This window comes from Schistocerca gregaria, chromosome 1, assembly GCF_023897955.1.
Source record: "Schistocerca gregaria isolate iqSchGreg1 chromosome 1, iqSchGreg1.2, whole genome shotgun sequence".
Lineage (NCBI taxonomy): Eukaryota > Metazoa > Arthropoda > Insecta > Orthoptera > Acrididae > Schistocerca > Schistocerca gregaria.
The window spans coordinates 967,124,007-967,196,095 of NC_064920.1; the positions used below are offsets into that span (position 1 = coordinate 967,124,007).

The following is a 72,089-nucleotide window of genomic DNA, read 5'->3' on the forward strand; positions in this document are numbered from 1 at the left end:
TTCCATGATACCTAAAGGAATTGTAGAGGGTTAAAGCTGTAAGGGAAGACAGAGATTGGAACACGTCCAACAAACAATTGAGGAAATGGGATGCAAGTGCTTCTCTGAGATGAAGAAGTTGGCACAAGAGAGGAATCTGTGCCAGGACGCATCAGACCAGTCAACAGACTGGTGGGAGAAGAAAGTACATATAATTTTAAATATGGCCACTGATAACCCTGATATTGATAGCTCTGTAACAAAACACATCTGCACCCAACAGAAACATTTCCCTTCCTGCTCATGTAGTGTCCTCAGAATTTGCTTTTCTGCCAGGTATGTGCACTGATTAGCTTGAAGAACACACTTTGAATTAGAGTATATCAGAAATTTTGTGACACAGACCACCTTGACCTCATTTATCTGCTGTTTTCTTTTATTCTGTTATTTACTGATACTAGAACACACCAATTGTTGCACATACTATTTTAACATAATTTCAGATATTTTAGTATAACCAAAGTATTGAAGTTGTTTTTTTTTTTTTGGGGGGGGGGGGGGGGGGGGGAGAGGCGGGAGGGATCTATACAAAATAGCTACACAAAAGCAAACTAACTATAGTTATGATAATAATAATAATAATTTTTAGAAAAGAAAGAAAAAAGTCTACAGACTCCATATAGCTAACTAGTGCACAGATATTTGTTCATTTGGAATCCTAAAGGCTCATGCTACTGATCTGCTACACTATGCTGCACTGCTGAGTCACAAGTGTTGTAATTTATAATTCTGAACTACACAGCTATGCAACACTACAATACTGCACTTGGTATCATGACCAAGCTAGATTTCTCACTTGTCTCATAGCCCTCAGCATGCAGTAGTGCAACTCAGAATTGACAAACGCTATGGTGCTGTGCCAATCGCTGTGGTGCTGTCCCAGGCAAGGTGTAGAGATTGAGAGATGGCTGCCATGGTCTCAGTAAATCCCTCCTGGTCCTCGCCACAGCTCTCCTTGTTTCTGGAAAGTTGTTGCATGTGCATGTTCTGCCATGGTGCATGTCATTGTCATTAGGTGGCCTCTTCTTGCCTGTCTCTCAGCCACGTCGGCTTGCAGTTCATAAACTGATATTTTGGCTGTCAGCAAGTTCAGGTAATACCACAGACAACTGTATTACAGATGTTCCTGTCCTGGTCTTTAACATCTTGCCTAATGGCACATTTCCAGACAATATGGTCCAGAGTGCAGACTGCTCCATATTCACAAATGCCTGTGGTGCACTGTCACATTTTCAGTAAGTAGTTGGGATATGGACCACGCCAAGAGGCAGTGTATAACTCCCTTGAGCAGAAGAAAGTACTAGGTTCTTGATCTTCCTTTATGTTAGGAAGAAAATGTTAAGTTCTCCTCCCTGCTTCAATCCTGTCCCTGATTTCTTGACATTCTCTGTCAACACAAGCCTTTGTTTCCTTATTTGGTGTGGCTCTTGTGTCCAGTATCTCCTCTATTTTATCATTTTCACCCTTTTTGAGCCAATATTTTGCACGTCTCTTCCTTGCTGCTAGCTCTAGAGGTAGGAAGCCTATTATCACCAACAGCATCTCAGTCGATGCTGCTCTAGAGGCACCTGTCAGGCACAGGAGCACACTTCTATGTGCTCACCATAGAACCTGTGCTCTCCTTACCTTTTTTAGCTCTATGAGCCCAAACACTCAACCTGTAGCTCACAACAGCAGGTAAGATTGTGTTGTGGTACATTCTTATTCACTTTGTGGCAGTTGAAAATTTCTTTGGCCAATTGTTGCTGTTTTGTTAAGGATTATACTGCCTCTCTGGCAGATGATGTTTACATGTGCATAAAAGTTTCGTTTCTTGTCCAAGTGTGTACCAAACTGTCTATATACTTGCTTTTTTTCACAGATTGGTCATTTATTCTGACTGTGGGGTTTCTCCCTTGGTGGCTTGGTGATACGGTGCCAGCACCTCAAATCCTTCAGTGCTGCAAAGAATTCATTCTGATGTCCTTTGACATAATTGTCCAAATGACCATAGACAAGAGAGGCTATGAAACAGCAGCCAATCCATAACAATGGTATGGAAGTTTATCCAGTAAGATTGTCAGTTTGGTTGTGTCCACCAGTGCAATTTTGTCTGACCGCACAGGTTGTGATATGCCACAGCATGTCAGATTTACCAAGAATAAGTACATGACTCAGTCGTAAAGTGGCAGAATACAAATCCAAAGATTTCAGGGTTTCATTCCTTATCAATCTTGGGGTTTTTATCTGTCACTTATCACCTTTGGCAATGTCTTTGATGTGAAAAATCCCTTGGTGAACTGTGGTTCAGAATTCACATTAAATTGTGGGACTCTCGATGACTTGCAGACTGTCAGTTCAGAGGTCAGACAGAGGCAATGGCATACCATCCCCAACAGGACCATGCTTAGTAGAGAAGTGTAGTGTTAAAAAAAAATATTCAGATTGATGACTGCTTTACTTTTTAGGAACTAACTGCCATTTGTGTGAAGCAGCAGGATGCCGGCCGTGTCAGAATGTGAAGACAAGATATTTTGGACATCTTCCAGACAAAAACTACTACCAGTTAACCTGCATTAAAGTGAAACCAGCATGTTCACACATTTAGTGACCAATAGAAAGGAAGAACAATGAGGACTTATAATACTTATACTTTATATCACTGGTATTACAACCCTGACACTTTATGCTATTGATGTAAATATTAATCTATTGTGATTATTGTATGTTGTTACATATATATTTTGTTTATGATGTAAATCTAAAAATGAAACAATTCTGTAACTTCACTTGTTTGTGCATTGGAAATCTTAAGGTGCGTGATGTAGACAAGCTGCAGTGCAGTCCCTTTATGTCTGTGAGGTCTAAATGCACCAAATGAAAAGATGCAAGGGCACTAAGTAATTGGATTAACAGTAGAACGGTCAGTCTGTGGCAAGCCATTGAAATGAAAGGAGTGGCTAAATTATCTGCTTCATGGGTTCAGATCTGCTTTTGGCTGACTGACTTTTGCTTGACATGTTTGTAGAGAGTAATGAAATACACTGGTACTGACTTTTTAAAACTTTATCAGGAAACTTTTTAAAACTTTATCAGGAATGCATGGCTGATGTCACTGTTATAAATGGACAAGACAGAAGTGGCATAATTGGAACTCTAATCCCTGTCATAAATGGAGTTGATCACAGGCTACAACTCAGTAACACCAAATAACAGAACACTGGTAAAGAGCACACATTACCAGCAAAATCACCAAAACAAAGGATAAATGGAACACACAGAAAACATATAAAAGTACAAATAAAACACAGCACCCCAGGTGGCTGGGCACAGAACTGCTCAGAAAATTGTAATTCATTTGCTAAGAACACTGCATTGCACTGCACACTACAAAACACTGAGCTTCACATTAGTGTGTGGAGGCTGATGTGTAGGCCACTACATCAGCCTTCCAAGTGGAAGTGGAATGTTGGCATCAAGTAATCACATTGAGAGGTGCACCAGGTGGCCAGAGTGGGTCATCCACATCAGAGGAACTGCAGATGCTGCAGCGGTGGTGCTTGCAATAGAGTATCTCAATCTGAGGTGGGTGAACGCCTCTATTGAGCCACTGTTGGTAGTGTGTCGTGGAAGTCATATGCTGGTTTAACATGGTCCAATGAGACAGTTGTAGCATAGCCATTCACCAGAATGTCCACTGTGTGTGTATGTTATGGGAAAACTTTATATAGGCTGGAATATTGGGACCTGCAGTGTGGTTTAACACCTTCTGTGCAGAGCATAACATGTGTACACCGCTTAATGTCTTGAGGTACACAGTAGGGCAGTATGCAATGCCATGCCATGGAGCTTTTGGAGGATGGATCATGGAAACATGCTCTCTCAAGCAATGCAAAAAAAGCTGGCTGATCTTGCATGGCTGTCTCTACTGTTTTTGTGTTGACAAAATCGCCAGGCAGTTGCAGTGTCTTACCATAAACCAATTCTGCTACTGATGATCTAATGTCAGACTTGGAAGTTGTTTGCAAGACAAGTAGTACAACTGGTACTGCCAATGACTAGGTCTCTTCATGATACACTAGCACTGCATTCAATCAACGGTGCTAGTTTTTGATCATCCCATTGCTTGTCAGATGTTAGCTAGCAGTCTTGTGATGGGTACAACCACAAAACTTGGCCAGTTGAGTGAACAGATCTGATTCAAACTGATATTGCCAGTCCATGGTGATATGCAGCAGACATCTGAATCTCACCAAACATGCCACAGCATAGGCAGAAACTAATGTTTTGAATTTGATATTATCAACCAATACTGCTTTAGGCCAATGGGAATAAAGATCAGTCATTGTTAATAAGTACCTCTACCCTTTTTATGGGGGAAGTGGTCCAACAGTGTCCAAATGTACATGGCAAAGCGAGTTGTGGTATCTGGGAAGTCACCATTGGGACCAGGACATGGTAGATAATCTTGCAGCATTGACACTTGAGACAAGATCTGACCCATTCCCTTTCTGCATGCCTGGTTACATCAAATACTGAGACACCAGACGATAGGCCGGATGCACACCTGGATGGCACAACTCATGGGCAATGTTATAAGCTTGCCTTCTGAATACTGGCAGCAAGAAAGGACAAGGTCGATTACACAACACATCACAGTACAGACATGTATCTTCTCCTGATATGTGCATCAGCTGCAACTTCAGCACTGGTGCAATGTCCTTGATGTATGTTCTGAGCCCTTTGTCTTCCTGTTGTGCTTGTGCAAGTATGAAAAAATCTATTGGACTCTAAGCTCTTCTGACCTGCGACAGACAGTCTACAATGACATTGTTAATTCTGGCTATGTGTCTAATGTCTGTCGTGAACTGGGCCAAAAATTCGAGATGATTAAACTGCTGGGTGAACAGTTGGCACTGTTCCACAAGAATGCATATGTTAAAGGCTTCTGGTCTGAACAGATTGTAAAGACATGCTTCTGCTTGCAGACTTGAATCTGGTGCAGGGGTAGTTGAATTTAGTGAAACTAAACTTCTAAAGTGTTGTTTTTTACAGGTCCCATAACTCTGACTTCAGAGTATTTATGCTGAAGGTAGAGAGGGTTCTTGATTCACTTTGTAGGAAGTACCAGTAATTAGTTATATGTGGGGACTCCAATATAAATTTTGTATATGATGGTGCAAGAAAACGGATGTTGGTAGATCTCCTAAATTCATATGCTATGATGCAGACTGTTTTTCTTTCCAACTAGGGTGCACGGGAACAGTAGCACAGCCATAGACAATATTTTTATTCATTCTTCATTACTAGATGGCCTTTCAGACCATGATGCACAAATTATAACATTAAAAGGTTTTTGTACTCAAACAAATGTCACATATAATTACAAACTATGTAGGAAAGCTAATCCAATGGCAATAGGGAGTTTTTTAAACCTCATTATGGAACAAGAGTGGCAGGATTGTTATCGTGCCAATAACGTAGATGACAAATACAATGCTTCTTTGAGAGTTGCTTTCCATTAGAATGTTCTAAACATGGTACTAGCAGTAATAGGCAGCCTGGGTGGCTGACCAGTGGATAAAGATACCACATAGAACAAAGTGGGAATTATATCAAAATGTTAGAATTAGTCACAATCAAGCTACAGTAGCCCATTACAAACAGTACTGTAAGGTGCTTAAAAATATTATTAGGAAGGCAAAAAGTATACAGTATGCAAATAGAATAGTTAATTCACAGGATAAAATTAAAACCATATGGTCATTTGTGAAGGAAGTGTGTGGTCAGCAGCACAAGGTCGACGATATGAAGTCAGTTTGTAGTAAAAATATTTCTGTTACTGATAAAATCAGATATATGTACAGTATTTAACAATCATTTTCTGAGCCTTGCTAGTGAATTTTAAAAAAATAGTTTCTGCAGGGAATCATATAACTTTTTTGACAAATGCCTTTTTGAGATTGATGTCTGAAATACTCCTCTGTGATACAGATAAGGGGGAGATTGAGTCAATAATTAAATCACTGAAGACTAAGGCTTTTGTGGTTATGATGGAGTGCCAGCAGAATATTAAAAGTACTGTGCTGCACATGATAGCCCCGTATTTAGTCATATTTGTAATTTTTCCTTTAGGAATGGTCAGTTTCCTGAACGATTAAAGTAGCCAGTAGTAAAGCCGCTTTATAAAAAGGGAGAAAGGGATACTGTAGACAATTTTAGACCTATTTCTAGGCCATCAGTGTTTGCTAAAGTTATTGAAAAGGCTTAGTATGCAACTATAATTGATCATTTTAATCACACGATTTGCTATCAAATGAACAGTTCGGCTTTAGAAGTCATTTAACAACTGAAAATGCTATCTTCTCTTTTCTCTGTGAGGTACTGGGTGAGTCAAACAAAAGGTTTTGAATGATACGCTTTTTTTATTATTATTATTTAACTATGGCGTTTGATTGTGTTGATCACAAAATATTGCTTCAGAAGTTGGACCATTACTGAATATGGGGAGTAGCTCACAATTGGTTCACCTCTTACTTTAGCAACAAACAGCAAAAGGTCACTATTCCCAATGTTTAGAATGGCTGTGATGTGGGGTCTGAGTGGGGGTTGCCCCAGGGACCAGTGTTGGGGCCACTCCTGTTCCTTATTTATATAAATGATATGCCCTATAGTATTGCGGATGATTCCAAAACATTTCTGTTTGCTGATGACACTAGCTTGGTAGTAAAGGATGTTGTGTGGAGCATTGGCTAGGTTTCAAATAGTGCAGTTCATGACACAACTTCATGGCTTGTAGAAAATAAACTTACACTAAATCACAGTAAGACTTTGTTTTTACAGTTTGTAACAAACAATTCAACAAAACCCAGTTTTAATTTCTCAGAATGGGGATGTGGTTAGTAAAACTGAACAGTTCAAATTTGTAGGTGTTCAGATAGATAGTAAACTGTCGAGGAAAGACCACATTCAGGGTATTGTTCAAAGACTTAATGCTGCCATTTTTTCTATTCGAACAGTACCAGAAGTGAGAGATCATTTGACATGAAAAATTAGTCTACTTTGCTTATTTTCATTCACTTATGAAGTATGGTATTATATTTTGGGGTAACTCTTCCCATACTAAAAGGATATTTTTGGCTCAGAAATGGGCAGTTCGGACAATAAGTGGTATAAGTTCAGAAACCTCTTGTCGACCCCTGTCCACAAGTCTGGGTATTACTCGGCAGGAATCAAACCTGCATTTGGAAAAAGACTTCCTTCACTCTTGTGTAGGAAGGTGTGCAGTATACTGCTGCATCCATTTTCAATAAGCTGCACTTGAATTAAAAAATCTTACCAGTAATATATGCGCTTTCAAATTGAAACTGAAGAGTTTCCTTATGGGTCACTACTATTCTGTCAAGGAGTTCTTTGAAAAATTAAGCTGATTCTTGTTGTATTGTTGATTGCGTTTACTTATACTTATGGATTAACTTTTTTCAAGTTTACAAACATTTTATTTTTATCTGTTATTACTTTTATGTTGTAATTTTATGTACAAACACATTCCATGACCTTGGAGATTTGCTCCTCAATTTGAGCTCATGATCATATATAAACTCCATTTTCTTTGTGAAGGTGACAGTTTGTGGGAGTGGCTGACGGGCATTATCCACCTCCTCTTGGAGTGCTGCACCAGTGGGGTCTGGCTCGCTACTGGTGCATCAAGCTTCGAGTGCACTAAAAGCACTGTGACAGTCATGCTCTCCTTTGCAGCCTCAAACATGGAGCACATATTATCTGTTCAGTCCACAAGGGGTTTGCCGTTAATATCAGGACCTGACAATGCTGCCATTAAAGGTTTCTGTAACTCTGCCACATGGAGGTGGTGTCACCTTTAGAAATTGAGCATATGCTAGGAACTTTGTAATTCCTTAACTGTAGTTGGCCTGGATAGCTGTAGTATTACTTCTACTTTCTGTCACAGGGAGGGAGTCCGCAGATGAGATCTTATAACCAAGTAACATCACTTCAGGTTGCCCAAAAACACACTTGGTTGCATTCAGTAGGACTATGTACTGTTCTAGTCGTCTGAATACATCACTTAGGTGCTGATGATGTTTTTCCAGTTATGAGGAGAACACCAGAATATTGTTGAGATAGCAGAACGGTAGTCCTTGAAGAATGGAATCTATAAATCTCTGCCATGTTTGAGCTGTATTGCGTAAGCTGAATGTCAAACATGCTCTCACATAAACTAAAAGGCATGATTATGGCAGTCTCTGGTATATCCTCCACGGCTGCCATTAACTGAGTATATGCCTTCGTACAGTTCAGGACAGTGAATACAGTGGCACCAGATAGTATGTAAATATAATCCCTCAAAAGCAGTACAGGGTATTGTCAGGCCCATTCATGAGTTAAGCATGCAATAGTAACCCCATAGGTGCCAGGGTCCACATTTCTTTGGCATCAAGTGGAATGCAAGGACCATGGGCTTTTAGGTAGCCTCATTATGCCTTCATGTATGGCAGAATCAAATTCAGCCTTTGTTGTTGGTAAGCAGACTGAAGCCATATGTATTGGGTGACACATTATGGAGGTCCATCTGGTGTCTTTATGTGGTGTACTGTGTCATCGATAGGCACTTTGGGAGCACCAGGCAGCCTGGTCAAATATGGGTAGTTTCTCAACAACTCTGCACTCACCCCCAGAAGCCTGCATCAACTTTGCACTGTAAAATGCTGTGCTGCAGAGGAAACCAGTGACCGCTCCTAAGCTGGTGACACCATCCACCAAGCGAGCATTTGCAACGACCATAAATAGTCAGTAGTGTACCAGGAGGTGGTCTGCTTTGATGATGGCCGCACTGATGTAGTGTCATTGAAAAGCCAAGTGTAAGGGTGGTGCAGTCGAAGGCCAAGCTCCATCTGCTGAGTACCATACATCGAGACTGTGGCGTTGTTAGTGGCTATAAAGCAGAAGGCAGTTTAAGTCCGGCAATGATACATGGACGTTCGAGGCAGGATGCTCAAATCCAACTCAGTATCTGTCAAGAATTTCATGCCAGAACCTCTGTCAGTGACAAACAGGCACTTGGGGGATGTCTGGAAATAAATTGTGCCTCCTACTGATCGTCGCTTGCATTTGGGTGAGAGCACATTGATGAATACTTCTTCGCCTGATCACCGAACCCGTAACGGTACAAGTATATCTGCACACCGCCTTGTGGATTCATGGTATCACCAGAAGATCTACTCCTTAAATGTCATCGGTATAGACCTCTGCCGTTGCTAGAGCTGTCTTGCTACAACAGCACACTGACCTGGGCACAAAACAGGTCGACCTCTGCTGCAAGTGAGTTGTGGTCATCCCTTGCTACTGTTGCTGCAGCTGTTGCACTGTTATCCCGCACTGACGACCTGACCTGTGTGGATGTGATTGTGTCTTGTATTTGATTGGCCATCTACATCACAGCATGTCAGTTTGTGAGGCAACTGTGGCTTTTATCTGCATTGGCAAACAACTGCTCCATAGCATGTGCAACAAGTTATGTGGTACAGTGACTGTGTCAACCTTACTGTACAGGTGTTCCAGGTTCTTGGATGGCTTTGTGTCACCCATCTCTTCTTGAGCAAGAACTTGTCATAGGTGATCCTCTTGGAATGCAGCCACTCATATCAATTCTGATTTGAGCTTGGTATACGAGTCTGTTCGTGGTGGTGCCAAAATTATGTCTTGCACTTCAGTGGCAAATCAGTGGTCAAACTGGCTTACTGTGAGTACAAACTTAGTCATGTCAGCTGTTATCCTTGCACAACAAAACTGGCTTCTGCTTGCGTGAATCAAAGGATTGGATATCTGACCATCAACAATGGCAGAGATACCGCTGTTCTCAATATTGTTGGTTCCACTGAGATTCCACCAATCATGGTGGGGTCATCATTTGTCAGGATCAGCGTCAATTCTTTACTTTTAGCTAGCCAACTTTCACTTGAAATATTTGTGGTGTCTAAGTGAACAACACTTGTACTGACTATTCAAAACTCTTTACTAGGAATACACGCCTGACATCACTATTACAAATGGACAGGATGCCGTAGTTGGAATTCAATTCCTTGTCATAAAAGGAGTTTATTAGAGGCTACAATTTAGTAACACCAAGTAACAGAATGTTGGTAAGGAGTACGTATAACCAGAAAAATCACAAAATAAAAGAATAAATGGCACACACAGAAAAAGCATAGAAAATACAGTGCCCCTGGTAGCTGTTGGTGGAACTGCTCAGACAGCCGTGATTCACTTGCTAAGAGCACTGCACTGCACCGCACACTATAACACTGAACTACGGACGGAGGCTGACATGTAATGTTGTAGTATGGCATATTGCAGACTGCTCCAAATTACTTGATGCCGCCAGAAAAAATTTCATACAGCAAACTATAAGAAGTCCCACAATTGCATAATACTGTTCAGTGAATCACCACAGCAGATTATCTCATCGACACCTCCAGGCAATGTAAAGATTTTTAGTGCTTATAAACATATTATTCATCTACGTCTGCATGGCTATTCTGCAATATCCACACCGCAGAGTGGGTTCCAAACAGTGTAAAGGAAAAACAAACACTTAAATATTTTTGAGTACACTCTAATTTCTATTAGTTTATTATTTTGATTATTCCTCCTTATGTTAGTGGGCACCAACAAAATATTATCGCATTCAAAAAGAATGTTGTTGACTGAAATTGTGTGAAAAGATCTCTCTGCAAAGAAAAATACTTTTGTTTTAATGATTGTCACCCCAATTCATGTATCACTTCTGTTACAGTGTTGCCCTAACTTCGCAAGAATACAAACTGAGCTGCACTTCCCTGAACTTTGTCGATGTGCTCCATCAATCCTACTTGGCAAAGTTCCCATTGAAACCATGCTGCAGTATCCCAGAGGAGCTGAACAAGAGCAGTGTAGGTTGCCTCTACAGTACGGGGTTTGTCCGGAAAATACGTATAAAAGTTGAATAATCTCTTTATGTTACAAGTTGCAGTCACCGCCAGATGAGACTACTGCTGTAATCAATCCCATAAATGCTTAGTTCGAGTCAGAGCACTCTACGTGAAGGTGGGAGTGTGCGGCAGCTTGTTTACAGTTATCCTTTTTCACCTGCCGTTGGCATGGAGCACTTTCTGACTGAGAAACAGCGCGTCAACATCAGGTTTCTTGCAAAGCTAGACAAGAATGGTCGTGAGATTTTTGAGTGTTTGAAACAGGTTTACGGAGACAATTCGCTGAAGGAACCAACCGTGAACAAGTGATTAAAAGGGTTCCGGGATGGCTGAAAAGAAGTGAATGATGACCCTCCCCCAGGACGCCCGTCGACATCAAGTTCCGATGCACATGTTGAACAAATTCGGGCTTGTGATCTTAAAGACAGTACACATTGACAGTCAGAATGATTGCTGACGAGCTGTCAATCCCCAAAACAATCGTTCACAAAATCCTGACACAAAAATTTGAAATGTCGAAATTGTGTGCAAAAATCGTACTGAAGCTCTTGACGCCACAACAGAAAGCAAAGAGGGTTGAGTGCTATGAGGATTGGTTGGAAGCAGAGGAACGAGGGGACTTTCTCAACCGAGTCATCACTGGAGACAAGTCCTGGTTTTACGAAATCGATGTGGAGCTCAAATCTCAAAGCAAGGAATGGAAACTAGCAGGAGAACTGAGAACAAAAAGAGTCGCGAAACTCAAGGTCCAATGTGAAGACATTGTTGATTGTTTTCTTTGATTCTAGGGGCATTGTTCACAAGGAATTTATCCCTCCCGGCCAGAGAGTGGACGGAAATTTTTAAGTTGAAGTTCTGAAACGTCTCGGAGCTCATGTGGCCCAAGTTCAACCGGAGTTGGCAACAGGGGGCAGGTAGATCCTTCATTATGACAATGCACCCGCTCACACGTCGCTCGTTGTGCAAGAGTTTTTGGCCCGAAGCTCTATCACCGTGACAGACCACCCGCCTTATTCACCCGATTTAGCCCTGTGTGACTTTATGTTCCCGAAATGTAAAATGGTGCTTCGGGGGCAGCACTTGGGAGACGTGGAAGCCATCAAGGCGGAAATGACACGGCAACTGAACATCATCACAACTGAAGACTTTCAGTAATGTTACCAACAGTGGAAATGGCATTGGCAGAAGTGTATCGCATCTCAGGGCGAGTACTTTGAAGGAGACCATATTGTAATACCTGAATAATTGTAAAATAAAGTTATTATTCAACTTTTATACGTATTTTCCGGACAAACCTCGTAGACCTGTTGCACCTTGTAAGTGTTCTGCCAATAAAATGCAGTCTTTGGTTCACCTTCCTAGCAACATTATGAGTCTTAATTCTAATCCATAGGTATTTAGTTAAATTGAAAGCATTTATATTTGTGTGATTTATCATGTAACCAAAATTTAATGGATTCCTTTCAATACTCATGTGGATGACTTTTCCTTATTTAGGGTCAATTGCAACATTTTGTACCATAGAGATATCTTGTCTAAACCATTTTACAATTGGTTGTTATTTTTTGATGACTTTAGTAGACAGTAAATGGCAGCATCATCTGCAAACAATCTAAGAGGGCTGTTTACTTTGTCTCCCAAATAATTTACATGTATTAGAAACACAAGAGAACCAGTAACAGTTTCTCCAGAAATGCCAAGAATCACTTCTATTTTACACAATGACTCCCATCAGTTGTTATGGATTGTGTCGTTTCTGACAGGAAGTTACGAATCCATTGCACAACTGAGATGATACTCCACAGACATGCAGTTTGATTAGATGTCACTTGTGCGCAGTGGTATCAAAAGCCTTCTGAAAATCTAGAAATGTCAACTTGAGATCCTCTGTCAATAGATCTCATTATGTAGTTCACGTGAAAAAAGAGCCAGTTTTGTTTCACAAGAATGATATTTTCCTAATTTGTGCAATGTGTCAATAGATCATTTCTTCGGAGTATTTCATAATGTTCAAATGCCGTACAACTTCCAAAATCTTACTGCAAACTGAAGTCAGTAATATAGGTTTATAATTCAGTGGATTACTGCAAATTGAGGTCAGTGGTTTGTTTCTAAATTAAGCGTACTACTTCTAGTTCGTTTCTTGTGTATTGATGTGACCTGTGCAACTTTCCAGTCCTTATGCATGGATATTTTGCCAAGCCAGTGGTTGTATACAGTTGTTAAATATGAAGCTATTACATTAGCATACTCTGAGATGAATCTAACTAGCACACAGTCTGGACCGGAAGACTTGTCTTTATTAAAAAAATTAAGTTCCTTTGCTACAACGAGGGTATTACTTCGAAGTTACTCATTTTGGCAGCTGGCCTTCCATACCTTACGACTGGAAAGTTGCACAAGTCACACCAAAACACAAGAAACGAAGTATGAGTATCCACAGCATTATTGATCCGTATCACTAGGCTTGATTTGTGATTTTGGAACACTTACTGTGTTCAAACATCATGAATTACCTTGAAGAAAATAATTTATTGACATATATCCAACAAAGATTCAGAAAACATAATTCTTGTGAAATACAGCTAGCTCTTTATTCTCGCTAAGTAATGAATGCTGTTGACAGGGGACATCAAATCTATTACATACTTTTAGATTTCTAGAAGGCTTTTGACACTGTTCCTCACAGTTGACTTATTATCAAATAGCATGCCTATAGAGTATCATCTCAGCTGTGCAACTTGATTTGTGATTTCCTGTCAGAAAGGTTAATACCTTGTGTTCCCCAAGGAAGTGTTATAAGCCTTCTGTTGTTCCTGATCAACAAAAACAATTTAAAATATAATCCGAGTGGCCCTCTTAACTTGTTTGCAGATGATGGTGTCTTTTACTGTCTTGTATAGTGATCAGATGGTAAAAACAATTGCAAAATGATTTAGACAAGATACCTGTATAATGCAAGAAGTGGCAATTGACTCTAAATATATAACAAGTGTAAAGTTAGCCAAGTAAGTACTAAAAGGAATCCAATAAATTTCGGTTACACAACAAATCACACAAATCTAAAGGCTGTATATTCAACTACATACTCGGTATTATAAAATGAGTAACTTAGACTGGAGTGATCACATACATAATGCTGCAGGAAAAGCAAACCAAAGACTGTGATTTAGGGCAGAACAGTATGAAAATGCAACAGGTCTACAAAAGAGACTGCTTACACTTGTCCACCTTTTATAGAGTATTTCTGTACTGTGTGGGACCTGCACGATTGCTGGGTGGGAATCATTAGAACAAAGGTGTTTGTCTTTGTGGCAGTATATTATCACAAAATTTCAATCACCAACTTTCTCCCCAGGATGTGAAAACATTTTTTGGCACCCACCTACACAAGGAGAAATGATGATCACAATAAAATAGGAGACATCATAGTGTGATTGAAAACATGTGCTCATTTTTCTTGCACTGTTCAAGAGTGCAATGGTAGAGAAAAAGTTTGAAGATGAAGCAATGAACCCCCTGCCAGGCACTTAACTGTAAATTGCAGGGTAATCATGTATATGCAGATGTTCTTGATTTTAATTCTCCAAAGTTTTTTGCATTTTGTTTGGTGAAGGAATTTTGGAAAACTGTGTTTAGTAACTCTGCCTTGGTGGCACTGTCATCGGAAATATTACCATTGACATTTCTCAGTGACAGAATTTACAAATGACCAGAATATCTTTGAAATTTCTGGTAGATTTCGACAAAATTTCATTCTGGAAACAATTAAAAGCATCTCTCCTTGAAGACAACATTAAATTGAGATACCATCAATTTTGCAGATTTACTGATGCTCCATTAGCACCAAATTACTTCCCCTGCATTTTCATGTTGATATACAGAGTTTTTACTGTTCCTTGTGGGGATGTGCTCACATTCAGCCAAATGTATACAAATCTTAATTATGTAACAATGTCCCTACTCAGTTTGTGCTTTTCCTCTGTGGCACTCATGTTCCTTTGAGTTTTACTTTTATAGTTCCCATTGCAGCCATAATTGTTGTGACCAAATCAAATCTCTCTTCCTGTTACACTGATCTGAACATGGTTAGCTATCAGGAAATTTAAGTCCAATACTTCAGAGTGTTTTTGTCTCTGCTCCTTATCACTTGCATTTCCACCACATACTCATACTCATCTTGGCCTATCACAAAGTCAGTCACAGCTGCTCAGTAATTTTGCATCTGGTTGGCATTTAATCTTCTTACAACTTGGCCAGTCGAAAAGCCTCCCCGGTTCTTATGACAAACGGGTTTCAGCTGCAATCTGTGACTGATGTCACTTGCCATGTTTCAGAAAAAGCTTCTCAGTCTGCAAGACCCGGGCATTCACAGATGGTGGAATTACTTATCATTGGGGAGCTCCAAATTTAGGCAACATTAGGCCCCTCAGGGGTATGGCTGCCGAGGAGGGAGGAAGTCCAGGATGCATATTGTGGGGAGTCATATTAGATGTGGAACAGGTACTTCTGGATGTCATAAAGAGCACAGGGTGTAACCAATTTCAGGTGGTGGCTCACATTGGTTCTAATGATGTGTATCTCCTTGGATCAGAAGAAATCCTATTTTGTTTCTGGCAGCTATCTGATGTGTTAAAGTCTGCTAGTCTTTCTTGTGAGACAAAGACAGAGCTCGCCATTTGTAATATCATTGATGGCCGATTGCAGAACTTGGCACAAAGTCAACGGGAGGTTCTGAATTAAAGGCTCAGCCAGTTCTACAACCATATAGGCTGCAGATACTTGCATCATGGGATGATCGAGAACCAGGTCCCACATAGTAGGGCAGGAGTCCATTACACACAAGGGGCAGCTGCACAGGTATCAGGGGCTGTGTGGAGTTTACTGGATAGTTTTTTTAGGTTATAGTAGAAAATACAAAAATAATTTCAATCTCAAACAGTACAGGTCAAACAAGGGACGAGGGTAAACCTATGAACAGTTGGTATTATAGTTGTAAATTGCTGTAGCTGTGTTGGCAAGAATCTCCGAGCACTAAACGTGTTGGTAAAGGAAAGATTAAATACAGCTGAAGGTGACGTGTCTGTTGTTGATAGTAGTAGTTTATCGTACTTATCATACTTTGGGGAATTGTCTCCACAAACCAGGCTTGTGCCCACTGACACAAGTTGGCAAACAGCTGACATGCAGGCTATCTTGCAGCCAAGCTGTAGCTCATGCTGCACCAACCAGTGACACATGGGCAAGAGTGGACTAGCAGCACATGCATTTGCAGAAAGAATGCAATAGGGCAGTCTTAACAGGTAGCCTATTCTAACTGCACCTGCCAGCATGATGAGATGTTATTACTCTATGGGGCAACAACATGCCATAAACCGTAGGTAGGATGCCACAAATTTCATCTCATATTTTTCCAAATTTCCCAGTGTCATTTCATAAATTTAATACAGAAATGAGGTTCTTAAAACAAACCACTCTTTTCTGAAATGGATATAGGAAATATATCTCCACTGAATGCTAATACAGAGAGTAAATTAAGCTGCAAGCTCATGGTACTTAATCCGTAACTACTATGGTCATTCATTCACAGGAACACAATTACTATGGAGGGGTCTCACAGGCCGCATTTTTCTGTTTTATATATCAAACCAGAATTTTGCTGAAAATATATAGTTTCTTGACTTCCAGTTATTTATTACACTTCTTAGAGGTGGCTTTTGTAGAAATTTGATTTTTTAAAATACTGCGGTATTTTAAACACTTTGACAATTGAAACAAAGCGAAATCTGGAGTATATTTTTATTTTACGAGTTACAAAAATAACAGCAAATAGTTAGCGCTCTACTCACACACAGATTTTCATCAGAGGGATTATATTACAAATTGGCAATATCACTAGGTAGAAAAATCTGACATGACTTATGATAATTTGCGTGCAAAGTCAGCTTTCAGTCTGTAAGTCTATGAATGGAGAAAATTTTCCACCATTTTACTTCTAAAATTACTTTTCTCATGTGAAACTGAATCATACTTTAGTCAATTTCCACCTGAAAACACTTCACGCAGACCTTCCTGGAACACTCCAAACAAATCGGAACACCATTCTGTTGACAGATACCTTGTTTTCCTCTTCAGACATGGAGGGCAAAAGGTGCATGTTTTTCGATTTATTCTTTCGGTGTCTGGTGCTCATCTTGCAAGTGAAGACTCTGTCTCACATAAAACACATTGCACAGAAGGCCCAGCTTTCCCCGCCATGGAGAAACAGTAGCATGCAACAAAAACACGGCACGCGCACACTATGGTACGTCTGTGAGACCTCTGAAGGCTAATAATTACGAAACAAAGAGCAGCAAGAATGTAAGAATGCTGGCATGTGTAGCTTGACAGCCAATAGGAAGGTACATGGAAGAGTCCATTTGGCTTTGCAGGGGTGTGAGAAATATCTCGAGACAAAAATTAGTAGCAGTCAGAGACGGTCGATAGTAGTTAAGAGTTAACTCTGTTTTCGAACGTAGCTTAAAATACCATGCTATTGACATTGCAAGTTATTTTTCAAAGGAATAAGGTATTGGAATAGGAGTCCCATGTATCAACATATTTAAATAACAGTGATTTGTATACATATTTTCAGACTTCTTGCTGCATCAGCTCAGGGTAAAACCTCAAGCTTACGACAACTACCTCCATCATCTTTGTCAGCAGCAAATGCCTAAACTGCTGCTGTAGTAGTCTTATATAGTCCACAAAGAGCTTGGGATTGGTCAGTAATTATGTAATGCAGGTGCAGATGGTGTCGTCACCACGACCACTCCCTTAGTGGTGTAAACATTGTGACAAGCACTCTGCCTCTTCTCTGCATTGATAGCTCGCTTCCACACTCTGCTAGGAAAAACAGTTGAAGTTCTTCACACACATTCTCATTTCTACAGCCTCTTTGCTTACAGAAGACCAGCATAGTTATCATGAAAGAAAGGATACAAGGTACAAACTGGATGCCAAAGCAAGCTGTTTATGTAATTGCCATCTCTTTTTATCTGCAGTTCTCTGATATCTCAACTGGGAGTGGGCTGATATCTCATTGCAGCCCATCAAAGAGCTGACTGTAGCACTACAACAGCTAAACAAACAATGAAATTGGAGCAACCCAAATCTGACATCAGAGAGAGAGAGAGAGAGAGAGAGAGAGAGAGAGAGAGAGAGAGAGAGAGAGAGAGAGAGGGGGGGGGGCTCCGTGCATTGCAAAATGGTGAAGATCTTGTGATACTTCCAGATGAGATGCCACAGTTGTTCTTAATACTACTGAATATCACAGAAAAGTGGCATAACTGTTGGCAAACAGTTCGTACAAATTCCTAAATTGGACACAACTCTGCCATATGACAGAAAAACGGTGGAACTCCTGAACAATTAAAGTCTGCCATAGGATGTCTTGAAAAATATTAAAAGCTTGAGCTCCTGTATCTCCCAGGCTGTACAAATTACATAAGGTCCACAACAAGAAAGGTATTCCATTGAGATCAATTACTTCAGCTATTGGCTCTCTGATCTACAGGATAGCCAAATAGCTGATGACTGATAGTTGGCCGCTGCAAACATCACATCAGAAACACTAGTGTTCATTGGGAAAATTAAACAGGTTAGAGTTGGCCCAACCAATATTTTAGTCTGCCTGGATATGGTCTCACTATTTACAAAAGTTCCTGTGGGTGATGCATTGAAGCTGTTGGCAGAACATTTTCCTCCTGAAATGATGAAAGTAATTCCAACATATTATGACGACCTCCTACTTCTTGTATGGCAGTAAATTTTATGAAATGATGAACAGAATAGCTGTGGGTTCTCTGTTGTTTCCACCAGTGGACAATTTTTTATGGAACATTTTGAGAAGCAACCATTAAATTTGGCTTCCGATTGTCAATCTTTATTATATTGCAATGTTGACGTCACATCTATTGTCCAGGCATACAGCATAAAAGCTCTTGAGCACTTTCTGGAACATATGAACAGCTTGTACCCAAACATCCCATTCCCCACTGAGACAGAAAGAACCAAGGCTGCAATTTTTAGATGTTCTGATACTGTTGTGACTGACAATTCGCAATTTTTCAAACACAACTTTTATTGATGTAAGTTCACAAGGTTGATGACTGAACACACAAATGAAAGGTAACAATAACGAAAAAAGTCTCCTAATTGAGGCAAACAAAGGTTCACTTCTAATTTTCCACAAAGGTTCGTGGCAACACACACACACACTATTAACAGTCCAATTCCGAGACGAAGATGTAATCTTCGACGGTCGCAGTACACGAGGTCGGCATCCGGGGTGAACTGAACTTAGGGCCTAGTTCTAGCCCCTAAATAGCTGTCTCCAGTCAATCATGTTTTGGCATAGTGATACTCCCTGCAGGCCATGGCTCGAGCTCCCCCTGCAGGAAGTAGTGATGCATGTCTGTTTCCATTATCTTGTATGTAATTAGCCGGTGATTACCATGGTGTTTTTGGGTACAGCTTGGGCATACACAACCTCGTCCTCTGTGGTCTTATATGGGTTGCCGGTCCTCAGGGGCTACCTTCGCTCCAGTATAACATGCCTCCCCCCTAGGAAAAGCTGGTGCGGCACGGGAGGAGTACCAATATAGCAGGGTACTGTAGGCTGATCTGCAGCAAGTCGTCCTGAAGGAGGTGGTGGAACCTGGCCGCCAGAGTAGGGTGCCACTTTTTGGGCGAGGAGGTTGGAACACCGCAGTGGTGGCAGGTGTGAGGCGACATCGGGCTGGGCAAGCGGCATAGGGACGTCCGCATCGTCCAACCGAGGCAGTGCCAAAGAGGGGCCGGGAAGCGGGTTCAGGGGAAGGTATTGGAGTTGTACCGGGTCTGGAGTATGTGGCGGCGTGGGACGAGCAGCCGGCATCCGGTGGCTATCTCCGAGAAGATCACCCACCAACTGAGGAGCATCGACATAGGCCGCAAGGTAAGGACCGGCAATTGGAGGGGCAGCATTTACAGCTGGGGCTGCTGGAAGAAACAAGGATGCAGTTGGTTGCGGTGACACAAAACCACCTTGTCATCCAGGCGAACATTGAACAGTTGTTGACCATGGGGCTGGATAAGGATAATGATCCCTAGAAGCCAACTGGGCTGGGGCCCCAAACTCCACACTGGAGCCGGATGAATATCGGGAAGGCCTGTGGCAGGAGGAGATGGAATACGGTCTGAGGCTGGCAACCATGGAGCAGTTTGGCTGGACTCTTGTCACCCACCGGCGTGACCCTGTAGGTACTGAGAAATAACGTAAGAGCTTCTTCCGGAGAACGGTCCTCTGTGTACTACTTCATCTGAGTTTTAAAAGTGTGAACAAGGCACTCTGTCTCTCCATTGGATTGGGGATGGAAAGGAGGAGTAAAGAAATGGTGGATACCATTATCATGACAAAATTGGCGAACTCTGGACTCCGAAATTGCGGACCGTTATTTGATACCGAGGTGTCAGGAAGGCCTTCAATGGAAAATATTTTTGACAGGGCCATGATGGTATTCTCTGTGGTGATAGAGGAGCACCAGATAATGAAAGGGAAATGGGAGTAGGCATCTGTGACGAGTAACCATTAAATGCTGAGGAAGGATCCTACAAAATCCACATGGATGCCTTCCCATGTGAGGAAAGCAGCTGGCCAGGACTGGAAGGACCGGCAGAGTGGGAAGGACCTGGGTACACGGCTGACAACACCGAACCATGCACTCCACGTCCACTGTCATGCCTGCCCGAAAGACATGGCAACATGCGAGGGTTTTCGTCCGGGCAATACCCCAGTGACCTTGACGTAAGATGTGGAGAATCCTTGGCCACAGGGAAGTTGGTATGATGACTCGTGGAGTGGCGTCATTTTCAGCACGGTGGAGCACCCTGTTGACAGCCACCGGTTGATGACAGATGGAGAAGAAGAATCAGTCAGCCTGGACGCAAGGCGGAGGAAGTGTCGGCCAGCTACAGAGAACATAGTGGTGCACCAGTTGGAGGAGCAGATCGGCAGTCGTCACTGTGGCTGGGAATGCAGCTAACGCATCCTGTATGCAGTCATCGACCTAAAAAATTAGGAGATCCGACAAATCAAATACCGAATCCTGGCCAGAGGGGAGCTGAGACAAGGCACTGCCATTGGCACGCTGTGAGGTGGGTCGGAAATGGTGTACCTAAAACGTGAAAGGAATAGAGCTCATTGCAGCAGGTGGTGGGAAGTCTTCGTGGGTAACTGGGCTGACGGAGAAAATAAGGCCACGAGGTGCTTATGGTCAGTAATTAAGGAAAAAGACCTACCGTAAAGGAACGAGAGGAATTTGGCACAGGCAAACACAATGGCAGAATATTTGCATTGGGCCTCTGTAAGGGATTTCAAATGTTCCTTTACAAAGGAAAACCATGGAGAATTGCCCCAATTTAATCCTTGAACCACTGAAAAAAATTAAACAAGTTATTAGTGTCAGTGGTGTTGAGAAACAACTGACATCTGTAAAACTGAAAAATGCTCCATGGCCTCATGGAATCCCAGTCAGATTCTATACTGAATTTGCAGCTGAGTAAGGCCCCTTATTTAATTATAATCTGCCGTAGGTCCCTAGAACAAAAAACAGTTTCAAGAGTTAAGATATACACAGTTTGTTTCATTGACATGGAGGAAAATGCTCATGGTAAACTAATTCTTTATGATCATCAACAAATGTGTTCAGACATTGTCTTTGTTCTTGAAGGTTGTCGTTTGACTTTTTTCGAAGTTGGTGCTCTAGGACTCCACCATTCAGCACGTCATGTGAGTCATAATGGTAGCACCAACTTTCATCCCCAGTAATAATCTGACAGAAATGAGAGATCACGTCTAGCTCTATCCAGTTCAACAGAAATTCGTCTTTCCTCCTCCTGTTCCTCTTTTAGTGTGTGAGGGCAAAGTTTTGCAGTAAGTTTCAGTAAACCTTCACATAAAATCATATTACACCCATCACGATTCAAATGAAGTTGTTCTGATACTGCACACGATCTTATCGCAATAAATTACACATTCCACATTTGCATCAATATTTGTTATAGACGGGTGATCAATTCTGGAATCATCTTGCACTGAATCTCTGCCTTCATGAAACATGTGCCTCTTCAAATAACGACTTCTTGGGAGTGCCTCACCTGCATATACTTGTTCAATTATTGTTCTCGTTTCACCAAGGGTTTTCTCCGAGTTTAACACAGAACTTCATGTTCGCTCTTTGCTCACATCAACTTCCACTGTGTCAACATAACTAATATGTCAACAACCCAACAGTGTGTTGCTAAAACATACCCCTGCCATCTTATGCAGCCCCTATGTGGTGACTAGCTCCTAATTTGTTTCCTTGGGTAAGTGCATATGACTGGATATGCAGCATGTTGACTTCTGAATGTAGTGTTGGCATTTGTGGACTATAATTTAGGTCCAGTATTACTTAGGTAATAGGGAACATTTGTATGTTACCTGCACCCTGAAAATTAAGAGTGGGAATGCCAAAGAGCAGTACTGCATTGTTTTTGATTGTCAGTTTAGGTGCAGTAAATGTGTAAAGTGACAGTATTAAATAGAAAACAGCAATGTAGAAATTGCTACTTACTGTAAGGATGACCAAGTTGCAGACAATTGTGCCTGTCTGCAACTTGACATGTCTTCTTTATGGTAAGAAGCAATCTGGCTTTTCCTACACTGTTGATATTCCGTCCAGTACTTTCCATTGTTTAAGTAGCAAACAGGTGATGTGTTTCCCAGGCCACACAGTGTTTTACAACACGAAAAATTTATATTCCATCTCACAACTCTTACAGTAAATTTCCTTCGAACAGAATCTTGCAATACAATATCTCAACATATAGCCAGTGTGCACTCACATATGCAGTTTCTACCTGGTTATGACAATACCACAGTTTTAGATCCTCTAGCCATCTGTTCTTATTTTCCACTCTTCCCTGTATTACATTTTATCTTTTTGAGGAAGTCTTGTTACTGGATGATAAATTTAGAGTGCAAGAATCTTAACATGAAAATATGCTCTATGTCAAAGGCCTACAAACTACACACAGACTCCTCAAACCCCAACATCTATTCAGGTATCACTTCGCAACAACCCCCCCCCCCCCCCCCAATAACATTCTCTGAAACAACAAAACGATGATAGGCATTGTGAAATTACAGCTTATTTTGAGTATGATGCGCAACTTTCTTGTACACATTAACTGCCATATGGCTGCCAAAGCAGAGAATCATACTTAATGTAATGTGCCTGGTTGGTGGTCAAACATCATTAGGCATTCAACATTCAACATATTAATAGTACAGAACATGACAAATATAATTCAGTACAGCATTCTTTATAAAGTCAGACATGTGAGGAGGTATTTTTTAAATGAAACTAATTCTGTAATATAATATTTTCCTTATTTTTTGCTAGATGTCAGGGTACACAGATCTGTCAGCAAAAACAGTACGATTGTAAAATCGTATCCCATTTATTTTTTAGTTATTTGGATCTACATATTTGAAATTATGTGCTATTGCAAATATTTGGTGTCTTTGAAAGCAAGCGAATGGATTTTTTGCACTGAGTGTACAATAGAAGGTTTGAAGTCACTTTACTCCATTTTATGCAACCAATTCACCCACATTTTCTTGGCCTCAGATGATAGTGGAGTGGTGCAACAGAGCAGGGCAGAGCTCCACATTGGGGTCACTGCCGAAGCACTGCTTTGCACCCAGGTGCAGTGGGGCCAGCGAGCAGTGCAGCAGCAGACAGGCAAGCACACTCACTTGACTGCACAAACAGAAAATGCACAAGTTGCCCGATAATATTTCGCAAATGATTTTTAAGAAACAACCAGTAAAAAATTATTCTCACGTCATAGCTGTATTAGCTTCCTGACCAACTGCTTATCATTTCGTTAATCACTGTCACTCCGATATTTCAAAATTAAGCAAGCTACTGCAAGAAAATCTAATCTGCAATGAAAAATAAATGTTGCTATGAATATGTGTGGTGAAAGTTGTTGCATCCCAAATATAGCTAACATATTGAACTATTCTTTAATTTGAGATACAATCTATAACCAAGCCCATTCTAAAGAAAATTGATCATTTATAGCACATACCAATCCACTCGCATGCCTAGACAAAAGCTAGAATGAAATATTCATAATCCCCTTGTATCTCAAGTGGTTTGATATATCTAAACAAATTTTTTGCAAATGATACCACACAAAGAGGAGAGAAGGTTGCCACCGTCTTACTGTATGGAACTTCCATATCTATTGCAATATACAAGTACAATTATTATTTTAAGAAATAATGTAATTTAAGGTCAACTGCTAGTGAAATAAAAATTGTTACAGGTTCCTGTGAGTAGTTTTTGAGACATGGCTCAAGCATTTCACAATAGGATTCATAACCATTGTCAGAATTGCAGAGTCAACTACCAGTGTTGCGGCATTGCCTCCAGTCACAACGCAAGTGCATTCTGAAAATTTTCTAAATACTGTAAGTGATTTATTCAACATTTAGAAGTCCGTGATGTTGACAAACATATTAGTCTAAAACACCTTCTGGTACAACGTTTACAACTATAAAATCTTACCTCAACCACCTTACATGCCGTTACAGGTCCTCCCAGGAAATTCATTGGAATCAGTTTGGGGTGGTATGGAAAGGAAAGAAGGTGGTAGATTTCATTCTTCTAGTGTATTTTGCTTGATGCAACAAGTGGACTTCAATGTACCACCTGACTCCACTACCAAAGAAATCCGGTCTCTGCCTTCTGTGAGATGAGGCTTATCCATTGTTGAAGCATTTTATCAACTCTATAAAGTCTATGGGTTTTAGATCCAGGGAAAGAATATTTCAATACAAGCTTTTCCAGACCACAATGATTTACTGAATGTTCTTTTGGAGTAATGAATGCAGAGTGGAGCAAATTTTGAAAGTCAATAGAAACTTCACCAGAATTTGCTGATATTGTAAAATGTACACGTTCTCCACAATAGTCATTGATGAAGGATCCCCCAGTGGTGTTGAGCAGCAAATAGAAATCAAGTGTTCTATACAAGGCACTTTTCAGACAAGATGAAATCTTCAAATAAAGTTGTCCACATGAGTTTCCAAAACTTTTTTCATGTAACAAAACAAATTTCACGTGTATGTCAGCTGTGCTCTTCAACTTTATCGCTGATCATTTTAAGACAGTAAAAGAAATAGATTACAGAAATGTATTCTGTACTTGTTTGGAATTCTGCTGCCAACTCAGACAACTTGTCCACAATGAATCAATTGTCATGATACCTGTTTCACTGGTTCCATAAAGGACATCATGTAAAACGAATGCTATCAAGGCTCCTGCTGATGCAATTTTCCCAACAGTACAACAAAGGAAACAAGCGCCAGCAACCGTACTGACTGCTACCAGCAACACCTGAACACAGCCGCAGTCACTACCACTCTGATCGCCACTCAGCAATAAACATGTTAAATCCACTCCCCTCCACACCAGCCTGCCTGCTCTACCACTATAATCACATGCACTGATAAGCATTAGTTCAACAGAAATTCATCTTTCCTCCTCCTGTTCCTCTTTTAGTGTGTGAGGGCAAAGTTTTGCAGGAAGTTGCAGTAAACCTTCACATAAAATCATATTACACACATCACGATTCAAATGAAGTTATTCTGATACTGCAAACGATCTTATTGCAATAAGTTACACATTCCACATTTGCATCAATATTTGTTATAGACGGGTGATCAATTCTGCAATCATCTTGCACTGAATCTCTGCCTTCATGAAACCTGTACTCTGGTCATAACGGCAACCTTGTCTGCACAGGTATTTTTAAGCCTATGAGCAGCAATCCATTATATTATATCACTTCAGGCAGGCACTTGCATGTACTGCTGATTACTATGAAGTATTTTACCGTGTAACCAACAGTAAACTACTCACACAGATGGTTCAATTATGAAAGTCAGACAAAATGACAGGTGTACTGCATTATGGATGTGTGTGATCAATACTCACAAAATTGGTTCAATATTTTGTAAGAAGGTTCTTGCAAAAAAATCCATTAACACAAAACATTAACACTACCACTTCACAACTAATAGTTTTCCATAATGGATACTTCAGAAGGGAAGTCTCCTCAGCATACCTAAACTTAACATGGAAATCAAATGTTCTACCCGGTCCCTGAAGCACATTGGACAGACTGACAACACTACTTGCTGCCACTGCACAATCAACCTATCACCCACCTACATGCACATCACTATGGCAGTGTGTTACTTGGTAACAGGACAAATATCCTCAATGCCTGGACATTCAGAGTAGATAGCAAATTGTGCCAGGTTGTACAAGGAAATGCCTAACACTAAAAAGGTAAGTACATCATATACCGCATAAGTTCTGCTTTTTTTTTTTTTTACACACAATTACAATGTGGCGTAAGGAAGATGACTTCGGCAGCTTTCTTCTCATCACAACCGTTCACAGAGCAATACTGTCAACATCACCTAAGTTTGATTTATTTTACTTCTTTTGGTGAGAAATGAGTGCCCACTATCACTTGAAACACTAGGTTTTTGAGAGAAATAATGAAACTAGAAATTGTGTAAACTGGGGAAAATATTTTTGTGAACATATATATTTTTGAAGCAAACTTTGAAGAGTTTGTGCTCTAAACCAGGGTTTTCTAAAAGTGTGTTCCACAGTAAAAGCACGACAAAAAATTAATGTGGTATAATTTCCTTCAATTTCTTATGATTTTTGAGTTATTAATTATGATTTAAAACTGAAGCAAATGGTGAATAAAAAGTTCTTTTTTAAATTTTTATTAGCCTTCAAAATGAACAAGATGCTCCAACAAATTAACAGGATTCTCAAAGTACTCCGCCAGAGGAAAAATTTCGGAATCCTTGCTCTAGACAAGTGTATTACAAATGGTTCTCTGATTTGCTAAGTGACAACTTCAGCAACACCCCCAAGAGGCACAATTTATTTAATCATGACAGTTCTAAGCACATAGGTAATAAATTCATAGTTTAATTAGAAAGTTTTAGGCCACCTTTTGTATAGCTTTGATTAAGCTAAGTGGAATTTCTAAAAACACAGATTGGAAAGACAGTAACTTTCTATGAACAAAACTGTCAGGAGACTTTATTATGAATGTGTGTAGCCACCAAAAAATTGGGAAAACAAAGCAGTGGAAATTAAAAAATAAGTAACAGCGTTATGAAAACTTTTAACCCATCATAAAGACATTAACAGAGAAAACCTGTTTTCCTTTGACCACTACAGGAAAGTCTACATACAGCAGCTATATAAATCAAGTCCCTGCACCTAACTTGCAGTGGAAAGTTTTGTAAGTTGTGTGGCAGTATAATTTTTAGATGTGTCAGTAACCAGACTCTTCTGCATATAATGTGGGTTTACACAGGAACATATCCCTTGCTGTCTCCTAGACAACAATGACATGCAAATTTGTATTTGCAAAAAATATTGTGCTAACATTTCAAAGCATAACATCACTGAATTCACACCAAAGCCCAGTAAGACTATTGAATCACAGATACCTTGTACTTTTTATGGATCCAAATGATTATGTACTTTTGGGCAATGAAGAACTATTCTCATAATAAAGTACATTAAACTGAGAGCTAAAAAAAATACAAAATTTATTTTATTGAAATGAAACTGTTGTACAAGTTTGTTCATTCGTTCAATCAATAAACATTAGACTTCGATAATTTTCTCCTGGCCTGAATAATTATCCGAGAGGTTTCTTCAAGTAACAAACTAATTACAAATTCTCAATGCTTTGAAACAAGTAAAGCATATGTCTTATTAAAAGTGCTTGTTTTAAAAGCCTTTCTTCACTTTCACTAAAACATAACCTAAATTATACTTAAGCTCCTAATTTTACTAAAGCTAGCTAATTATGATTTTATCACAAACTGTTATTTTCTACAAGTGTACCAATAATTTTGCTAATGAGTACCAGAATTTAGTTCACAGTATACTGTCTCATGCATTCCACTCTAAACTGAACATACATTGACATTATGCATAAAATTCACTGATCACTTATTTTGAACTTAATTCATCAGGTACTTCCTGCCTAAAGTCAAAGTTTCCAAGAATTGGAAACAAAGCCAGAAATGAGTACAATTTTGTGTAAATATGCCAATTACATTTAATGTTTGCTACTCAATATTACAGCAATAAAAATGTCAATGAACAAAATAAAAATCTTTAACAGTCTTTATTGTATCTTCAGTACATGTGAAGTTGCTATTTAATCTTTTTTCCATAGCCTTCGCCACTTCTGAAGTAGTTATGATCCAGTTTGAAATACTCACCCAACCTGTCTGATCTACTGAATGTCAATGGCTACAATAGTAGGTATCGTGCCACATACAATGTAAATCATTACCAGCCTCCAATTCCTTGCTTATCTACTTTCTCACTGTGTGTTACGAGTGAAGTAATTAACAATAACTACACAAACATCAATTTTCAGATTCCCTAATACACATCCACAGTATCTACTACTGACCATTCAGTCTCAGTACACTGAAGACATTACAGTTAACAGACTTCAATTTATGGCTGTTTTACAGATGGAATGTACAATTTAACAATTTGTGTTGCGTGTAGTACCAAACTTTGTGCCAAAGTAACAAACACTAGTGTTGCACCACTAATTTTACTGGCTTACAGCTAAACTTATACAGCACAAACTAATTCAACCACAACTAAAGTGGACTAAACTTCAAAGTGCACTGAAGAGAACATTGACTCAAAACAGTAGCAATAACAGAAAGAAGTGTCTGACCTTAAAGTCTCTCACAACATGTGAAACTGAGAAATTCTCCATTGAGAACCAATGTAATAGAAGTGGAAAGTATTTAAAAACGAAACTTTGATCTGCCTCCTCCAAATCCTCCACCACCACCTCCGCCACCACCACCTCCGCCAAATCCGCCGCCGCCAAATCCACCTCCTCCCATTCCAAAGTTGCCTCCTCCCATACCTCCAGAACCACCAGGTGAAGAATTCAGGAACAGTTCAATGTAACGATGTTGCATGTGTCCTTTGTCCTATACAAACATCATAATTCATAACAACCAAAGTAATGAGTTTTTGACTATCAAATTACATTGTATATACCTAGGAAAGTTAGTGTTTAGCACAAAAATTTACCTTTGACATTGCTTTTAATGCTTCATCATGTGTTGCAAATTCAACATCTGCTTCTCCTGACGCACGGCCACTGTTGTCGTATAGGAGCCTAATATTGACTGGTACAACTGGCCTGAAAAACTTATAGAAAAAGAGCCATTTCAGTACACAGGCCTACAACAGAACAAGTTAGAACACAATAAGAGTAATTACTTACATCAGCAATATCAGCCTGTGTTGCACGGAATGGCAGACCTCTCATGTGTATACAGTGGCCACCACCACCTCCACCACCATTCCAGTTTCCACCTCCACCAGAACGTCCTCCACGTCCCATACCCATGTTGCCAAATCCACCTGAATTCATACTCATGTTGAAGCTACTGCTACCACGACCACCCATGTTACCTCTCATTCCAGGTCCTCCACTCCCACCCCATGATGAATTCATGCCCCATGGACTTGGACCATCATCGAAGTCACCAAAACCACCTATAATGCAAAAAAAAAGCATGACTGCACAACAATTCTCCATCTACAACTAAAAACAAATAATCAGCAACTCTGCAATAACATTTCTGTCTGATGGCCAGATCTTATTTTTTCATACTGGAAAAATTTGGTTTGATTTGTGGTTTGAAATCTGATGACTTTTTGATAAAATATAAAACTGTATTGAAGTAATTTTCTTGTTCAACTACACAATGAAACAAGTAATTATGTATTGTGGTGCCTGCAACAATCAATCCCAATACAATTTGTACTATTGGTAACAAGATCAAAAAGTAATATCTGGTGGTAACCACTAATCAAATTAATGAAGGTGAATACATGCCACAAAACGTACAGCAAATGTGAGAAATGCAGAGTGCTAATACCCAAAAGATTTCCGCATATATGATAAGAACATTGAAGTTGTCAGCATGAAAGATGATGCAAGTTTTCACATTTGACTGAAAGTAGAATTGTGACAAATCCCCGACAGTGATTCAATAAATTCAAACCAAAGCAACGAAATGTAATTTTCACATTTGACAATTTACAACAAAAAAAGAATGAGCAAAACAAATGTTTAGTCCACTTTAGATATTTATGGTTGCATCACTGACTGACATACATTAAATACAAACAAGTCTTAACTAAATCACTTAAGAAGGAAGTAGTAATCAGATGTTACATCTATTGGAAGAAATTTAGGCACACAAAACAGCAATCCTAACATAATTAGGAAAGAATCAGCAGTTTTCACACAGATATGCAACAAGGTTTCTAATAAACACATTAGAGATTCAAAGTGAACATATTTTATGCTAATAAATGTACGTGAACAATGAATGGCATGTGTTACCAAAAGCTGAATCTTGTTTAGATAACTATAATTTTACAAATTTTCTGTTCTTTACCATTTTAAAAAATAACAATGCACTATCTAATTTAACTGCCAAAACCAACTAACACATGCAGCTAAAAAGCTAAACAAGAACAAATGATTACCTTTGAAACTCCGAGATCCTCTACCCATATTATTATAGCGATTTATGCCACCAAATCTATCACCACGATCGTAAGGAGCTGGACGCTGGTTGAAACCTCCTGGTCCTAAAGGACGCATTTTTGGGCCAATAGCGGCACGCACTTCAGAAAGGCTGCTGCGGAATATTTCTATGTACCTGCGTGTAACAGATTTGAAGGATGAGACGACATTCAGAAACAAAGGAAATCATAAAAATGAGAAAAAAATAAGTATTTGGTTATTTGTGCTATCTTACTGTGTACCTACTAACACCCTAAGAAAAAATACGTATACTCGCAGTATCCAACTCAATTCTTCTACACACTGTTTACAATGGACGTCTGTTTCTTCAAGGAACTTACACGAAGTGTTCCTTTTATTCTTTAAAACTGACATCTACTCATTTCAAGTATACTGCAAAAAAAAAACTACCAGGAAATGGTCCAGAATGAAATAAGCTTCATTCAAAACCAACTATCTAAACTCAGCTGAACAACTATACAACTGTGATCTGGCTAAATGAATAATGAAGTTGTAAAATCACTGCAGTTTTCAACAGCTTATAATCCAAATGCTTTATTTCACACTTAGATACACTCAAAGTAAATTCCACCCACCTTTAACAGAGCCTGATGATTAGCTCAAAACAGAGGCCAATTTTTTGGGTCAAGTTGTCCTAAGTTTTGCTTACATATTTTCCAAAAGTTACTTACGTAGTACATTAAGCTGATGTTATTAACAGAATCATCACTTTGTACACCAAAAATTTGGCCTCACGAGCTCAGCTCCCGCCCATTCATCACTTGGATCCATTGTCTTGCATGGCCCCACCCCCAACTGGCCCATAAGGAACCCTTGGGTGTGTCCCTCTGGTGATTCATCTTAAAAGTAATGAATTTCTACCAACATTCCACATTAGAGTTTCAATTCATTCAACAGTGTAGTGTCTACTTTTTACAAAATTTAATGAAACACCAAAATTAAGCCTATTTCTTAATATTAACATCTGTACATATTAACTGCCTTATGCATTTAATACCAGAGCATTTTTGCATCTACATAGTGGGATCTTAATCAGCAGGAAAACTACAGCATGCCTTACACAACTGGATGTAAACAGGAATGTGCCCAAGTAGAAAAGGGGTTACTGGCAAACAAAAATCCTCAATATGCAAATGTGAAGCAGGAAAAGCTGGCAATTACGTTCCAAGAATTATTACCATGTTTCAGTTTGAAATCTGAGAAATTCCTTCCTTAGCCACTTCTTTACAATTTTTAAAAATTATAAAAACACTTGGTATTTAATATTAAACATTTGCAGGTAAGGAGCTTAACAACCTGGACAAGAAACATTCAACACTAAGTGAAGCCTAGTCAATAACACAACAATGGTTTAGCAATGGTTTAAAAAAGGTTCTACCTGCAAAAATTTTTCCATGCAAAACTGTTACGTAACACAGCGGCTCCAAAGTAAATTTAAACATTATGGATTTTACACTAATAAAAACACTTGTGTACAAATGCTGGGCAATATTTAAAACCCTCTGTATTTCTTCTCACAATTATTACCTCAAATCATCGTAAATTCTATGGGACTGACCACCGCCTATTCTGCTGACTTGGAATATCGACTGTACGAGTGTCACATGGTGGTCCCTTGCATTTTTCAGAATACAGCTTTCCACAATATAACTTGCAATTTTAGTTTCTGTAATGGAAAGTACACAATCTGGCACAAATACACACTACAGAAGCCATGCCCAGAAAGCAACCACCAAAGTCTTTTATTCAGTAATTTTAAAACAGCCTGTTCACTTCACTGTTCACAATAATTCACTGTTTTAAACTAATAGAGGCCACGATTTCAGCACAAATTTCTAATCCACCTCCAAATGTGAGCATAACTACAGAGTCCACAATCCTGCTTTATCCTGTAAGGCACAGTGCAATTTTCCTACTTCTTGTATCTCTAGCCAGTATGTAGTGCATGAAATAAAGACAAATTACACTCATATTTTCAAAATACTACTATGTGTCAGCCAATATAATTTGCACAGAACACTGAAATACAAAATTGTGTTGAAATGACACAGCCATTTGCTTAAAACGCGAGGAATAAACAAAAGTACGAAATGGCAAAGTCGCGTATGTGTATCATCCACATGTGACAAAGTGAAACTTTACCAAATGTTTACTGTAACAACAAAACAAGATAAAGGTGTCGCATAGGTGACCAAGCAGCTTTAAGACGCAGAATTATTCCAGTGTTCAACGCAACATGAAATTTACTACAGGTGCAACCCACTTTGTGGACAACATTCATAACTAAGATCCACACGATCCACTTTGGTAGAGACATCTAGTATGGTGAACTGCAATTACACTTAAGTAAAACAACATTTAAATATCAGCATTACTGCAATAAATAATACTGTTAAATAACAGCACACCAAAAATTTACAGGGTTGTTTCACAGCACCATTAAGTTACAGCCACAAGTTGTTTTGCACAAAGGCACTGACTAATTAGTTCCTGTATACAAAGGGATAATGAATGTTAGAAAACCAAAGTATGTGGTTTTAAATTCATCACATACACATTAAGAATTTCCTTATGATCTGTGACCCACTGCCTTAGTGTCAATGCATCAGGATAACCTAAGGCACTTCAAGCGTAACAGCTTTAGTGTATTCTGTGCACTGTACCAATATTATTGGAAGCTAAATTCACTGGAAATACTGAAAATGTGAATTATTTGAAACAGACAGTTTCTGGAGTATTTCAATTTTGGAAAGCTTAGGACATTTTTACACAACTACAGCTGTGAGCAAGACTGTAACAAATGATAATTGTGCATAGGGTGGCATCTGCAAGAATATAAGCATGCAGCATGAAGCCAAAGACGGATTATTACGTACATTATTAGCTACAATAATAAGTCGCAAATGCTTATGTGAGTGACAACAGTAAAAACATGGGGGTTCACAATGTTAAGACACTTTGAAGTATAAGAGAATGAGACATTGCAAACATAATTGTGTTTTCGCTATAAAAATGTAAATGAAATGATACAAGCATATGACAATATGAATGGTTTTTAATGTGCAAAACTGGATTAAATTCTGAAACATATCATTAATGAAGTAGTGTGTGATGTGTGGACTATAGTTTGAATGTTTTCTAATTACATTGCATACTGAAAAATACCACTTGTTAAATTACAAGAAAATTCTAAAATACATAATCAACAAGTAATAAATTACAACAGATTCCAGATTCAAGTAATGTTAAAAAAATATTTCATTTGAGCCAGTAGGTATTCACAACTTTACCTTACCTGCATATAAAACTATACCTGGAATTTACATCTAGTAAGGATCTGAAATTACTGCCTACTGCACAAGAAGAAGCCTTAGGAAGGATTACATTGCTTAATATGATATTGGTGACAAGTACTTACTCAGTAATTTCAGATCCTTACAGTTTGACTTTTGGAAATAAATCCCAGTTATGAAATAAGTAAATGAATTAAAGATTAAAAGAGTGATACTGTATACCATAGAATAGGAGGTTGGGGTTCAGCCCACCCAGCCCTCCCTTCCATTGCATTGCACACGTTCCCCACCTGTGTCCTATTTTATCCTTGTGTTTCTGCAGAGCTTTCTCTGCCACTTCTTTGTTAACAAACTGTACGTAAGCCTCCCCAGTACTCCTTCCCGTGAAGTCAGTCGGTAGGGATATCCCGTTGGGTACTATCTCCAACCCTACCCAACCAATAAACAATATGCCCAGAATCAACACACAACAAAAGCATGTAAAACCTTTAGCAATAAAACATTATTCAGAAATAAAAGGGGCACTTGCAAAGATTTTATTTTAAGCAATATTTCAAACAGTGTATCATACATTCTGAAGTTCCTGTAGCACAAATTTTATACACATTACCCATGATCACTTATCATTGTAAGAAGGCTCTTATCATACTACTTTTAACCAAAATGTTACACAATAACTTTTTCACTTCAGTTGAATATGCTATTATGTGAAATTTATGTGCAGAGGCTCTACAAAAATATTTCTTTGAACTTCAGTATTCAGAACATATGCACAAGAGTAACAATTGTGAGGAACTTCGGGAAAATATGATCCTACTGTTGCTCATACAGACAGTTACTTATCTGTGCCACTTGCCACATATCTAACACCGAGTACTTCAATACATCTCTTCAACCAATTAATAGCAATCTGTTTTCATGTGTCAAATTTACATTCGAAGATAAGAAACAGGAAAAGAAGCAAGGACTGGATGAAGGAAGAGTAATAAAGGAAGTACAACTAGGCCTTACAACTGAAGTAGAGAGAGGAAAAATATAATATTCAGATTCCACAGTCTGTAGATTCATAAAATGTTAATGAGTGCCACCTTCATCTGCGAGTCACTGCTTTAAAAACAAATCTTTGCAAACAACCCCAACAAGCTTAAAACAAAGAATACAATACTGTCAAAATAAAACACTCAAAAGATTTGTCCTTCATAATTAAGCCAACTAACATTCAATTTTCGAGGCAATCAAAATTACGCAATCGGTGAGCACACTTCTCTAGAAGATTACAGTGATTACTAAAACCACAAATTATCTTAATAAATATGAACACAAATAATTTCAAAAACAAGCTACTACTAAATTAAGTCATACCTGAGAAAAATTGAGCTATTTCCTCCTTAGAGCAGCCAAATGGTAGGCCACGAAGTCTAACACAACCATCATCCATAGCATTTTCCAAATTTAGTCCACTGCGTTTTACAACCCACTCCATCTCTGACCGCTTAACTTTAAACACTGTAAAAAGGGTAATATTTCATTATAATTACTTTGCAAACACACTGTACTTCACCTCTGTAACAGCATTTTTGATGATTTAACTATTCTCCTAAAATTTGGTATAAAATGATAACATGAAAAAGTTATGATACTATTTCGTAACTACTGTAACTTTCGAAGGGAGAGAATGCCTCCAAAAGTAAAAATTAACTGTTACTGTGAATTTATTCCTGAATTAACTGTTCACTTGCAAAGCTTTAAAAATCATGTAAAAAAAGAAACAGGGAACAGAAAATTTATGAGCCCTGTTATACTATATGCTCATGAAAATATCAAGAAAGGTTGGATTTCTGACATCACCTGTCGTCGTCAAAGATGGCATGGGAGTTCAGCCTGCAGGAGAGGCAGTTTGGTCTTTATATTTCCCAAAGGAAACTTTAAACACTTGCTTGAAATAATCTGGAGGAAACAACAGTTACTGTGATTCAACTTGCCTGAAAAGGTTTGTAACATACTGAAATGTTGCTTCCAATGAACATTCAACAGTGCTGCTTGTGTGAGGCACTTCAATGAACTTCAATCACATGAGAATTTAACATTCTACTGACTAACCCAACACTAAATGAGGGGAAGAGGGAAGGGAGGGTAGGGGGCATCATTTATCACCACTGCTTTACTCAATGAAGCAACGATAATTTTTTGTATTTCTGATTGACAAATACTGTAAAGTACACTCCAATAAGATCCCAGTATAGCCACTGGACAAGATTTTAATGTTTATCATCATTTCCAATTAATTGCTTGCTATTTCCAATTGAAAGGACTTAAGCCTCTCAGGCAAGTCACATGATGAAAAGATGTCCAGTCACGTGAATAGAAACCATTTGGCCAAATTCTGTTCTCTAACTAAAGCCTTCAAGTAGCTTGTTTTCAGCTTTACAAGGTATCACACACAGAGGAATGCTACAAAACAAACATCCATCGTTTTACTAAGGCACAATGAGGTGTGTGTAGTATTTCTTTTACTTACCACTCACAAAAGAAACTTTAACAGTAATTTTTCTGGAGTTTAAGTGTTATCTATTAGTCCCACTAAATCACTACACCAGCTTTCAAGGAAGTAGAAATGTCAAAAAGCTATGCATCCCACAGAACACTCCCATATGACCAATTTCACCTCTCCTATTGAATTTTAATTACACTTCCTAGAAGAGCGACATTCAGTTTCAACCCAATAGCATCTCTATGAGTGGGATTTCCACCTGAAACATTCCTACTGACACTACCATTTTTATTTGCACATTTTCATAGTGCAATTTCCTGTCACGACATCTTTTAGAGAACTCTAAAAATCACAATGACCAAATAGTTCACTGATTTTTACGAGAAAGTTCAACCAAGGAACTCTTTAAAAGTATGACCTAGAAATCTCCCAAACATCCCATTTTCGTCAATTAACAAAAATTTCATCTGCACTAAGTGATCTGCTGTTAAGGAATTCCTTCAGTCAGTCCAAGTGAAACTATCATTTATATCTAAATCATACTTCCGAACCTATCTACCAGCGCATGGCAGAGGGTACTTCCAGTACGTTAATGGATCCCCCTTCCCTGTTCCTTCGCAGTCACAGAAAATGTTACCATTATGCCCACACTAATTGTATTATATTGTGGTGAATTCTACACTGTGGAAGTTTTATGTAGTAATGGCCAGCCAAAGAAGAAAGCTTGAACATGTCTGATTCCATAGGAATGATTGTACCCCACAAACTTGAGGTAACACAGGACAAAAAGGTCAGCATACTGTCTTTTTAATGCAGATGAGTTCAGTGAACAGCACAGCAGTCATCAGTGCATTATAGGTAGTCACGTGGACTAAATATGCACTGATGGCAGTTTCATTGTTTTCTGAAATCTTGATGTGCAATAATAATTATGTTAAGACTGATATTGACCTTTCTGTCCTAAAAAACTTAACAGTTCAGTAGAAGCTGACAAATGTTTGTGATGGCAGCCCTAATGTTAAACTATTCAACCTGGCAACAAAATACAATTGGCCACCATCACCTTTGCGCAGTAAATAAGGCATAATTAACAAGCTATACTGAAACACGTATGCAGCCACCCATCTCTCCACTACCCCCCACCCCCTCGACATTGGAATATTAAACATTCTGTACCCAATGTTCATGAAGATTCCTGAAACCTTCAATAAATCCAAATGTTGTAATCACCATTACCAAAATTTAAGTGATGGAAGTAGAATTGGGAAGTATTTAACAGTGAAAGGCAAATACTTTGTCATGACTAATAACACAAGCCCAGAAATATTTCTTCATGCCTGATGGAAGCAGGTTCTAGTTTTCCCCCTCAAAAACACTCATACAGTTAAGAGGAGAAAGTATCATGGGGGGTCCGGGGGGTAAGAAAAAAAGTGATGGCCTTATGTGTTAATAGTGACAACAGTGAAATCTGAAGCCACTAATAACAGAAAACATCTGAACTCCCAGTGATCCTCTCGATCTTGGCATAATTCATTCCATGGAAGTCGAATATGGAATAGCTGCTGTGCAGAAGTTAACTTCATTCATTGAAAGAAAGGTGGCAGTAAGAATGAATATTTGACAGGCTGTGAATGTTCGTTGCTGCCTGGAGAGGTATACCAACATGCTGTTTAACCCTGCTGGCTGTTGGTCAGTATCAGCTGCCAGAGATTTCCCCCACCGTTACAGGTAGGTAGGTATACCAGCAAGTGTGACTTTTCCGCACACCGTTGTGGTGGTGACATACTGAGTTTGGCACATCAAAGGGATGACCAAGGCTTCAATAAAGAATGAAGCAGGGCTGGTAGCATGTAGGGGAGATGGTTTAATTTAACAAGTTTTGTTGCCACTGTTAGAAACTAATTTTCCTCATTCAGTGTAGACGAGTTAGTTCTAGCGAATATCAAACAGAACAATAACACCAAGTTTTTTACACTGGCAAGAAAAAAATGAACTGCACTTCCCTACTTTTTAAAATTAAAACGATTAATAATATTTAAGGAAAGTTAATTTATGTGTTACTTCTGCCCATTATAATGGGAAGTGTGCAGCATAAACTTAAGAATCCTAACTGATTATGTTATTTCATTAGCATATTAGAGGTAAACCGTATGTCCTGTTTAGGATACCCCATTTAATAAAAAATATTTTGGTTCCCAGAAAATGTTAAAAAATAGGTGTAACTGTACATCCCACATGGACTGGTAACCGAACACATACCATTACCTCAATTACAAGTAATTAGATCAACATTGTACTGAGATCTCCCAAACATTGTACTGAGATCTCCCATAGCAATGAAGTTGCACACTAAATTCAAATGCAGATCAGTAAGGTAACATGTTCATGTATGATTCACACACTTGCATCAAGCAAACCCAAGTACACAGTCAGGAGGAAACCGACCAAACCCCTCGAGAACCTGATTTCTTAACTCGTCACCTACCCCAACAAGAAAACAGCTTCTGCACATATTGTTTAAATTAAACTGTTTATCTGGTTAAGACATGACAATTATGTTTTCTTTCTTACTCTACACTCTGTTATAACATTACAGGAGTAATAACATTGCAAAAATGAGAAGTCTTCAAATGCAGAACAATAAATATTTAAAGATCTTATGAGTAGATGGAAAGTTCAGACGCAAGATCATTACACTTTTCTACAAGTTTCCCCTCAATAATATTTTCATTAGAACCCTTGTTTATTAGCTCATAAAAATGTTCTTACCTTCTATATATCTGTGTCCAATGTGATCTCTGTCCTTTTTGCAAGCCTTCTCTATGTCCTCATCACTTTCCATCTCCACATATGCCTCACCACTCGGGCGCCCTTCCCTGGACATTGTCATGTGTATTCCAAGCTTGCCGTCTTTGATACGACAATCATCTGAAACAATTTTTTCCTTCTCTAGTACTAACAACAAAATTTCTACAAAAAGACTTATTTGAAACCACCACATGTTACAACTGCCAGATAAGGTGACCCTCTTCTTAATATAGTGTAAAATTTATTCATTTACGTAACACATTTACAATGATATAAAATTTGTAAACTTAATACCACAGAAAACGTTAACTCATACATACAGATGTAAATATAAATGAAAAGGTTTAATTAGTATACAACCACAGTGTGTCATGGCCTTCCTGAAGGAACCACATATGCACATACTTACAATGGTACTTAAGAAACCACAGGAAACCAAAATTAAGAAGGTATTGCAGTGTGGAAAATAAACATTTTGATAAGGATAATTACTTTAGAATTAAATGACTGTCACATGAACATTCAGTTAACATTTTCACACAGCAATTAGTGAGACCTAATCTTACATTTAATAACTAACTTTCTAATGAAGAAAGCTAAGGTTTTACCATCCCACCAACTGTGAGGTCATCTGCCACAGAGAATAAGCCCACACTGAGGAATGAAATTGGCAAAGTCCTTCCCAAAGTAACCATATAAGCATTTGCCTGAAGCTATTTAAAAATGCCACAAAAACTGAACTAGAAGTCTGAAAAAGATTTGAAATTCTGTTCTGAATATCATTCAAGTGTTACACCACATCACTAGCATATCTGGTTTTAACGGTATCTAGATTATCTCATGGGGGAAAAAAAATTATGTGAAGCTCATGTTGAGGTAGGCAATTGTATTACCAAATGAAATAATCTTATGTGAGGAGCATTGCAAAAGGTTTAAAAGTGTGTTCCCATCAGGATACAAGTGGCATACTATTTCATTTCGAATGGGATGAGTGGTTTCTTCTGAATAGATTTCCTCCTCTATCAGGAAGATTAAATGACCTGTGAAAGTGTTTTCACTAACTGAATATAATTCATAGAACACAAAAATAAATTTAATAGGACATGAGACAACAGCTCATATTCTGAACACTTTGCAGACATATTGCTAACTAGCAAACACCTTTGCAGATATTTTATAACAAGATATTCCCACACTTCCCACAGAAAAAGCATCCCTCCAGCACAACAGGAGTCCACAGGCAGCAAAGACTACCTGCCACACAGGACACTCAGCTGCAGATTATGGATGGATGGATGTGCGTGCGCACATACTTGAACAAACAGTGACAACTGCTGGACTGCACATCATCAGTTGTTTGTCTACCCTCTTCCACAAGCACCCAGCTGTCTAAGTGGTTACTCAAGCTGCAAGTGATTGGTCACAAACTGCACACAAAAGTAATATTTCCATTTATATTGTATATGACAATGAACCCTGTATCAGTGTGGGGTTAATCCCTGATGCCTAAGCAAAATGTTGCCTTTTGTGTAATATATATGACAAAAAATTGTTTTAATCAGGAAAAGGAATAAGCAAGCTTCAGGTACAGCAAAATGAACCGCCTGCAAGTTGTGAACTAAGTTCTAGACTAAAGCAATAAGTAAGAATTACTACAAGTGGGTTTAACTTTTTGAAACAACCTGTTCAGTTGAGCTGTGGTAGTTCTCACAATGTATCAATATCAGTATTTGTATTATGTTTGACTAACACATTGCTATTTGAGCACAGCGCCATCTCATGTGGCAGTTCCTGGCGTGGTGGCCAGTTTGGTGGGAAGTATGAGCTGAGTAACGAAGCTGTAACTAGCTTTCCACGGAGCCTCTTCGCTGTGGTATTAGCTGTTGACAGGCAATCAATACTGGCGTCATGTTTGATTTATCAGAAAGGTGCCAAGCTGTCAGAGCAGTGCTCACTGTCATTTTGGTCTGTCTTCACTGTTTGTTGGGTACAGATCTGGTAGACATTTCAAACTAGTTCATTGACTGATATCTCAACTGTGATTTGTTGTTTGTGTTAACCTTACTTATCCATGGTGCTTGTGGACAATTTCGCCTCAAATCATAAAGGTCAAGAGTGCCTGTTTCACATCACTATATCAAAGTTTACTGAAAAAATTATCTTGAGGTCCCACACAATACCTCTCCAAAACACAATATTTTGTTTTTCTGGTGACCTGTTAAAACGCTGCAGACCTCTCTAAATAAGAGTATTTGTGAAAATGCAACGAAAGGGATAACTGAAATAAAAAGCCGAAAGTGATATAGATCTGTATTTATTTTCAATAAATACTTTGTTCTCAATATTACGAGACAGTAATACATATACACTTCTGAACTTCTTCCTTTTTTTTGGAAAAAACTATGAAAAGTCACATAATGTTAACTGTCTTGAGAAAAAGTAGGACTAACTGTCAATGTATTTGTACATTAAGGTGAAAGAATCAAATTTTTTGGTTATTTAGAAATTATTTTCTCCAAAACCCCCATCCTAAATGTTCTAAAAATTTCATGGTAAAAAAATCATGGACAAACAATTTTAAATAAATGTGATGCAAAACTGGTATTTCTGAATCAAAATAATTGCTTTACCACATAAGAGAATTGGAAAACAATTCATAATTTTCTCCAAAAGCATTTTAAAACAAAAATGAGATCTAGAATATTTATACCCTTTTTTCCTTTTATGATAGTATTCACAAATTATTGTCTTGTATCACGATTTTACTTCATGACTTTCCATGAGTTAAAACTGCCTACAACTTAATCAACACTGCACCATTGAAAAGAATTAATTCGCTTTTCATCTGCTTCTCATTGAAGCTGTTAACCAAGCTGAATTTGCACACGGACAAGGGGGATCCAACAAGGGCAATACTTGGGATATGGGAACTGCACACTGCTCTCAAGATGGCCATTTGAAAGCATTAGCAGGACCATGAGGTGTCAAAGGTTATATCTTGCAGCTCATGAGACACTTATCTGTGCCACCCACCATTGTCATACAAACAAGAAATGAAGTGGCCCACTACCAAGTCTTCTAAGGTATGCTGTGATATCTGCATTTCACAAACAGTAATAGACTACTTTTTGTGGAGAACCGTTCTTGCAATGTTCGTTGCCTACAAGAGGCTTCAAAGCAGACCACTTTTTTTTAAACAGAATTCCCTTAATGTACTTTCATTTAGAGTTAAGAGGTTCAGATTTGTTAATGTTGATACAATGTGTAACAATCCAGTAGCATTATTATAGCATCAACAGCTTCATGCTGGAGATTAATTCTTGTTGCAAGATGTTTACGAAGACCACCTATCCCATCACATGCACTTTCCATGACTTGTTACTGAAAATACCCATTTTTGTAATTCCTGTACTACAGTACTGACCAAGCTATAAACCGAAAGCGGTTTTTAAAATGATATGCTGTACCATAAGTCACATACACATATCTAGGAAATGCATAGCCTCTAGATACTAAGTCAATTATGTTGACAGTGTAGCATGCAAATAGCAAAAGAGTGTGATGTTCCTAGGAAGTGATTACTGATATCTGATGTGTGCCAGTGGTAACATTGAATTTCATGTTGCAAAAGCAACATACCAGTTCTCAGCAAAATCTAAATGAAATAATGTGTCATTATTCTGGGATGTGGCCAATTTTACTTCAACTGTGGCCTGTGTCTGAATCCTCCAGTATTATGGTGAGGTATTCCTTTCATGAACCAATGCCTAACCTCTGTAACAAACTACTCCAGCACTACTGTCTTCAACTTCCCAACCTCCCACAATGCACAGGTTACATTATTGTCAGGGTCCTGAAAATGTAATGCTTCAACAGTCATCACTTCAGCACCAGGACACATTGCACCATCCTGCAAGTACCATTTATCTTGTGGCTCTTGACATACATACAAAAGCATCATGTCAATTCTGTGAATTACTTTCATGTGACACTGCTTATGGCATAACAAACGAGTTTCAAATTAGTGCAGCAAATACATGTGCATACCTCCTTCACCAGGTGGCATTTTACCCATTTTGGATGTAAGGAGCAAAAACTTGCAAAACCAATTTTTAAATATGGGTTCTTTTCATTAAGAGATAAATGACAAGATCAATAAGAGAAGCATAACTCCTATTTCTCTTTTATCTTTTCACCAACAGATAACATCAGCATGGTTATTACTGTGCTTGCTGCAATATTTGTCACCACTTGAGTAATATTCCAGAGCAACAGCAACCTTATATTGCAACAGATGCCCACAGTAAGAATATAGGCATACTCCAAAACCTCTCGACTGAGCTTTTGAAAGTCAATAATGTGAGGAAGTATTTCTGCATCTGCTGCTTCGAGTAGCTACCTGGTATAAGTGTAAATGACTATCTTTTAAGTACACGTGGATGGTGAGATAGCAGTATTTAGGTTTCAAAATACCACATGTCATTAACATCCTCAATTTATGCACCAAGTTCATCTACATTATACACTCTCAAAGTTTTTAAGATGTTGCTTGTGTAAAACTTGTTACAATTTCTTCCACTTTCATTTTTTCATATGTTTTCTTCTTGTGCTTTTTATGTTTGTTGGATGTTTAAGAGGGATATAGTAGGGGATACAGCAGAAATACTAAAATTCAAAGTATCAACTTCACACACAGGAACATAAACATCTGTACTGTATTGTTCAGTTTCACATTCAGATGATGGTGATCAGGTGGGTTGTTACTGAATTTCCTCTTGTAGCAATTCCTGAGCAGTGGATGTGATGCTAATTTCCAACAACTATGATGTGTTTTTCACTCTTCTTAAACACCACCTACCTGAGTGTTTTTCATATTTTACACACATCACTCTCACTACTGTATTTCCTCCCTGACATTGTAGCTAACAGAAAACTCAAACCAAACTGAAAGCATTATGGTAGGTGTGCAAGTTATATTTGTTATAAACAGGAGTGCTGGAAACAGTGTTGCCAACATGCAAATTTTACACTAGAAATTCAGCAATGCAAAATATGCAGAATGCTGAAAAATGTTTAACACTTTACACAGAAAAAAATTTCTCACTGCATTTGCACTGACTTATCATATTAACCAAACAATATCTTGTCAATTCTCAAAAGTTTTCAGATGGGGCTTTTGAGTAAATCATTCATAAAAACTTATAAAAATGCATTTTTTTATAATTTTAGTAACAGATATTAACATAATACGGATAGCTGAAGTGGAGAAGACACTGTTTATAATTACATCAGTAGTTGTGGTCTTCAGAGAGTGGTTTGATGCACATCTCCACACTACTCTACCCTGTGCAAGCTGCTTCAACTCCAAGTAACTATTGCACCCTACATCCTTCCGAATCCGCTTAGTGCATTCATCTCTTGGTCTCTGGTGATTCCAGTCAACATTGTCAAAAGCTTTCTGTAAGTTAACGAATGCTAAAAACATAGGTTTACTTTTCCCGTATTTTCTAAGGTAAGTCGTACGGTTAGTGTTGCCTCACGAGTTCCAACATTTCTATGGAATCCGAACTGATCTTCCCATGGTCAGCTTCTAACAATTTTCCCATTTGTCTGTAAATAATTCTATCATGTCTCCCATTACATCTTCACCTACGCTCTCTTCCATTTCCATAATTTGCCCTGAAGTACATCACCCTTGTATAGACCCTCTATATTCTCCTTCCACCTTTCTGCTTTCCTTTCCTTGTTTACAAGGGAACCTCCCCATCGCACCCCCCCTCAGATTTAGTTATTAGTTGGCACAGTGGATAGGACTTGAAAAACTGAACACAGATCAACCGAGAAAATAGGAAGAAGTTGTGAGGAACTATGAAAAAATAAGCAAAATACACATACTGAGTACTCCATGTGCAAGATAGGCAACATCAGGGAGAGTGTGAGCTCAGGAGCACCGTGGTCCCAAGGTTAGCATGAGCAGCTGTGGAACGAGAGGTCCTTGGTTCAGGTCTTCCGTCTATTGAAAAGTTTACTTTTTTTATTTTCGCAGCGTTATGATCTGTCCGTTCGTTCATTGATGTCTCTGTTCACTGTAATAAGTTTAGATTGTGTTTTGTGACCGCACTGCAAAACCGTGCGATTAGTAGACGAAAGGACGTGCCTCTCCAATGGGAACCGAAAACATTTGATTGCAAGGTCATAGGTCAACCAATTCCTCCACAGGAAAACAAGTCCGATATATTCTATAAGACACTGGTGATGGCATGCTCCTCACATGACAGGAATATGCTGTCAACCCACCTAACTTGTACACTTGGCGAATGAGTAAAAAGACTTTTGCCTTGCCCGATTTAGGTTTTCTTGTGGATGTGATAATCACTCCCAAAAACATGATAAAAACGTAAGAGTTTGTCACAAACTGCAACAAATGAATGCAACAGTTTCACAGTTGCACCGTTTTCCCTGTGCCCTGTCAAAACATAGTTTTCAAATTTTTCCGTGTGTAGACTGTCAAAACCTGTATATGTCCAAGCAAATCTGAACATGTCCTGAAATTTTGGAGAGCGAAGTTGATTATGTGTGAGTGCCTGAACTTTGATAATTGACCCTATTTTTCCTGATGCACTGCAATTCACAATGACATTCGGCATTTGCGCAAGTACCCTATTCACCCCTTGCTGAACTTTCAGTCCAAATACACCATTTTTTTCCCTGCAAACATAAATAAAAAGTAGGTAAAAGAAATCCTGCTTTTTTCAGAGCATATTGTATGGTATAACTGTGTGAAGTGGCATGCAGCTGGTCTGCAGTACATTCCATGTCGCCTTCTCCAACTAACGATAATGTGCGGGTCAATTTCATTTCATGGTTAAAACCGGTCTTAACTGTCATTATAATATATGCGTCTTCATACTGTTGGAACCTGACTTTAGTTTCTGTAACAAACGTCTTTGAACACTCAAAGTTCTTCCAGTTTATTCATGTAGGTCTTGCTTACATATTTCGTAATCTTCCTGCTCGTAAATTTGTATTTTCTTTTGAACGTGACAAACCAATGAAATGAAGCCTTGAAGTCCACGCCAATTTGTTTAGCATAATGCAATCGAAAAACCTGTAGGCCTGTATCATGCACTGCATTTAATTCATTTCTGATTTTAATAAACAGTCTGTATAAATGGTATTCTAGTTCACTGAACTTCTGTCTTCAGGTTCCACCTCGTTCCCCACTTCTTTGCAATATTTAATTGTGCTTTTTCCTCCATCCCTTTAAATGTCTTAAATTTGTTACTTCACCCCATAATCTATATTTGCATCTTAATTGGTTTGGACAGTACCCGGTATTGGAGCATTTCCTTCATGTAACCCAAAGAAATACCATCAGATTGAAGACCTAGTACTTCCTCTTCGTGTTCTTCGTACAGATAGTCAACAATCTCATCCTCTGGTACATACAGCCCTGCAGCAATCAGCAAGGTATCATCACCACACATACTGTTTATCAACAAATGTAGGAAGTAATTATACAAATGTTCGACAACCATTCGATCCCTTAAGGAACTGATTCCTTACAGTTCGGAAAATATTCATTGACCTTGTTACTGAAGTTGCGAGCTATATTTGCTGGATTCATATTGCCCACGAAATACATCTCACGCATTTAATGCACTCTCATCCAAAGTAGCAAACAGTCAACTTCCAGCCAGGGAGCCTCATTAGTTTCCATGCACTGTAGTTGACTGACGTGTGTTTCGATGTTTGTTTAGGTGTAGTGTCCCCATACTACGACGCAGTTACCTCACATTGGACGAATGGACAAAATTGTCTGAAAATAAAAAACTAAACTTTTCACTCGAGGGAAGAATTGAACCAAGGACCTCTCATTCCGTAGCTGCTCACACTAACCAACGGACCACGGCACTCCTGAGTTCACACTACCCTTTATGTTCCCTACATTGCGCATGGATTACTCAATCTGTATATTTTTCTTAATATTTTCATAGTTCCACACAACTTCTTCCTGTTTTCTCGACCTGCGTTCAGTTTTTCAAGGCCTATCCACTGTGCCAACTTATAACTAAAACCGAGGCAAGTGCGGTGGGGAGGTTCCCTAGTTAGAACTGGGTTTCCATTTGAGCTCTTGATATTCATACAAGTGGTTCTCTTTTCTCCCAAGGTCTCTATTTTTCCTGTAGGCAGTACCTATCTTGCACCTGGTGACAAGCATCTACATCCTTGCATTTGTCCTCTAGCCATCCCTGCTTAGCCATTTTGCACTTCCTGTCAATCTCATTTTTGAAACGTTTGTATTCCTTTTTATCTGCTTCATTTGGTGCATCTTTATGTTTTCTCCTTTCATCAATTAAATTCAATATCTCTTCTGTTACCAAAAGAATTCTATTAGCCCTCATCTCTTTACCTACTTTATCCTCTGCTATCTTCACCATTTCATCCCTCACAGCTACCCATTCTTCTACACTATTTCTTTCCCCTGTTCCTGCCAATTGTTCCCCAATACTCTCTGAAACACTCTACAACCTCTGGTTCTTTCAATTTATCCAGGTCCCGTCTCCTTAAATTCCTACCTTTTCACGGTTTTAATCTACAGTTCACAACCAATAGATTGTGGTCAGAGTCCACATCTGCACCTGGAAGGTCTTATAATTTAAAACCTGGTTCCTAAGTATCTTTCTTGCCATTATATAATTATCTGAAACCTTCCAGTGCCTCCAAGCCGCCTTAATGTATACAACCTTATTTCATGATTCTTAAACGAAGTATTAGCTGTGATTAAGTTATGCTCTGTGCAAATTTCTACCATGCAGCTTCCTCTTTCATTCCTTATGCCCAATCCATTTACACTTAATACTTTTCCTACTATTGAATGGCTAATTTTCCCTCCCTTCACTAACTGAATAATTTCTTTTACCGTACATGTCTTCAATCTCTTCATCACCTGCGCAGCTAGTTGGAGTATAAACTTTTACTTACTGTGGTAGGTGTGGGCTTTGTGTCTATCTGGGCTACAATAATGGGTTCACTGCGCTGCTCGTAACAGCTGACCCGCTCTCCTGTTTTTTATTCATTATTAAACCTACCCCTGCATTACTCCTATTTAATTTTTATTTATAACCCTTTATTCACCTGAGCAGAAGTCTTGTTCCTCATACCACCAACTTCACTAATCCCACTACATCTTTATCTATCCATTTCCCTCTTATTTTTCTAACCTAGCTGCCCAATCAAGTCATCTGACATTCCACACTCCGATCCATAGAACGCCAGTTTTCTTTCTCCTGATAACATCCTCCTGAGTAGTCCCTACCCGGAGATCCAAATGGACTATTTGACCAAAGTGGACACCATCATCATTTAACCATACACTAAAGCTGCATACGCCTGGAAAAATTACAGCTGTAGTTTCCCCTTGCTTTCAGCAGTAGTATCTGTTTATAATCACATCAGTAGTATCTCTTAAAATGACAGAATATAGCATCCTGTGATTGTCCAATTCACAGAAAAATGTTGAAGTGGAAAAGTTAACTTAAATTTCATATTTTCATCTTAATTTTTTAAGTTTAAGGAAGCCAATTACCATGCAGGTGTCAAATAAATTTCGAAACACCAGGAGGGAGCTTTAATGTTAAACATCTACCAGGTCACCAGTACTTTTGGTTTATTATACATTTTTGTTCTCTACTGTTTTAAGAGTTATTTACAAAATATACATTTAAAAAATTAAGATAAAAGGAAAATACCTAATTTCTTCATAGTTTTAATACAGAGGTTGAATGTATATTTATCTCTAGAAATTCATGACCACAAGCTGACATGACCTATATGAGACAAAATGAAGCCAGCATAAGTGTTGTGTTTCAGAAAACAGCTTATTTTGATTGAATCTTGGCAGGGTGCATTAGTAGGTGTTACCGCCTCCCTTTAATCCACATTTTTGAAGTAAATGATTGGCCATCATTTTCAATTGGGGGCACCACAGATTAATTGTTCATGTCTGAATAGGTGCCTCTTCTGCTGTTTTATTGGCCTATTTATAATTTGCTTTTGTTGTTCTGGTTTCTTTAAAGCTAATGCTAAAGCCTTATGCTGTTAATGAATTATATAGTGCATCTATTCTAATTAAGTGGCACAGATAAATTTTGGTCTGTTCCAGGATGCATTTGCTGTCTCCGAACTGGTATGGACTAATGTGTGTACTGGTGAGCTTTGAATGTCATGCGAGTATCCTTGCAGTTGCTTTAATGGTTTCCTGAAAAGAAATTTTTTCTTTAACTACCATCATATTGCTGAAATTATTTTTTAAAAATATTTGTAGCTGGTTTCTTAATTCTTCTGGTTGACTTGCTAAAAGGCAGTAAGTTTTCATGGTTTCTGGTAGGAACTCAAATTACTAAATTATTTGATGCATGGTTGTGTTTGAATCCTAATTAAAATTATTTGTGCTGCAGGGAACTGCCATTAATAATTTCTTGTATCCATTGCTGGTATGCATTACTTAGGATCGGGCCCCACCTACAAATTCCTCGTCTGCTTGCTTAACTGGCTGTTTTACACTATTTGGAGTGCATATGTTCAGCAGCCCACACTGGTGCATCTTGTTTCCTCCAACTACAGCCACACTACCTACTCAAATCTAAGCTGCACTTTTTTCCGGTTTTTGTAATGCAAAAAACCACCTGTGGCTTAGAATCGAGGGCAAAGTAAGCGGAAGTTCTGAAAAATGTTGGTAGGTGCCGCCACAACTAACTTCTGCCATGGAATATATGTAGCGCTACACAAACATGCTTTGCAGGCACAAAGATAAATACTGGCACCAAAACCTCTGTCAGTAAATAAATTTTTAAAAAAGGTAGAAGACGAGCTTTTTCCCTCCGCCCCGATTTTCGACCACAGCATTTTCATACATTATCCATCCAAGTAAATACAAATTCCGTATTTTTCATCTTCGAATGTTGCAGCATTTCAATGTACTACGAAAATCCGACTGGCAAAACTGTTATGGATGTTTGTCAATGTGACCTACTTTACATTCTGAATTTTTTCCTAACTGTGGGAAGAGATGTTGCTAATAGGAACTTTTACGAATCGTGAATCATGCATTATTCTCTTCACCATAAGAATACGAAGATAAACATTTTGCAATGTATTCTTTTATGTTTACTGCTATCTCATTTAAATTCTGTCTGCCTAATAAACTACGAAATTAGTGCATATACATATCATGTTCATATTCGTATTATTCTTATGCGTAATAGTGATACAGTCAGAAATGAAGCATGACGATTGACTAGATTTTTAAATCTAAGATGACTAATTTCTGTGCAGAATGTAATGTACTAAAGAGGCGTCTGCAAAGATTTTCAAACGGAGAAAATTTTTTGCTAAACTCTTGTCAGGATATCATCTATCATAAGCAGTCTATGACTTGGTTCTTGTTGATCATTATCAAAGAAAGCAGCAGTGTAAGTAACAACAAATAGCAGTCTCTTGCCATTGTTTCACTAATGAGATGAATCCCCCTTTTTTTAAATTTTAAGCAGCGGTAGCACACACAAAAGCAAGCCGTGCCGTGAGCGGAGACAGGCCGTAAACACGCGCTATCAGAATGTGACAAACAATGCACGACACAGTACAGTAAGGCATTTTCAGCTTGGAGTGACAAACACATGTAACAAAGAAAACAGCACTTATCAGATCAAAGCAAAATGAGCAATCGATTCAAACCAGACGAAGCACATGAAAAAGGAAGGGTACCCCTATAAATACGAACGGAGCGCCTGACGCATAGCAATGGCTACCTGGTAAACCTTAACTGCTAAACTTAAAACTCTAACCAAACTACTGTAGCTGTATCGTCATTCATTCGACCTAAATTGTGTCTCGTATTACAATGGACATACTTTGTTTCGATTTTGAGGTGCGGCCTAAAACATCTCTCCCCCCTTGAATTTCTAGTGTCTAATTTCACGTGCGGCTTCGATTCGAGTAAATACAGTAACTTATAATTATTTGCTGCACCACTTTCTGTACTATGTTTTTATTTGCTCTCATTTCTCTTCCTTTTTTCATTTGGAAACTGTGCATGACATTTTAATTATTTTCATTTACCTATTACATTTAAAAGTTTTAAAATGTTGATCTGTTAAAAACGGAAAATAGTAGAGGTGCAATGGTTGAAACATGTAATTACTACAAGAGAGGCATTTTCTGGGTGATAAGTCATATGAACAAAAAATTCAACCAACTCCGAGTAGTACTCACGCACCAGGGGTTCCACACAAAGTTAACTATGTCAACACATAGATAATCCATCACAAGAATGGAGAATTTCGAAATTTCTTACCTGTTATCGATACTGGCATGATCTGAAAATGAGAAATGTAGATGGCCATACCTTTCTGACTGTACTGACTTAAAAGCTTACATTTATTACACCACCACAGGACACTAGACCTTAGCTGACAAATCTCAATTTGTTACATCAACTTCCTAAGAAAGAAGTTTCAGAGGTGAATGGACATTCAGATAAAATGTGCCAAAAATATTTTTCATATCATATGAATTAAACAACTATTTGGGGATTTTTCCTTTGGTTGTACTATGGAACCTTGCTTACTGCCGAATTTCACTTTGATTGCATTGGCTTTGAAGCTTCAATTTTTTACAGCAGCACCAAGGGACTGTATACTTTAGTTTGCCTAACCTTTCTTGAGAGGGTTTTTTGACAGTGACACACAATGACAACAAAGGTATTATATAAGGTTCCATTTTACCAACTGAGGTGCAAAGCCCTACAAAGCAGATGAAGACAAACAAGAGAAGGAACTGTAAATAAAATTCCAGCAACAGGAATGACAATATTAAATGATAACACTGCAGAAATTTAACTGGAGCTGATACATGAAAACAAAATCACATGGACTAGGATTCCAAATGCTAAGAGTGGTAGGAAGAAAAATTAAAATGCAAATGATAAAAGTTAATAGACTGATTTAAATGATTTGACAAAGAATTAAAAGCAAAAACCAATTAACTGAATGACAAAAAATTGTTATTTTAACGAAGCTTCAAAAATATTTTTCAAGCACGTGAAAAGATTTGAATCCATGACTTTTTGTATGTTAGTCCTATCTTTACCATTACACTAAACCACTACTCTGCATAACTCATACCTAAGGCTCCAGCAAATCACACAAAATCCCTCTTTGATTATTCATAAATCATGCACTCATGTTAATAGCTTCAAGGTGTGATACCGTGACTTACCCAACATCACTGAACAGGTGGTTTTCAAGACATTGATCACACCCCTGGGGACATCTACTTGCCTGTTTCACTTGCACCACTAACCCTTATCTGATCTGGAGTTTGGAAGGGCAATTAACAACTTATTGTGCTTGTTGAAAGTGTGTTCTTTGATATTACTACTTGAATATGTGGAGAGACCTTAATTTACTAATATTTTTATGAGGATACACTCACAATGACAGTATTGATATCCTAGCCTTCTACTAACTTCCAAGAGTGTGTCAACTAGAACTAAATCACCCCCACCTTCCCGAGGTAGGTCAAGTATGGACAGTTTCCAATGGTAGACCTAGTCTAACAGCCAATAACAGGGAGGTGACATGTAGACAACATCCAAGATGGTGTACCCAGGCGACAAGTCTGCTAAGGCAGGACAGCGAAAAGTCTACATTACCAGTAGCTATACTAGATCAGTCTCATGGCTGTTCAAGACAACAGCACAAGTCAATGTTTGCTGTTGTTACCATTCAATAAATCACTACATTATGCACCAGCCTTTAGCAGTACTCCAATCTTTGACATTACACTTAGTATTGTTAAAATAAAGGAAATTAAAATCTCTCTTCCATATGGCTACAGGGATTTTATGCCTTCCTAGATGGCAATGTAGTAGGATAATAGATCGTTAACACTGTTTTAGATGGTTGATGGACAGAGTGCAATCTTCACATTTTTTTGTGAAACCTGAAGGTAAGGCTCTTTGTTAATGAATTATGTAGGTCATTACACTTCCAGTGGACTGGTGCTAGAGTTCCAGCTCAAACCATTTCTGAATCCAATGGCATTTTAACCTAGATTCCAAAAAGTCTTGGATGGACAGCTCCAGTTCCATTTCTACAGCTGAAAGCTACACAAGTAATTTTTTTTATCTATGACACTACACACACACACACACACACACACACACACACACACACACACCACTGTCCAGACTGTAATGTGGTAGTTCAAACAACTGGAATTTCATCTGCTTTCAATGCATTAACTGTCAATATTGCAGCATCACTGGGAACTGCAAACTCTAGTACTTCAAGATCACAAGCCATAACATGTGAACTATGTCCTGGAAGCTCTGCGTACTCCAACTTCAACTGGACACTCGCCTGTCCCGGCAACTGTGCGGCCTTTGGCAAAGTTTCTTTCCTGATCTAAATAAATTTGTTTAATTTCTTTGTGTAAAACGCAGAAGCAACATGAAATATATCACAGAACTTTAAATCACGAGGCATCAATTTTTCATTATCCGAAGGCCTCTGAAAACTAACGTGGGCTGCCAATCTTAGCTGTATCTCCAATTCCATCACAAGAAAATATACCATGTCAATTCCACAGAAATTCCACTCCGTAGCTATAGCAAAGTCATTTTCATGCAGGAATAAAGTTTCAAAATATTTGTATTGGGCAGCAGACCCATGACAAGTATGGTTCGCGGAGGATACAGTGGCTGGTGCCCAAGGACAAGTTTTGGACGACCGGGTGGGTGATTTCGTTTATTTGTTCACGGGAGGCAGACAAGCATTTGCCAACTTATGGGTGGTTAGCAATGACAATTGATGCACATGCTCTAGAATCTTTCTCCAACAATTTTACAGACACTATGCTGTTGTGTTCAGTCCTGAGACTGGTTTGATGCAGTTCTCCATGCTACTCTATCCTGTGCAAGCTTCTTCACCCAGTACCTACTGCAGCCTACATCATTCTGAATCTGCTTAGTGTATTCATCTCTTAGTCTCCCTCTACGATTTTTACCCTCCACGCTGCCCTCCAATACTAAATTGGTGATCCCTTGATACCTCAGAACATGTCCTACCAACTGATCCCTTCTTCTAGTCAAGTTGTGCCACAAGCTCCTCCCCAATACCCCCTCATTAGTTTTGTGATCTACCCATCCAATCTTCAGCATTCTTCTGTACACTATTTATCATCCACGTTTCACTTCCATACATGGCTACACACCATACAAATACTTTCAGAAACGACTTACTGACACTTAAATCTACACTATGTTGACAAATTTTTCTTCAGAAATAATTTCCTTGCCATTGCTAGTCTACATTTTATATCCCCTCTACTTCGACCATCATCAGTTATTTTGCTCCCTAAATAGCAAAACTCCTTTACTGTAAGTGTCATTTCCTAATCTAATTCCCTCAGCATCATCCAACTTAATTCGACTACATTTTATTATCCTCATTTTGCTTTTGTTGATGTTCATCTTATACCCTCCTTTCAAGACACCACATAAAAAAAAAATCCATTTTTGCTTTACTTGTAGCTTTATATGTCAGGTGTGAAATATCCACATTCCTCCCATTTCATAAACAGTGAGATCTTGGCAAATGATAGCGCACACACACAGGGTATTTTGCCACATGGTTATTATGCAAAACCTCCATCTACCGTGTTATTCCACTAACTACAGACTTTTTTGATGAAAGATGTAATTTTTCAGGCTGTCATTAGCTAGTGAAGCAAAAAATGCTATGGGTTTTGGAACAAGTAAAAACATTACACATTTATTTTGCACCAAGGATGCACTTTTCCATAAGATGCTGACCTTAATTTAATGAGCAACAGAAGGAAAGCTAATAAATGTTTCAGAATTCTTTCACAGCTGCACCTGCACAGGATGTTAGTGAGGCGAGACTGTAAATTCCGCTGAGTTTTGGGAAAATAAGCAAATTTTAACACAGCAACAAGGGAAATGTGTAAATTATCCTTATCAAGTGTATATATCACAAAATATTTGTGTTAATATGGATGTCAATTCCCAGCACTCAAAGGTCATTGCCAATATCAGCACACTATGCCAGCACTGCCTTAAGTAAAATTTAGGGCATTAAGCTCCCCACTGACGTTTCTAAAACAATCACCTAACTTACTGACTTACACCCCTTAAACAACTGTACAAATGCCAAGCGAAATACATGAGTCAACATTTACTGTTCACATCTGATAGCAAAACTGTAAAACAAATTCTTAATTTTCAGCTTAATGTAATTCCAACAACAGTTTGCATCATCAACTTTCCAAGGTGAAACAAAATATCTTCCTGCTGACTATTTAAACCTTGTAAAGACATTTCTAACATTAAATGAATGTATGGCCTGATGTATTCAACAATAAAAGTAGTTGAAGTAAAACTAATTCTACAGAACGTAAATTCTATTTAATGTTCATTCACGTCACATGCAACTAAGTTACGACTACAAACACAAAACCCCTACACTCTCGTCCATTTGATCTCAGAAATTAACATACGCTTAAGGAAGGTAAACTATCTTTCACGATACTCACTGAAAAATTGTAAAATTTCGTCGACCGTAGTCGACCAAGGCAAGCCACGCAGTTTAACAACATAAGCCTCGTCGTCATGATCACCAGAGCCAGACATCTTTCTTTCCGGCTGAAAATAAATTTTGCACACTGAGAAAAATCACTCATCCAACACTAAAATACTCTTGCTACAATTAACACAATCACACATCCTACGCTAACGTATCCCCACGAACTATCTGAAACAATACGAACATATCTAAGGCATAAACCAATGCACAATATAATTCCTCATTGGCCATTAGAAAGCAGAACACTGATAACACTTTTCGAAAACCTTTAGTTGGGCAAAGTATTTCGTATCTAAACAAAGAGGGAAATAAATTATGCATTAGATCCAATGCCTTTAACATGCCGCAATTTGCTGCTTCATGCATTTCGATATTTCACGAAACTTTGCTGGAAATACTCCAGACTGCTCAGATTCTGGTATTTTAAGCTACACGAAATCTTAATACTTTACTTATGAAAAATATATTGGGTTCCTTAATAGTAATACGAAAACCGTTATGGCTGTTTCACCCGCACCCGACCACTTATGCATTACAAGATATGTTTTTCTTATTCGATCAATTTTGTTAATTAATAAACGAATTCTTCCAACATTCATCATTCACAAATAATTACAATAATTCCATACCTTTACTTCAGATTTCATATCCCCATCAGTACTACGAGTTTCCTCCATGAGTAAAATACCTACGTTCGATTAAGATGGCGACTCTACAGGACCGGGAAGATCGAAGATTTCCACAAGAATGGCGTCAACCTAAACAAAGATACTACATTCCAATTTATACACAAAGATATTACTTGATGCAGCCTTCCAATAAATTAAGCTCTAAAACAATTCATTAAAATATGAAAGTAATTTCAAGAATTATTCATTTTCATTAAAAATATTTTTTTTATTTTTTTTTAATCAATTAATCAACTACTGACTATGCACATGATATGGTTTCGTCAGGTGTATACAAGTACACACCGGTTCACACGAGACATCAACGGATGTTCACCTCGCATCAATTCGTTTAAGCCAGTACCGATCGGTGAAAGTGAGGTTACAAGATACTGTCCGTAATACAGAACGACCTCCATATCAACTAGCACGGATTCCGAAACTCGCACTTTTCTCACACGACAAACTGCAAGCTCTACGTAACGGCAGTCAGATAGTGCAGTATTTCTGGATTTCAAAAAACAATTTGACTATTAGGTCCACCACATCTACATTTGTTATCAAAAGTACGATCATACTGCGTATAAAGCGAAATTTGGTATTGGATTTAGGTTTTTTTTGGGAGGGAAAATGCAGCAAGCTATCTTGCATAGAGTCATCGACATATAGAAGTAATTTCGGTTGTGCTCCATGGAGGTGCGTTGACACCAGTACTGTTCGTGTTATATATATATAACCTTGTCAACAATATTAATAGTAATCTCAGACTTTTTGCAGATGATGCAGTTATCTATAATGAACCACTGTCTGAAAGTAACTGCATAAATATCCAGTCAGCTCTTCATAAAATTTCAGAGTGATTCAAAAGACTGGAAACTTGCTTTAAATGTTCAGAAATGTAAAACTGTGCATTTCACAAAACCAAAAATCCTATGAACATGATATCAATGAGTCACATTGGAAATCACTCGACTTGTACAAAAATCTGGATTTAATAATTTGTTAGGACGTGAAATACAACGATCACATAGGGACAGTCGCGGATAAAGCAGGTGGCATACTGCATTACGTTGGTAGAATACTGGAGAAATGCCATCAATCTACAAAGGAGATTTTTTACAGATCACTTGTGTGACCCATCTGGGAAAAGTTTTCAAACGTGTGCGAGCTGTACCAAATAGATCTACCTGAAGACATTAAATATATACAGAGAAGGGCAGCACGATGGGTCACAGGATTGTTTGACCAGTGGGAGTGTGCCACAGAGAAGCTGAGACACTGAACTGGCGGAATCTTGAATATAGAAGTAAACTATCCAACAGAATAGTTACAAAGTTTCAAGAACTGGGTTTAAATGGTGACTCTTGGAATATAATGCAGCCTTCTATATTTCACTCCCATAGGGATACCGAAGTTTGTAGTAAGTACAACGTGCACAAAGGTATTTAAACTTTAATTCTCACCACACTCCATATATGAATGGAAAGGAAAAATACCCTAATAACTATCACAATGTGACATACCCTCTGCCATGCCCTTCAAAGTAGTTTGCAGTATACATCTGCAGATGTAGATGTGGCTGTAGATAGAAAAAGTCGGAATGTCGTATCGAAATTGAAAAATTAACAATGGTACAGTTATGTAATGGTCAAAGAAAACTTGATGACACATGTTCTTGATCAGTTTCGTGTGGCAAAGGCCAGAGGAGTGAAACTACATATCAAAACACAGCCATTTATTTTCTAGGAAAATATATACATACAAACACAGCAAATAAAGTTTATAAGGGAATACACAGATCCTGTTTAGTGTACCTATTATGTTTTTTCCCCTTACTTAACTGGTATAACTATGGCGACCTCACGCAGTTATGTAGAGTTGTATCCCATGTGCCATGTGCGTGTATGTGTGTGTGTGTGTGTGTGTGTGTGTGTGTGTGTGTGTGTGTGTGTGTGTGTGTGTTACAAACACTGTGCCCCCAAACATTTTGCAGCAGACACCAGAGACGCTGTGTTATACAGGTGTTTTCATTTTGGTATTTTTTGGTTATACTTCTTGTATTTTGTGTCTTCCAGGCATGTAGAGAGTTTGTGCACAGTTACAAGATAATTCTGATGTTTGTTCCCTGCATGTTAAGTGGTTTAGCATTGAAAGCCGAGAACGATCAAACAAGCTGTGTATTTTTCACCATCTTCTATAGCTGTGATCAATAAAGCTTACATTAATTGTCTGAGGGAGTTTTTGTGTAGTCTGGTTCCATTGTATTAAGTACACACAAGTTGTAATAGTCGAACAACAGCCCACAAAGCTTGTGGCAACAAAGTAGTGACCCCTATGTGATATGCTCTCATAGTATCATTGGATTCACGAGCGCTTACGAAAGAGATTTGCAAAATGACTCAAACAAATCCCACCATGACACGATTGGTTGTGAGACTAGCATCTTTTTAGCTATATAATGCAGCTTTGTGGTTTGTTCAGGTGTAGGTCAGTTATTTTTTCTATTCTGGAATTTCGGCAGACATTACCAAGTTTGCGGTGTTAGTAAGCCTATTAGACCACCGGTATGTCACGGAATGCAAAACATAATGACCTCGCCACTAGTGGCTAACTCCTGCTACTGGCTTAAAGCAGAATTTATGTAGTGAGTTTCAGAATCGCAGGAGGAGGGAATACATTGGGTTCTTATACAGAAAGATACTGGAGACAGAAAGCCTTAACAGTACTAGGAGCATCTAAGAAGCAAGGCAGATACGGGAAATGTTCTGGGCAACTTGCTGCATATGATATGGAGAGGTCATTTGCCACTGTCCATCAAAGCAACCATAGTGTCACTGTCTGACACAGCCTTGGACGTTGTAGCAGAGTTGACAGATATTAACCAGGATGCAATGAGACTGGCTCCTGTTAACACAATCACAGTGTTAGTGTCTTAGCGCGACGACAACTGTTTCGCGAGCAGATTACGGAACCTTGGCGACGAAGGTAGAGCTACTGATACAGCTGATTGGCGAAATGTTATCTCAATGCAATCCAAGCAACGACAGAAGCCGTAATCGAAACCGCCGACATAAGTGCAGCAGATCATCGATGACCTCTTCCAAACCTGAGCCTGAGTAACAAGCTATCTGCTGGTATCATCAGAAATTCGGGAGGGGGGGGGGGGGGGGGTAGCACACAGATGCAGAACTCCGTGCACTTACACAATGGCAGCTGTGGTCGGAAGTAAGCGCCTCCTCCAATTGCATATCAGTGTCCCCTCACAAGTTTGTTAGTGATCGGTGGTATGACAGGAAATATTAAATAGCTAACAGATCCCATTTGTCTATTTACCTACATACTATGTTGCACAGGAAGCGAATATAATATTATACTGTCTGACGATTGCAAACAACTCAGTTACAACGATGTATGATACTCTGTACTTGGACCTGTTTTTATGAAAAGCCTTCACGTGGGATTATATCATTGCAGACATTGCCAGACCTATCATGGTAGCAGACTACCTCACCCATTACAATCTACTACTAGACATGAAGAATTTGTGTCTAGTTGATAACACCAAAGGTTTAACAGAGTCCAGATTTCAGTGGAGGGCAGTCATTCACAAAACCAAAGTAATTCGTTTGGCATACGGAGAGTACACTGAGCTACTGTATGAATTTGTGGCTCTGGCATAATTCTTGGGGTTGGCCTAGGAAGGTAAGGCAAGACACTGTCCATTATAAATGCGAAAGCAGAGATCGACAGTATGATTCGTGAAGATGTAATGCTGCCTTACATCAGTCCCTGGGCTCACCGCTACATTTGGTCCCAAAAAAGTCTGGTGATTGGGGGCATTGTGGTGACTATAGAATGCTGAACGCCAGAACAATATCTGACATCTACCCAGTGTCTCTGCTACATGATTATAACTGTGCTGTAATGTGGTAGGGAGCTGGTGTTGAGTGGAAGGACACTGGGCCACATATTTATCAACATATTTATTAAAAATGTAAACCACTTTACTAAAACACAGAAGATGATGCAAGACAATCTGAGTGGCGACCCCCAGACTTAATTCAATTAATTTCCAACAACACAACTGTAGGGAGATATTAGATAACTTTCAAAAATGACTGAATGTAATTTAAAAATATTTTTTTTTAAACAACATTAAGTTTAAAAAAATGATTGATGCATAGCAAAGAGGTCTAATCAAATCAAAAACCTAGAAAATTAACCTGCATTTACAACATTACATTTTTCAAAAACATATTGAAAATAGCTAACAGGTCGTTAATATCAGCCATCCACTATCACATAACCGTTTGCAGATAATTAGAAGGAAAACGACTGGTTCCAAGCAAGGGTAATAACCTGACAACATTAAAGTCAAAGTATGATGCAAATGGGAGCTGCAGAGCCAAACAGTTTCGCTTTCTTCATTAAGTGTAGATGGCGATAACCACTGGAGAGATAGACACTTTCAGTAAAGTCACTTATCGTACCCAGGCCTCTTTAGCTGGACCTACAATATAAACAACAGCTACATCAAGCTATCCTGTAACACTCGAACCAGTAATTAACCACTTTCATTTAGAACACAAATAGGCACTTTAAATGCACATGAAAACGGTGAAAGTTGCACATGAAGCAACTGATTCCAAAATAAACAACAAATTTTAAATATAGGTGCTCCCAAACTTAGCCAAACAGATTGAGCACCACTAGTTCAGTGTTACACATTTACACAAATGTAGCTAGAGTGGGATCATTTAAAGTATTTGTTAATGAAAATGTTTGCATGTCATGATGGTTAACCAGGATAGCGTGTTACAATAGCTGCTGCACGACAGAACATAATTATGCACGTGGTAATCCGACACTCACCATCATTTCTTTTAGATATTAGCTTCAGTTGAGAACTGCTGTATCAAGGGGCTGCCATCATCTAGGTGCTATGACGAGTTTGCTAAGAATCAGGCACCAACAGATGCTAGTGACAGGTGCCACTGCACCCAGGTCTTGCAAATTCAAATGCCAAGAAAAGGTTAGGTTCTGTACATCATGCAGAGATAGCTTCTTCAACGAGCAGATTTCACAGTCCCAGCCAACACTTAATCCCATCCACAGTGACCAAACGCAACTTTAGCAGCGGGCCACGGATACAGTTCGCAACGACGTGATGGCGTTTACACCAGCCACTGACAAACACACCGCTCAAACACCTATAATTCGAGAATGACTCCAGGTCGCCATAGTTCTTAAATGCTGGTCCACAGGCCTGCTCTTTGCAGGTGGCAAACCGTTCAAGAAGCTATTGTGTCCAGAAAATGGGAACTATCGATATCAAAACGTGGCAACACATATGTGTTGAGCGGTGCAGTTACTTTTAGCGTGCTGGACTGTGAAAACCGTAAACACAGATCCCTCAACAAGACATTCCCAAGACAACGACATCACTCTTTTAGGCCTCTCTCAGAGAAAACCTATAGCTTTTGGATTCAGAAACGCTGCTCAAACATGGCAACTCCTCATTGATCGTCCTACAGGGCCTAACTTTTTCTTTAGCTTACCTGGACGATATTTTAGATTTTTCGTCGTTAGGAGAGCAACGTCTGTAGCATTTAACGGAAGTATGCAAGCGCCTGGAAAACCACAGCGTCGTCCTAAACACCGCTCACTACATCTTTGGTCAGCCTCAAGTGATTTCGTAGGACATACGATAATAGCATCAGGTTAGCGATTTGTATCAGAGAAGATGGAAGACGTGTTACGGATTTCACGCCCAAATGTAGCAAAGGAACTGCGTCGATTCCACGGCAATTAAATGTTTATCGCCGTCACTTGCCACATTCTGCCGAATTACAGGAGCCGTTAATTGCAGTGCTCACCGATCCAAAGAAGAAGGATAACTCGCATATAGCCATAACTGATGCAAGAACGCTGTAATGACACATGGCAACCACTCTTGTTATTCTTGCGCAAACTATTGCCCTCACAGAAGCTGTGGAGCACCTACGACACAGAATTTCTAGCCGTTTATGAGTGTGTCAAGTACTTCAGGCCTCACCTAGAAGCTAAGCACCTTATTACCTAAGTCGATTACAAAGTGATAACTTACACCTTCCGCCAGAACAATATGAACTGTTCACCTAGGCAACACAGTCAGCTAATGTTCATCTCACAATTCAGCACAGATATCCATCACATCTCTATCATCGACAATGTGGTGGTCAATTGCTAGTCGGAGGCCAGAAGCATTAGTAGCATGATCGAGTACGCCACACTCGCCGCCACTCAACAGTCAGATCAAGAATTGTCAAGTGAAGAACTACAAGAATTTTTATCAGCAGGAACATCGGAGTTGGATCCCCTACTTATCTAGATTCCAGGGAGTGATGTCAAGCAGTATTGTGACATGACCATGTCTAAACTGCGGTCGTTCCTATCTATTGCCCTCAGAAGGGACAGCTTCCATACGCCACACGACTTGGATCACCTGGTACTTGACCGACGACTTACCTAGTGACGATTCGTTACGTGTGACCAGGAATATTGAAAGAATGCCCTGAATGAGTAATTGCGAAATGAGATGGCACAGCTCACTTAAGACAACACTAATGTGCCACGATACATAATGCACCAAGGTCCTTCCCATGGTACACTCAGTCTCAGAAAGACTTTCAAACCATATCTAGTCGCTTCTTCAGAGTGACTGGTGTATGGCGAGACCCAGTGTATGGCGAGATACTGAGGCTCCCATGAGAATTCGTAGCAGCAAACGCTCTGTCGCAACCAAGGGATGATCCATGAAAATTGCTACAATGACTGCAAGGGCACATTACCCGAATCGGCCCACGTCAACCTCACAGACATGGTACATTTAGAATTTTCGTGTGTAGTAGCTAGATAAGCAGCTCACACTTCTTGTAATGTATGGAGGGTAATAAAACGTCGTTGCAGCGGTATAAGCAGGACCCTACCATGTAGTCGCAGTGGGAGACAAGACAATTGATATTTCAACTAGCTAGGGTTAAACCGGCTTACATTTTACATGGAGAAACAATGTCATAGCTTCCAAGACTATGTTATTACTGCCTCATCACTTATTTCATAGCTACCAGCACAGATTACAACATCAGCGAACCTGCCACCACATACTTCAAAATCCGGAAACACGTCCAGTTTCCAGCCCGCTGTTTGGAATAACGTTCCGCTCTAGCAATGTGGGTTGATGTGGTGGCATCGTGAAGTTACATAGTTTTGTATCACATATGTTGTGTGTGCGTATGTGTGGGTGGGTGGGTGTGTTTTTACAAATGCTACGTCATCAAACTTTTGGCGCCAGACGTCAGAGAAGCTGTGTTTAATATGTACGTTTTTGGTTTTGTTATTCTTTGATTATACTTTGTATATTCCATGCATGTAGTGAAGTTTGTCCATAGTTACGAGAAGTCTGGTGTCCATTCCCTGCATGTTCAGTGATTTGCAGTTGCAAGCTCGGAATGAGCAAACAAGCAGTGTATTTTTCGCTGCGTCCTTTGGTTGCAATCAGTGAAGCTAACATTAATAGTTTGAGGGAGTTTTTGTGCAGCCTGGTTCGGCCCCATTGTGTACACGCTGATTCCAATTGTTGAATGACAGCATGTTCGGACATAACTAATAATGTCCTGAAACGACTTATGTTTCACCTTTATTAGAGCAAATTTTAAACTTAAAAATGCCATTTAACGAAAATTCCCACCTCAACTTATGTTCCTATTTACACACTGCTTAAGTGTCAAATCTGTTCTGTTGTTGTAAAGTCTAAATAATTTCTCGCTTTCAGATATCTGACCTCGCTTATGGACGAACATTCAAAGGAAAAGATATACAAGTCCTCATCGATCATTTGCAGTGTGCTACGAAAACAAAGCAAAGTAGTAAATTAAAAATTAAGAAGATACAAAAGAACAAAATCCACCACTATAAAAATAGTGCGAGTTGGCGAAAATAGGTTAACTTATGATGATAGCAGATGATAATATCGTTAAAACTTTCTTCCTAAGAAACCATGACGGTAACGTTGCCGGATGTGATGTGACGTTACGTCGACGATCTTTGTGAATGTCGCAATTTGAGACTCATTGTGGAATATTTTTACATGAATTCGGTAAATGTGACTTGGTCTTCAATGGACAGAATACCCAAGTCGCTCTGGAGCATTTACGATTTACTATAAAAACCAACCAAAATAATAAAATAAAAATTAAGAAGAAACAAAAGCACAAAAATCTATTAGGATAACATGAGTTAGTACACCGAAAGTAGGTTAACTTCCAATATTAGCAGAAGACGACACTATCAAAACTCACTTCCTGAGAAACCTTAACGGTGATGTGACATGGTGTGACATAACGGGATGGGGGTGCTCTGTTGATGGTCTGTCTGGATGCCGCTATTTGAAATGCATTGTAGAATGTTTTGACATCATATAATGTGACGTGATGTGACTGCAAGAGTATACTGAGCTTAAAGCCTGTCGACACGCAACGATCTCTCTCAGTAGATATTTGCAAAAATATCTGTGCATCATTTAGATCGCTGTAAATGAGCTGTGTTCACGTGACAGAATCTACTGCTCGCCTGCCGTCTGTCGGTGTGGAAAAAAAATTTCAGTGGCAAGCGACTACATTCTCTTAAAATAACCTCAATGTTTGTTGGAGGAAATTCTATTACCCTCTGCGTTCACCACCTGTGTTGCAAAAAACAAAAATCAAAGAAAGTGACAGAAACAGAAATACAGATTACAATGGCCTATATGATGGCTGCCTAAGCAAAGGCAGTTTGGGCACATACAGTGACTTCACGAGTTTTAGGGTGAACTCGACGACTGCTGACGCTCATAACTCTGAATATAATACGGAAAAAACTTGTATGAGGAGAGCAATTTCTCCACATGTGTGACGGACAGTGATGTTAAGATTCCTGTTAATAGGAGCTACAATGAGCTAGAAGTTGATATTGTAATTTCGAAACAAGCATAGAGTGAAATCATATCAAACATACATGAGTTGTTTACGTTGTCCAGAAGGATGACTGCATGAAGGCAAGTAAAGTACTGTACCTCAGTTCTGACAAATTGCAGATCATATTTTTACAGTTTGATACATAGTATATTCTTAAAAGTTATATTTGAAGTCAATGACCTATATTTCAGTTTGCTGCTAAGTCGAGATTTTCAGTTCCTACCAGCAACTTTAGCACCAGGGATCCATAAAATACCTGGAAATTTTTTACTTCTAGTGCTGTGGTAGTGAATACTACAGATCGCGTTTAAATCATTCTTGTAATGAATCACAAATCATTTTTTCTTCATGTACAGGTCCACAGCCTCAATTTATCGTCTTGCCTCTGTTAGCGCTATTACTCTAAATCATAATGGCCCAGAGTCGTAATAAATATCTTAGTATTCGCTAATTTTGACAAGAAAAAGTAAGTGTAAATGTAGGAGATTTCTCTTTATTAGCGATTTTTCCTTGGAAACAGTAAAAGTCATATTTTAGTAAACTGAGTTCAGTAAATTTTTTCGATCCCTGCTTAACGAAAACTCGAGAATCTCCTTAGCCTTGCATTTTCACAAAAGTAAAAAATAATTAACAAAAAATTAATTTTAACAACAAATACAGTCCTATATCTGAAATTTTGTTTGTTGTTTGTGTCATTCAATATAAAAAGACCGCGCCAGCCAAATTAACTGCGAGGAGCACCACAAGTGAGTCATTGACATAAATAATTTTCCAGTTGTGAAACAGGCACAGTAACACTAACTTCAACTTTTTATAATATATAAAAACCAATACATAAAGAACCACCACAATGGCGCCCAAATGTGGGGCACGAACCACCAATTTACATAAATATTCCAGTTATGGAGATACATTTGAGTCCAAAGCAGGCAGCTCGAACCACTTTCATAAATATATCTGAACAGATGTGCAAATAGATATATAGCTGTATTTAGTTTTTGGTTAAACTTAGAATCTCAAACTAAAACTTAGATGTAAATGTATATTTTCTGTTTGTAGAAATTCCAGGTAGTACATATTTCAATGTTGTAAAAATAAACTGTCACATGTAGCACTCCCATCAAAATGCTGCTAGCAACCTCTCCATGTGTGAGAAGTGGCTCCAGTAACTGATCCTTGGACTTTGAGAAAAAATGAAATAACCAGAATAATAAACCAAAAACTACAGAGGGTAAGAGCGCAGATACAAGTGCTGCTGGCTGTTGAACGACAAGACATAAATGAGCTGTGGGTCAGGCACTCTCCACAGTGAAAAATTTTAAATTGTCTACATATTTTAGTGAATTTACATTTGCATATTTTTGCAGTGATGTCAGATGATTCATTTATTAAATGCAGTGAATAATAGTGTTCAATTTGAGTGTCCAATATAGATAGTTTAGTGCAGTGGGATATTTCATACGAATTTGCTTGCCACATTTAGTGTAAAGTAATTTAAGGTAAAGTCTGCACAAAGTTAAGTACAGAGCGTAGATCACAAGATAATTTTGCAGTGTTTTTGATAATTAACAATTCACTATAGGTAAAACACTGCAGTTGCAGAAAGTTCTGTATAGGTGTACTAGCTCAATGCATGTACAGAGTCATGTTTTGAGTAAATCTGAAAGAATTTTTGTTAATTATAGGCTTACATAACTAAAAGAAAGTGAATTGAAGTAGAAATTCCTATTTTTTTTGTTCTTTTTTAGTATATTGTGATACAATTACACTTAAGGCATATGTTGTATTTATTATGTTTTTATGTGTGTGTTGTGTATATCGTCATTGAATAAGCATGGGTAGGCCACATAGAGAGAAACGTACTGTGGGTGAGGCTCTATCTGAGATGGAAATGGATGATAATGTCCACAAGCTCCAAATAACTGATCCATCACAGAATATCCATTGGCAAATTCCTCAAAAGGAATCAGAGCTGGGACCAACATTTAACAAAATACTGAACATTCTCAAGTGAGCTTACATGTTCATGAGATTAGGCCAGAAATGAAGACTGATGTCACAGCATCAGCTGATGGTGCATCAGTTGCAGCAGGTCCTAGTTCCGATTTTATTGTGATGTTGCTAGTACAATTAGAGATCTGGGACTGACAACATGATGAAAAAGACAGACAAGAACGCATACAATGTGAACAAGTACTTTTATGTCAGGTAAGAGATGTGTTACAAACAGAACATAACGAATGTGAGGAAAGCGAAAAGGTACAAGCCAAAGATGTTGAAGGAAGAGAGAACGCTGAAGCCCTGGCTAGGGAGAAAAGAGAGAAAGAGGGTGATGCCCTTCTTGTTCAAAAATTAAACGATGTTTCAGAAGAAATAGATAAGGGTACCTCTCACATCTATCACTAGATATGAATGTGATAAAAAAAAAGTTTCGGAACTTGTAGAACAAAACAAAGATGTTCCAGAAAAAATCAATGAACTTGACGATAGAGAAAAACTCATGGAAGGTCCAGACACGGACTTAGAACAGTTTACGTCAATGCTAGATTCTTTGGATTTAATCGAAGAAGATGCACGTCAAAACGAATATGGCAATGAGGGGAGCAATCAAAACAACAATAAACCATGACAATTGAATAGTACCAGCCCCAGAAAGAGCCGGTTTGCGAAGAATAATGACTGTTCAAAGGGTGAGGTGTACAATAAAAGGCAGGCAGGGCATAACCAGCAACCAAGTAACAGTAATTGGCATCCTAACCATGGAGAAGGTTCGAATGGTTCTAAGCACTATGGGACTTAACATCTGAGGTCATCAGTCCCCTAGACTTAGAACTACTTAAACCTGACTAACCCTAAGGACATCACAGACATCCAGGCCCGAGGCAGGATTCGAATCTGCGACCATAGCAGCTGCATGGTGCCAGACTGAAACGCCTAGAACCGCTCGACCACAGCAGACGGCAATGCAGAAGGAAACCAATATTCACTATCTACTTACTTACCGAATAAAAACGGCAGTGAGCAATAGAATGGTAAAAGGAGAGGTGAAGGAGGGGGTAACCACAACTGCTAACAAGAAAACATGGTCACAGCCAATGACCACTGGTAACGCCCAGGTCCAGCAAACCGGCAGCACAAATTTAAACGTCAAATAATAATGTACCGATCCATCGCATAACCGCTATACCTATGCCACCGCCACCATCACATCTACCTAGCCCTAATGCCCAAGTGTATGTACCACAGAGTCTGACTTGAGCTCAAAACAAGAGCGTGACGATTGTGGATGTCAGATATGAGACACCTGCAGCCGGAGACAGGCCGTCAAACAGCGGCCTACCAGTTTAGGCCCCTTCCAGTCGGTCGGCAGTGCGAGAATGGGGTTCATGCGGAATGTAAACGTGCGTATTCTGAGGTAAAATAATTTCCAGCATTTAAAGGACTAACTAATAGGTGAACAGCGACAGCGAAGTACGGATGATATGGAATTAATTCAGGCTGCCTTTCAGGGTAAAATTAACGATATTTTAATGATTCTGGACACCAGTGCCAGCACATCCGTGATAGATTAATAATTGTTCTGTTGTGTGTACAGGATCAGGAAGCTGCCGATTTTACCAGTGGAAAACTGCAGAGTGGTAGGAGCCCTACGAGGGAAGGGAGCAGTTAACAAAAAACAAGGTTGCAGGTAGAGCTAACACAGAAAAAAGAAGCATTTACAAGCTCATTCCTGGTGGTTAGAAATCTCGCCATACCCTGTATCATGGGTTTAGATGCTCTGCATGAAATGAAGGCGAAAATTGACCTGGCACAAAGCATCTGCACCTTAATACAACATGATTAGTTGATCGAATAGGTATTAAACAGGACGCCTGATGTATGCATGAACTATCGTCGGCACGTGAGCATATTGCTCCCTGACAGTGGAGGTGAAAAATCTCTCAGTAGATAGTGAACATGATACAGAAGATGCCTTGGTGCAGGAGTCACAGAACATTAAGCAAAATATTCTCGAAAAGGTAGACAAATCCACATATTATGGAGACCAGCAACAAAGTGAACTGTCACATTTGCTGAACCAATTTGCCAATGTTTTTGCCGAAAGATCCAGTATAATCACAGTGTATGAGTACAATACGCAAGTCCCAGCACATGATACATTCTACCTATTGTACCCTCTAGTCAAGAAAACAGGTGGTACGAATGGAAATACAACCAAAGACATTCCTGAAAACTAAGAACAAATCATTCATTGAAAATTGTAAATAGATTCATATGTGATATGCAAGTATATTTTGAACAAATTTAGGTTAGTATGAATATGTATTTTTGTGATTTATATGTGCTTTGTTCATTTCTGTGGGTAAATTTTCTTGTCTGGTTTAGTGTGAAAGTATATGTATTCTTGCATGAGTTGTTATAGCTTCACTGAACTGTGCATAGTAACAGGAAACAGTGGTGTTTATTGCAAGTCAGAGAACCTACATATTGTAGTTAAAAACTGAGTGGTTCAGAAACAGCCAACTGCGAGCTAAAATCACAAGTGAACGTTTTCAGCGGCACAAGTGTTAGCGGAACAGTGTGAAAGCGTCATGAGAATAAACCTTGTACAGACACCCACCAGAGTGACGTACAGGGAAATTATAGTGAACACATGTGTTACGAATCACTACTGTAGAGGACAAGGGGTTGTTTTTACGAAATATGGTGCGAAATTGTGATTTAGTGTGTTTCAGTGCGAGATGCGCCAGCCTCACGGCAGACAGCGGATGAAGGCTGGCCGGCGCGTTATGCAGGTGACGCAGTTTTGCAACGAGCGTCGGCATGTGTGTACATGCGCGGTAGCCATCAACAGCCAGAACGCAGCATTAGCAAAATTATGCAGACGCGGGCCGCGTGTGGCGCGGTTGCATTAGCCAACTCATTCTAATAAACTCGGCGCCGCGTAATCGGCAGATTCAGTAGCGGTCTGCACTATTTAAGGGCATCAGAGGTGGGCGTCGGCATCAGTTCGACCGATTGGGCGTTCTGTCGCTGTTACGTCGTCGTCATCAGTGGCGCTGTCCCTGAGGACCGGCCGGCGGAGGGTCCCAACCATGTCTCCCGATCTGATTAGCCTATTACACTACTTATGTTACAGTAAAAGAGTGATCTGAAAAAATCAGAATCTCAGTGAAGTTCTGTTATTGTCTGTTATCGACCAACATACCACAGACACTTACAAATACACCTATGACTGTGGAGCGTATGACCTATAAACGTTTCACTTACAGCCAGTGTATTTTGTAGTACTATTGGTGAGAAGTCTGATACACAGTGGGTTACATGAGTGATGAGCGGGCGTGTAGCAGTTCTGGACCACTCAGCTGATCGGCGCCAGGTTTCGCTCATTTGTCCGCTGCCCCCACTGACGTCATGAACCGGTTATCAAACCTGCTTTCCGTGCACCTTGTTCCCGCTTTTGCCACTGCCCTGCCCTGAATACTCGCCGACCCCGTCGTCAACTGCCATCACGACGATCGACGAATTTTCTTCAAGTAACGTTGGTGTAAAATATTTTTTTAAAAAAAAAGCTTTGCAGCAGTGATGTGAACGTTAACAAGTATTTTCTCAATACCAAACTACAAGAACATCTTATGAAAGTAATTGAGAAAACATGGAACATTTTGCTCATGATTTTAAAGTTAAACGAACTTGATTTGCTAAAATATCATAAATGCAACACTTTTCTGCAATATTTATATACTAAAAAAGAAGTTTGCCTTCTTTGTGAACGTTAACAAGTATTTTCTCAATACCAAATACAAGAACATCTTATGAAAGTAATTGAGAATACATGGAACATTTTGCTCATGATTGTAAAGTTAAACAAACTTGATTTGCTAAAATATCATAAATGCAACACTTTTCTCCAATATTTCTAAACTGACAAAGACTTTTGCCTTATATGTGAAACTAGTATAATTTGTTACAGACTTAAGTGACAAAACGTCGTGGACATTCTTAACAAGCGAATATGGAAGACTTTCTGAAATAATTTGCACATTAAGCATCGGCTACAGGAACTATTTTCCTTTTGTGTTGATGTAAATACTGTTTTATCATAATTGTTGTATATATGTATGTTTACATGTCTATCCTTCGAAAAATCATTAAATATCACATGAAAGTAAAAAGTTCAAAGACTACAGGTGGGGCTACTTTCGACACGTTTTTTCCCAATCGCCCGTAAGCCTCAATGGGGGAGTATAAGCCTTTTGTTATCAGGTCATAGGTTATTCCGAGCTGTTCACTTTCATGTGCAGACACAGGGCAAACAGTAAGTTGAACATAACCCTGACAGTAATAACTGTAAACCTGAAAACACATAGTAAA

At 38.9% G+C, this 72,089-nt stretch overlaps 1 protein-coding gene across 2 annotated transcripts; it reads right to left on the reverse strand.

Annotated features, from left to right (window-relative positions):
• Positions 1 to 27,715: 27,715 nt before the first annotated feature.
• Positions 27,716 to 56,811, reverse strand: LOC126276465 (heterogeneous nuclear ribonucleoprotein H-like). 2 transcript variants are annotated; one of them, XM_049977278.1, is made up of 9 exons: positions 56,683 to 56,811; positions 56,004 to 56,112; positions 39,348 to 39,506; positions 35,450 to 35,593; positions 34,378 to 34,516; positions 30,734 to 30,909; positions 29,457 to 29,731; positions 29,261 to 29,380; positions 27,716 to 29,157 (listed from the first exon to the last, which is right to left on the reverse strand). In XM_049977278.1, the coding sequence occupies exons 1-9, from the start codon at positions 56,728 to 56,730 to the stop codon at positions 28,966 to 28,968; spliced, it is 1,362 nt and encodes a 453-aa protein (XP_049833235.1). In that variant the 5' UTR covers positions 56,731 to 56,811; the 3' UTR covers positions 27,716 to 28,965. The 2 variants fall into 2 exon arrangements, with proteins under 2 accessions (XP_049833235.1, XP_049833236.1); XM_049977279.1 differs by having other exon boundaries at positions 56,746 to 56,802.
• Between the last annotated feature and the right edge of the window lie 15,278 nt (positions 56,812 to 72,089).

Bases quoted from the DNA above. Each gene is read 5' to 3' on its own strand.
- LOC126276465 (XM_049977278.1), bottom strand. From the start codon at position 56,730: ATGGAGGAAACTCGTAGTACTGATGGGGATATGAAATCTGAAGTAAAG. The intron at 56,113-56,682 runs GTATGGAATTAT...ATTTATTTTCAG, and splicing joins ATATGAAATCTGAAGTAAAG to CCGGAAAGAAAGATGTCTGG. The intron at 34,517-35,449 runs GTATGACTTAAT...TTGGTTGGGTAG, and splicing joins AATAGCTCAATTTTTCTCAG to GGTTGGAGATAGTACCCAAC.